At 41.0% G+C, this 53,049-nt stretch overlaps 4 protein-coding genes across 4 annotated transcripts; 3 read left to right on the plus strand and 1 right to left on the minus strand.

Moving 5' to 3' along the window:
• Nucleotides 1–254: 254 nt before the first annotated feature.
• Nucleotides 255–3,546, plus strand: LOC113148128 (mRNA (2'-O-methyladenosine-N(6)-)-methyltransferase-like; the record flags this gene model as incomplete). Its single annotated transcript, XM_026339639.1, is given in 13 exon segments — nt 255–406; nt 478–561; nt 646–745; nt 831–990; nt 1,150–1,217; nt 1,220–1,321; nt 1,605–1,691; nt 1,781–1,965; nt 2,071–2,164; nt 2,425–2,507; nt 2,509–2,598; nt 2,895–3,222; nt 3,346–3,546. Coding segments are annotated over 13 exon segments (1,557 nt in total), but the record flags the coding sequence as incomplete, so codon positions are not given.
• Nucleotides 3,547–7,120: 3,574 nt separating this feature from the next.
• Nucleotides 7,121–14,465, plus strand: LOC113148129 (deoxynucleotidyltransferase terminal-interacting protein 1-like). Its single transcript, XM_026339640.1, has 13 exons — nt 7,121–7,526; nt 7,852–7,922; nt 8,020–8,116; nt 9,298–9,396; nt 9,484–9,543; nt 11,284–11,340; nt 11,421–11,479; nt 11,560–11,602; nt 11,925–11,983; nt 13,234–13,294; nt 13,648–13,719; nt 14,035–14,090; nt 14,172–14,465. Exons 1-13 carry the CDS (start codon nt 7,452–7,454, stop codon nt 14,278–14,280), a joined length of 918 nt encoding a protein of 305 aa, XP_026195425.1. The 5' UTR covers nt 7,121–7,451; the 3' UTR covers nt 14,281–14,465.
• Nucleotides 14,466–15,758: 1,293 nt separating this feature from the next.
• Nucleotides 15,759–17,269, minus strand: LOC113148321 (DNA-directed RNA polymerase II subunit RPB11-a). Its single transcript, XM_026339984.1, has 3 exons — nt 17,051–17,269; nt 16,411–16,519; nt 15,759–15,946 (listed from the first exon to the last, which is right to left on the minus strand). The coding sequence occupies exons 1-3, from the start codon at nt 17,191–17,193 to the stop codon at nt 15,845–15,847; spliced, it is 354 nt and encodes a 117-aa protein (XP_026195769.1). The 5' UTR covers nt 17,194–17,269; the 3' UTR covers nt 15,759–15,844.
• Nucleotides 17,270–39,883: 22,614 nt separating this feature from the next.
• Nucleotides 39,884–43,895, plus strand: foxa1 (forkhead box A1). Its single transcript, XM_026340228.1, has 2 exons — nt 39,884–40,010; nt 42,747–43,895. Exons 1-2 carry the CDS (start codon nt 39,945–39,947, stop codon nt 43,893–43,895), a joined length of 1,215 nt encoding a protein of 404 aa, XP_026196013.1. The 5' UTR covers nt 39,884–39,944.
• Nucleotides 43,896–53,049: the final 9,154 nt, after the last annotated feature.

Raw genomic sequence — 53,049 nt, forward strand, 5'->3', positions numbered from 1 at the left:
GAAGGTACCAATGACACCTCTGCTGAAATCCACTCCAAAAAACACACGAAGATTCTGGGGTTCACTGAACCAAAGTAAATTTCTCATTCAGATCATATTTACAATATGATTAAGACTTCATATGTTTGAACCAGGACATCTATGATCTGGATCAAGTAGTTCCTGAAAATCACAGAGAGTCATGTCTTCAGGACCTGTTGCATCATCAAACTACAGTAAAGGTTTTGTTATGTTGACATGTGTCTGTCTGTGGTTCAGGTATTGATCCGCCCCGGGAGTCATTCAATCGTTGGCTACTAGAGAGGAAAGTGATCGATAAAGGCCACGACCCCTTACTGCCGAGCGACTGTGACCCCGTCATATCCCCGTCCATGTTCAGAGAGGTGATGAACGACATCCCTATCAGGTACTTGTTGGACAGTTTGAGCTGCTGACACAGGAGTTGGCAGAACAATAAAGTTAACACTGTGTTCTCAGGTTGTCTCGTATCAAGTACAAAGAGGAGGCCCGGAAGCTGCTGTTTAAATATGCTGAAGCTGCCAAGAAGATGATCGACTCAAGGTAGGTCACAAAAGACTAATCACACTGTATTACGCTGCGGAGGAGAACAGAGGAGCTCTGACCTCTGACCTTTGTCCTCTGCAGGAATGCTAGTCCAGAGAGCAGGAAGGTAGTGAAGTGGAATGCTGAAGACACCATGAGCTGGTTGCGTCGAGATCACTCTGCCAGCAAAGAGGACTACATGGTAACTCTGACCAGCAAAATGAACCAAGTCTTTAGTCCCAGGTGAAGGTCTCCTGATGTAATGTAGTCCACATTTGTTCTTGTAGGACCGTCTGGAGCACCTGAGGCAGCAGTGTGGTCCTCATGTCACTGCTGTCGCCAAAGACTCTGTGGAGGGAATCTGCTCCAAGATCTACCAGCTGTCTGCAGAGTACAGCCGCCGCCTGAGGCAGACGCACCTGAGTCTGCTGCAAGACCTGTCTACAGGTAAACACACAAATATACCTAAGCCTGCTGCAGGACCTGTCCACAGGTACACACAAAGACACCTGAGCCTGCTGCAGGACCTGTCCACAGGTACACACAAACACACCTGAGCATGCTGCGGGTTCACAGTATGTGTGTACTGTGTGTTTTTGAAAACAGAGGTGTGTGCGTCCCCACCACAGTCCCGGCTGGTCTACTGTTACCCGGTGCGCCTGGCCTCCCCATCACCCCCCCCCCCCCTCGGGTGGAACTTCACTTTGAAAATGATGTTGCCTGTCTGCGCTTTAGAGGAGAGATGGTCAAAGTCAACAGAGGTCACTTTAGTAAACTGGTCAGTACTGGTAGTGGTTCTGGTGGTAGTACTGAGTGTATTGACAGATACAGATCTGTATCTGTCAATGCAGATACTGCTCTGATGAAGCTGTGCTGTAGTGTTGATGTATTTACCACATTTGTCACTCATTCACATTATTTCTGTCAATTCTACTTTATCACTTCCTGCAAATCTTTCACAATAAAGCCCTCCAGGGGTGTAAGCTTTTTAAGCCACTGAAAGGATTTATCACCAGCAGAGGGAGAGGTTTACCTCAACCTTTCTGTTTTTGTCTGTCCAGGAGCTGTTGTACAGGTACAGCTGTATAGACGATCCTCGTTTTGAGAAGTTCCTGTCCAGAGTCTGGTGCCTCCTCAAGAGATACCAGGTCAGTTGACTGTCTATTAACTTATCAGCTTCTCACCTCAGAGCGTGTTTCTGGAATCTTTAGTGATTTAAAGAGCTGTATGTGTGCAGGTAATGTTTGGCAACGGCGCCAACGAGGGGACGGGCCTGCAGGGGGCGCTGCCGGTCTCTGTGTTTGAAGCGCTGAACCGTCAGTTCGGCGTTTCCTTCGAATGTTTTGCGTCGCCACTGAATTGCTTCTTCAAACAGTTCTGCTCGGCTTTCCCTGACACTGACGGCTTCTTTGGATCCCGAGGGTGAGAAATGTGTTCCCAGCACCACAGCAGTGATCAGATTAAAGTACTGCAGTTCTACTACTGCAGTATTACAAAACTGTGTTAGTAACTGAGTTTTTGTTTTAGGCCGTTCCTGTCTTTCTGTCCAGTCAGTGGCTCATTTGAAGCCAACCCTCCGTTCTGTGAAGAACTCATGGACTCCATGGTCACACACTTCGAGGTTAGTCCAGGAATAACTTTGTACTTTTCTGTATTTATGAGAACAACACACAAATGAGCAGGAAAGGTCAAACGTTAGTCTGAAGTCAGAAAAGTCTAAAGTCAGACACATTCATACAGCCTGTACCAGGTTTGCCTTGTCTGCATGGGCTTGCATCTGAACCTGGTCTGAGCCTGACCAGCTGAATATAGGTCTGTACAGGTTGGTACTGACCCCATCTTGTATATCCAGGTAAACACATTGTGGTCTGTCTCTGCTAGGAGCTCTTGGATCAGTCATCGGAGCCTCTGTCATTCATCGTCTTTGTCCCTGAGTGGCGAGACCCCGTGACTCCAGCTCTGACCCATGGAGGGAAGTCGGTTCCTCCGCCACCAGCTGAGCATCCCAGCCTACGAACATGAATATCGGTCGGGGAGCCAACACATCTGCAAGAGGTACTAATACTACTGAACTACACTGAACTACACTGATACTACTGGACTTCCTTCCTGTTATTAAGACTTGCTAATAAGGAGGAAGTCCAGTTACCGTGACTCAACTTCCAGATAACTTCACACCGACCTAAAACTACCATTGTATTACTCTATTCAGTCAAGTCGATGTTTGTTGCGAGAATATGTACTACATACAGTAGTACTGTGGTAGGAGTGATGTTAAACTTTACAAGTCTGTGTAATTTAAGGAAATTTACTCTATAGTATCATACTAATGTAGATCTGTGTATTTACAGAGATGAGATGTACTACCGGGCAGTACACGGTACTGCAGTACTCTTTCTTCAAAACGACGCAGGTTTTTCAAAGTGGGGTCCAACTCCGGAGCGTCTGGCTGAACTGACTGCGGCTTACCGCCCCTCCTCTTCTCGCACCTCTTCGTTGTCCTCTCCTGGTCCTGCTCACATCACCCCTGGAGACAAAGACTCCGTCCCCAAGAGCTCTGATAGGACACAGAGCAGTGTGATGTCACCAGGTGGTCATGACAACAACAACAACAACAACAGTAACAACAGTAGCAGCAGCAGTAGCAGCAGCAGCAGCAGCAGCAGTCCTCGAGACAAGGTGGCTGTCATGTAGAGAGACGGAGTTACAGTGTGAGGCTGTGTCCTCACCTGTGGGACAGGTGTTTAAGTCTTGCCTGATTTTCAGCATTAGTTTGTTCTGATCGTTGTCTCGTCTGTTCAGATTGTCCCTCATCAGTACCTGTAGCACACCTCAGCCTCCTACCGCTTACCCACAATGCCGCTGCGGCCGTGGAGAGGGTGGGGCCTGAGTGTGCCTCTAACACCTGATTTAACCCTTGGAGTCATTCTATCACTGCATCCCTTCAATCAGGTTTGTCCCTGCTCTAATCGGTTGTTGTGATTGGTTAAAGCTCTCTGACATTGTGGTTCCTAGAGCTTTATTTCACCTGTAGCTGATTCATTTCCAGGGATGGCTGTTGCTTAGCAACAAGCTCTCCAGACAATGCGAGATTTAACAAGAGGAATTTATAATTGAGCAGAGACGTGTTGGAGCTCCAGCAATAAAAACCTCTTCATTCACCTGTGATATCATCTGTGATGTCATCACTGGAAGACTATGTTCTGATTGGTCCCACACCAACAGGGCTTGGTGATTGGTTGATAAGGCAGCTATTGTTCCTCCTGGACTTGTCACAAAACCCAGCGGTGTCCTGCTTCAGGCCCACCTCCTTAGGATGGCCCAGCCGATCAGTTTGAGGCCACAGTGCATTGTGGGAGAGCAAGCTTTCAGTGGAAAGGAGTAGGAGTAGGTGGGGCTTTTGCAGGGAGGTCATATTTACAGGAAGTGGTCATGGAAAACAGACGGGCTCAGTAAACTGAAGTCTGATCAGAGACGTGATGGCAGAGGTGTTTACAAAGGTGTGTTTGGCAGCAGGTGGTGCTGTTGGAGGTGGTTCTTTAGCTCAGAGTTGTGAAGTGTGAGGACTTACGTTCTGCGTACACACAGAGAACCCAGTGTGATTAGGACATACATTTAACTACTTTAATGTATTAATGGGATTTCTTTTCTTTTATTTTTTTTAAACAGTCAGTTCTTCCTCTGTATGTTATGTAATCAATCACTTTTAATGCTCGATTGTGGAACAAAAATCTTGAGCGTGATTTCGGTTTACGAACATTTCGCATAATTTTTCAGCGGAGTCGCTCCTCACACTTCGTGACTGGCAGCTGCCAGCGAGCTCTCTGATTGGCTGATAGGTTGTCCTATCGGGCGTCTGTTACGTTGTAGATAGTGTACAGCCTGAAGTCTGTTGATGTCATTTTCCTCATCTGCTGTTAAATTGATTGGTAAAAAACAGATTTAATTGTTTAACTGTTTATGTTGAACTTTTTTTATTGATTTAATTTAACAGTTTTTTAAGAGACGGTCCGTTTGTGTATTATAAAGCTTATGATAATTTGTTTTAAACTAAACCAAAGTGTTATTAAGAAAATCTATATCTTGTAAAAGTAGACATGTGTATGCCTCAGTAATGCTGACATCTAACCAGCAGAATATTCCTCCACCTTATTTTTATAATTCCTCAGCTCAGCTGTTCTCTTCTCTGTAGGTGATATGTTTTTTTGTTTGTTTTTTTTTGTGCATGAAACTTTTTGACTCTAAATGATGTTCGTATTCCTGAATATGTTTTTCAGACCAAGTCTTTGGACCAAGCGGCGTCAGACCTCACACCCCCTCAGTCTATGAATTTACCTGTAAAGGAACAGTCCAGTATTTAGGAAGTGTTGTGGATTTATTTATCTTTTGATAGGTCAGGTCGCCCTGCTTTCAGTCTTTGTGCTATGCTAATGTTGGACTGTTCCTGCAAAATTGGAAACGTGAATATTTCTGAGGAGCCCACATTGACATCAACCAAAGAAAACAAACTGGAGACATTTCCTTGTATCTAGTTACAAGGTTAATATATAAAATCGTTATTAGATGACAGTCTGCTCGTCTGACGCCAGCGTGAACTCTCGCATACCTGTTGACATGATTGAGCCCAGTCCACAAGGTGATATCATAAATCACTGAAAGCTCTGGGTGACGCTGTCACGGAAACGCCCAGTTTTAGTCATGACACCTGTTTACCTAAGTTTGATCTGCTCGTGTCGTCAACGCGTTCATGTTCGTGTGCTTGTGTAAAGCATGTTTGGGGCCTTACAGGGTGAACTACTAGTAAGTATGGCCACATTTTGTTACCAGTTCCTAATTAATTGTCAAACCTAATTAGGACAGGTGTCTTCATAAAATTGACATTTTCTGTATTATTTGAAGAACAATTTGCTTTACTTTTTTCATGATTTAAGAAAATATTTTGATTTCTTCCTTGTAATCTTAAAATTTAAAGAAAACTTTTGTTGTTGAGATGACAGTTCCTGTAAATGTGAGATAATGTTTTGTTGGCAGATAAATATCTTTTTCTACAAATTTGGAGATATTTCCCCTCTATATTTAATGGTGAGATCAGCATCTCATTTTTGAGATAATTGTTTTGAAATTTGCAGTTTAACTTAATGACAGTCTCCTTCTATATCATAATAAAAAGGAAACAATTTCTTCGATTTGTCCATACACAGTGTCCAGTTCATTAGAAACACTTGTGTCTACTAAGTCTAATCCAGCTGAAGTGAAGGCGACGGTAATCAGTTTGTATCAGTGATGTTAAACAACTGTCAGACAGTTCAACTGTGACACACAAACTAAATCACTGAATTTAACACCTGTAGAAACAGGAACTGAACATTATCTTCCTGAAGGATGATGTCTTAGCCTTGTGTTCCCTATAAATTTACCACTGTTTATCTCAGCACTCCAGGGGAAATAAAACATAATTTGTGTAGTTAACAGCACTATCTCGATATGAGGAAATGTCTTTAATAATTATAGCGACTGTGACTTCCACAGTCACAGTTTGTAAATGTAAATAAATGTAAAGGTTCTTAATTTCCATTTCTGATGATAAAATTTGCCTTTTTCTGAGACTAAAAATGAGGAGGAGGATGAGGCGACGCCGCTGGTGGATGAAGGCTTGGCTGTTTGTGGTCATCACAGCTGGAGAATGTAAATAAACTGTCCTTCTTCCCTCTGCAGACAAACTGCAGTAAAATATATCCAACCCAGCAAAACCAGTACAGTTTGTGTGTTTGTTTGTTGTTTTTTTTTTTGTGCTTCTTGTGTACACTGTACACCTTGGTCACAGGTTCTCCTGAGAACACAAGAGACATCTGTCTTCTGATGTCAGAGTTGGACCATCTAATAAATACATTTGAATTACACACAGATATTCAACCTTTCTTATCTCAGATCTTCACCATCACATGTTGTTTGGTTAGTTGGTTTATGATAAAGATTTTTAAAGTTTAATTTTTTTGTTAGGTTTTGTAATTATTGGTTAAGGACATAATCACAACCTTTTAATATAATGATCAGATGTAGTAACAATTTTCATAGTAGTTCCACCCATCCATCTTCTTCCACGTTTCTGGGGCCAGTCCAAGCAGGGATGCCCAGACTTCCCTTTCCCTAGAGACCTCCTCCAGCTCTTCTGAAGGAATCAAGAGGCGTTCACAGGCCAGCCGAGAGACAACGTGTCCTGGGTCTTCCTTGGGTCCTTGGAACAAATGCCCAGGCCACCTCAGCTGGCTCCTCTTGATGTGGAGGAGCAGAGACTCTACTCTGAGCTAGTAAGTTAAAAATATTACATATAATAAATGTAAACTACGGAGCTTGGGAGGTGTCGTGAGCACGGATGATAACTTTGATTAAACTTTCTATTTTCTTTTTTCGTGTCAGACAGACAAGCTCAGTGTGTCTGGCTGACAAAAGCACATTAGTTTATAGGTGAACCGCTCATCGGAAAGCATCTGAACTTGACAATTAAAGACAATGAGTCCCGATTCTGCCACCGTTTGTGGTTTTATTTTGAAAAGTGCTTTTTGACATTTTCACGTGTCTTTATTTTGAAATGTGACCGGAAGAAGTGTTGTTGCGGCTCAAACGCGGAATCCGAGTGATTTCCTGAAAACAAACATTAAACATTCGGTGTTGATGATTGATTATCGATTACTCGGTTTATCAGTGGTCATCTGTCGTTTTCCCGCTGTCTGTCTACGCCCTTACTCGCGGTAACAATCCGGTAACGGTGCTGTTAAACATCGGTTCAGGAGGTAAAACGCCATTAGCTACCCACTGTTAGCTTTAGCTGTTGTTAGCCTAGCCTGACGGAGTTAGCTCGGTTGCAGTCGAGCCAGATCGGGCTGGATCGGATCAGCACCGTTTCCACCATGGGAGGCCACCGTAGTGAGGGAGGCCGGGACTGGCTGGAGCAGGTCGGACCGGAGCCGCCGGAGCAGAGTCCGGTACGAACCATAGCTAATGGCGGCTAATGGACTAGCTTAGCTCAATGTTAATGTTGTATTCAGATATTTGAAATTAATCTAATCTTTTGTTATTATATCTATCGTCTTATAGATTTATATCTAATACGAAATGTATAGCTTGTTATAAGTAAAACGTTTTGTTCCCATATAGTCAGAAAGTAATAAATAGATTTAGTAACTAAATAAATATAAGAATAAAAATATTTTTTTAAAGAAGTCATTGAAAAACACTTTTGTAGTGCATCTCATTAATCTGACTCATTTTCACCAGCTGTTGTGTATTTCTGTCTGGTTCTCTGTGCAGAAGCCGTGGAACCTGATGATCAAACACAGACAGATTCACCGACGAGGACGACGCTCACACATGACAGTCAGGTCAGTGCTGCTTTGGACAGTAGGTTTTTCCTGCACAGGTGCTCGCTCACCTGTTTGTGTTGTTGATAACGTGTGACGTGTGTTTGCGTGTGCACAGCTACACGGATCCTCAGGTGTCCATGGACCTGTTGAGGGCGGTGCTTCAGCCCAGCTTTAACGATGACATCATGGCTGTGTTCAGGAAGTATCACAAGGTCAGGGGTCACACCTGAAACACAGGTGTTAGATGTGTTCCTGATGGGTTGTCAGTTTCAGTTAAACACATGAAGAATAAAAAAGAATTTAATTTGTCATGAATTTAGTTGAATTCAATTTCAATTCAATTCAATTTTATTTGTATAGCGCCAATTTACAACAGAAGTTATCTCAGTTTAACTGTAAACTAACCTTTAGATTCTTTAATGCATCTATTTATTTACATTTTAGTCATTTAGCAGATGCTTTTATCCAATGCGACTTGCAAGTAGGGTACAATGATAGGCAGTGTGAGCGTGAGGAGGTCTTGGCTAAGGACCCCTACTGGTGGTAGGCCATGGGAGACGGTGATGTTACCACTACACTAACCAGCTGCCTATTCATTCATCTATTCATAATATCGTTGCTGGTGGTGGAAAAAACAGCTGCACCAGTATACAGAGATCTTCATGTGATTCCTGTTTTATTTGGAATAATGATGATACCATTATTATCTTGGACAGTAACCTTTAAATAAATGATTGCAGAAATTGTTTTCGTTGAACAAATTAGAAACTGTTTTGACGGACGAATGTGTAAAATGTCTTCCTCTGAAAATAAATAAGAAAGTTCATAACAAGCAAAATTAGAATACGAATCTCTCTTTAGAAATAAATCAAACTGTTTCAATCAAATGTGTGATCAGTTTGTACAAAATTACAACAATTGTGAGAAAAGTCTTCAAAGCAGATCTGGACATTATGAGCTTTGTGTTATTTTAAGAGAACATATCTGATACTATTTGCTGGAATCCGGCATGTGGAAATAGATTTACTTATTATATCATTTATTGTTTAATTTTATGACTGATTTTCGGTCTTCGTTTACGACTCGCATTCTCCAAGATAGCTCAACATGTTGGATGTGTTTACACATGTTTACATACAGGATATCTGTCCTTGAAGGCAAATCCATGTTTGTTCTTGAAACCTGACTTACGCATTATTGGGGGGTGGGTGGAGACTTAGCACATGTTGAGTCTGACAGGTGAATCAAACAGGTGAGATTATCTGTCCTGTTGGATTTCCTCATCAATACCAGTAAGAAGAAAATGCAGATGGTATGATATCAATATTTATACCATGGTACACTGCTGCAACCCCACTGTGAACAGGTGTGAACAGGTGTGTCTGTGTTGCAGTTCTTTGAGAAGGCGGCGGAGAACGTGAAGGAAAATGTTGGAGATGATATTCAGACGGATCAGCTGATCAAAGACACATGCAGGAATGTCCTGGAACATGTGAGCTCACTTCCTGTTCTCTCACCACCTGTACTCATCTGTGTATATCTACATGGTTACCATGGTTTCCTCTGATATCATCACTAGGCCAAACAGCTGTTTCCAGAGGGGGAGGGTAAAAGGGCAGGGCCAGAGGTCGCTATCAAGGTAAGGACCCCCAAACAGGCAGTAACCTCGTCTGGTTCTGCTTCTGATGTAGTTGATGATTTTTAAATATTTGAGTCGACATTTACTTTTTAAAAATGTAATATTTCATGTAGACTATTTTGTCTTTAACACTCACCTAACTTTAACGAGAACGAGGTCACAGCACAACGGGGTAAAATACACAATGATGATGATGATATGACCGTCACTTGAATTAGTCTCTGATGCCACTTGCAGACATCAGTTCAACTTTGTCTGCGCTCCATGATGTGCTCAGCGGCTACTCAGCAAACACCCTGATGCTGCCCTGATCGTCATCATGGGAGACTTTAACAAAGCCAGCCTCCAACAGGTCGTGGCAAACTTTTATCAGCACATTACCTGGCTAACTAGAGGGGAAAACACACTTGATCACTGCTATTTTCAGTTCAAGAATAGCTACAAAAAAGCCCCCTGCTGGCTTTTGGAAAATCGGACCACGCCTCCATTTTCCTCATGCCAGAATATAAAGTGGCTTGTTGAAGAACCTTTGGTGTGTAGGGAAATGAGATGACGGACCACTCAATCAGAAGCCATTCTATAGGTGGCACTTGAGACATCGACAGGGACATGTTCTGGGCTAGTTCATGCAATGAACTAAAGCAGGTAAACATAATCTGTTTACCTCCATCTTTAATGAGTCCCTCGCCACATCTGTGGTTCCCAACTGCTTTAAAAAAATTCCGTCATCATCCCAGCGCCTTACTGTATCGAAAGCTTAGCATTTCTATTGAAAGCTCAGCTTTCAATACGATAGCACCCTCAAAGCTCACCTGTAAACTTAAAGATCTTGACCTGAATTCTTCACTTTGTTACTGGATCCTGGACTTCCTCACTGGCAGACCTCAGGTAGTCAGGTACTCCTACACTGAGTGTTCCACAAGGCTGCATCCTGAGCCCCATTCTTTACTCTGTCTACGCACGACTGCGTGTCCTCTCACAGCTCCACCTCTATGGTGAGATTGGCCGATGATTCTGTGGTTCTGGGCCTCATAACCAACAGCCAGAGACTGTCATCATGCTGCCAGGATAACTGTCTCTCTCTGATCGTGAGCAAAACTAAAGAACTCATTGTGGACGGCAGAAAGAGACAGCAACGGACCTACGCTCCCCTCATGATCAAAGGGACCACTGTGGAGAGAGTGGGCAGCTTCAAGTCTCTAGGAGTGAACATCTCCGAGGACCTGACTTGGTCTGACCACATCCAGGCCCAGGTGAATAAAGCCAGGCAGAGACTGTACCATGTGCATCAGCTGAGGAAATTTGGGGTTTCACCAGCAGTCCTGAAGATGTTCTATTTAGGATTACTTATAGAAAGTAGATTAAATCGGTGCATTACCGATTTAGTCAGGACTGCAAAGCTCTGCAGAGTTGTACGTGTGGCTGTGCACATGTCAGAGGCTCCTCTACCCTGTCTGCAGGACATCTACCTCAAACTCTCACTCAAACCACCACAGCAACTGTCTGTTGGTCTGGTTTCCCTCTGCTAAGCACTTCTGCGGTCTAATGGCCAAAACTGAGACACAGAAAAAGCTTTTTCCTCCAGGCCATCGGCTCGTGAACTCTAACTAACTCAGCATGTAGATACATTTGTTTCAGTGTGTCTACGCCTGTGGGTCGAATATTTTTAACTTCCCAGCAAATATTAAATTTGACATCTGGCCCATCCTAGTTCTGATTTGGTTCTTTGTATCCTGTCAGAGATCCAGACCTGCTGATGAAGACTGCAGTCAAAGAGGAAGCCCCCTCCTCAAGAAGGTAAAGTCACCTCAGACCTCAGGTGTGTTACAGGTGTCAGTACTGATAATGTCATTAACTCTGATCATTCTCATCCTCAGAGGAAACCTCGTCCAGGTGCTGCCTTTAACTCTGATCGACCTTTGACCTTCTCCTCTCAGTAAGAACCTGACATGCATGTGACATCAGTATCCAGGTAGATTATCTCACCTGAAACTCACCTGCTACCTATGTCCTCAGGGTGAAGCCAAAGTCTGATCCCATCAAGAGAGAAGGACCAAAGGTGAGTAAAGGTGAAGCATCATTGACAGGTGACCTCGACCTGTATGAGCACATAGTCAAGTTATTACAGAGGAAACTGGCGTGTGTTATGGAGTCAGGTGTTCAGTGGTTTCTGTCCATCACACACTGAGAAACAGGATTAAATTCAGGCCTGAGTCACTGAGGGGTGTGTGGATGCAGAACATTTGTAGGATGACGTAGTTTAGATGTGGTGACATTGATGATTCCAACATCCAACAAACCAAGATGTCTGCAGGTGCAGCTGCAGGTTAAATGCCTGCAGCGGAACACTGTTTACCTGAGTTTGCCTGTGTGTGTTTCAGTGGGATCCGTCCAGACTGAACGACAGCAGCACGTTTGTTCTCGGCTCCAGAGCCAACAAGTGAGTCCCCAACACATGAACATGTCTAAAGCTGGTTTATTCCACACTGAGTGGAGAACTCACCTGTGTTCAAACTGAGCACGCTCAGTCACCACATCTGTGAGTAGTTACTCAGTCAAACCACTAAAACCCAGCTTCTACCTGCATTACCCGTTTCATTTTAACTCATGAAGACAGAAAAGACGCCTCATCAGCTGAATAGTGACTTATTCAGATGGCTACAGGAAACCTGTGCTGGTGCTGGTTTCAGTTTCACAGAAACCAGGTTCCTGTTTACATGACACTTAAGAAATCAGCTTAGTGGAGAAAATCGACTGTAACCTGGTTTCTGAAGTGCAGGTAAATAACTTAGTGGTACCTGTAGTTTAAAGAGTGCTGCTACAGGAACAACCCGTCACACACCTGAGAACAGGTGAAGCTGCAGGTGGAGCTGTTTATCAACACACAGTAACACAAGATGTATACGACATTTATATTTAGTTATTGGGCACACACAAAGTGACTTTTAAGTGAGATACAAAGCAAATATCTAAGCTAAGGAGAAGAACTTTAAAGTAAAGTGTTCTGTTTCAGCTTCATGAGGCGGAAGCACAATATTTTTTGTTCAAGATTTAGGTGCAGAGAAACTTGTGGACTGTAACTGATGTAGTAATCGTGACAGCTTCGTACTCTGCGAAAACTTCCATGTGTCACAGATGAGCAATCCTGCCCCACCTCCCCGTCCTGATGGGCGAGGAGTGTGAGATAAGGTGAAATTAGTGGAAACCCAACTAATTTTGGTGCCTTTGTTAGTACTAAGGTGTAAATGCTCAGTGATTACTAAGCTGAAGCTAACGACAACAGACCAAGTCACCAGAAGTGAAAAACTTTTAGCACTAACAACAGATTAAATCTCAGGACTCTATGTCAGAGCAAAATCTGTTATCCACGGAAACAAGCAAACATATTTAAACGGCACTTAATTTCCAGTACATGTCCTGTCCTAGTTAGAGGCTTGTCCTCAGCAGTAACTGATTTAAACCTGGGACTGATACAAGTTACTGTGTTTCTACTGTGTTCTCTGTTGTTGCTAGTCAAACATTAAGAATTTACACATCGAAGTTAATTAAACAATTTAATCAAAAGGCTCCTGTGGAGAGTACAGTTCTGTGAGGGCCCGAGTGGACTCTTTGAGACGTCCTGGTTTTGTCTTGCAAAACAACAACAGTCAGGTTTAGGGTTAAAGGTCAACTGTCGCTGTGATTTCACAGGGCGCTGGGGATGGGCGGGACCAGAGGGCGAATCTACATCAAACATGCCGACCTGTTCAAGGTGAGATCTCACACACAGCTAAACTGCTTCCCATTTGTATCAGAGTGAAGCAGGAGAAGTTCCATATTTCTCATTTTCTGTCTTTTGTACTTGTACTACAGTTTTCTGGTGTACTTAGTACTTCAATTCATACTAACCCCACCAAAAGAATTTTTTCCTTATTTCATGTCAGGTCTGGATCTAACTCGACAGCTTGGTGTTTTGTTTCTCAAATTATAAGTTAAACCGAAACTGGAAGCAGTTGTAAAGTGTAAAGAAAAACATGCACCTGTGTTACCTGGTCAGGTGCCTCCACTCTCATGTCTGGCGGTTGACTGACCTGTGTTCTCTGTGTGTGTAAAACTATACGTCAGTACGCAGCAGATGCAAAGGACAAGCAGTGGCTGGCAGAGAGACACCACATGAGAGCGACAGGAGGGAAGATGGTGAGAAACCCTAAACTGTTTATTATCTTATCTTATCACCCAACATTAAACTAATTCACCACATTAAAGGTTTAGTTCTTTCGTATTTAGGCTTTTAATTTGAAAAGACAGGAAATATCTGGAATCAGGGATTTTAGTGAAGTTCAGCTTACAGGAAATGATCAGTCGGTCAGCGATTCAGGGTCTAATCCCAAATGTTGCTGTTCACCACTAACTACACTGACTTTCAGTCCTTGTTCTATGGATCAGCCAGTTTTTGGGAAAACCCTGACCTAGATCACTGAGACATTCAGGCTCTAACATTTCTGTCTTCAGGCCTACCTGTTGATTGAGGAGGACATCCAAGATCTGTCCCGGAGTGATGAGTACAAGTGAGTCTGTCTCCACTGCAACCACTTGCACAAGTGTGTGTGAGTGGTTACCATAGTAAAGTCTGTGTGTGCTGTGTTCAGGGACTGTCCAGATGTCAGGATGGATGAGCTGAAGCCATTTTCTGTTCCTGTGTGGATGGTGGAGAAGATGAAGAGAGCCATGGAGGCCCAGAGAGACCAGGACCCCTGACCCACCCACATGACCTATGACCTCTCTCATAAAATAAACAGTAGTTGTTAAAACCAGTGAGCCCATCAAATGGAAGATGTTGATCATGTGGCTCCTTCTATAGTTTTTATTTTTACAGCTGTTTTTATGAAATAAAGTCAAATCTGATTGGGATACAAAAAACAGTTTCTCTTCTTATGAACCAGTACCACAGTCCAGTATTTAGGAAGTGTTGTGGATTTATTTATCTTTTGATAGGTCAGGTCGCCCTGCTTTCAGTCTTTGTGCTATGCTAATGTTGGACTGTTCCTGCAAAATTGGAAACGTGAATATTTCTGAGGAGCCCACATTGACATCAACCAAAGAAAACAAACTGGAGACATTTCCTTGTATCTAGTTACAAGGTTAATATATAAAATCGTTATTAGATGACAGTCTGCTCGTCTGACGCCAGCGTGAACTCTCGCATACCTGTTGACATGATTGAGCCCAGTCCACAAGGTGATATCATAAATCACTGAAAGCTCTGGGTGACGCTGTCACGGAAACGCCCAGTTTTAGTCATGACACCTGTTACCTAAGTTTGATCTGCTCGTGTCGTCAACGCGTTCATGTTCGTGTGCTTGTGTAAAGCATGTTTGGGGCCTTACAGGGTGAACTACTAGTAAGTATGGCCACATTTTGTTACCAGTTCCTAATTAATTGCCAAACCTAATTAGGACAGGTGTCTTCATAAAATTGACATTTTCTGTATTATTTGAAGAACAATTTGCTTTACTTTTTTCATGATTTAAGAAAATATTTTGATTTCTTCCTTGTAATCTTAAAATTTAAAGAAAACTTTTGTTGTTGAGATGACAGTTCCTGTAAATGTGAGATAATGTTTTGTTGGCAGATAAATATCTTTTTCTACAAATATGGAGATATTTCCCCTCTATATTTAAGGGTGAGATCAGCATCTCATTTTTGAGATAATGGTTTTGAAATTTGCAGTTTAACTTAATGACAGTCTCCTATATCATAATTAAAAGGAAACATTTCTTCGATGTGTCTGAAATCGGCTCTAAGATCTTTGTCTCAGTTTTGTTAAAAGACATACAGTGTCCAGTTCATTAGAAACACTTGTGTCTACTAACTAAGTCTAATCCAGCTGAAGTGAAGGCGACGGTAATCAGTTTGTATCAGTGATGTTAAACAACTGTCAGACAGTTCAACTGTGACACACAGACTAAATCACTGAATTTAACACCTGTAGAAACAAGAACTGAACATTATCTTCCTGAAGGATGATGTCTTAACCTTGTGTTCCCTATAAATTTACCACTGTTTATCTCAGCACTCCAGGGGAAATAAAACAGTTTCTCTTCTTATGAACCAGTACCACAGTCCAGTATAATAACCTAGAGCAAAATCAGTGTGTCATCGTGTTTCTGACAGATGGGAAACAGATTCTTCCACTGGCCTACAGGTACATGACACACCACACCTGCCGCTGGTGGCATCAGACTTTATTTATAAAAATACAAACAAACTGGGGGGCGGGGGGGTCAGAATAACAGGAAGTGACTTCATTGGGGGTGGGGCATCACTCAATTCCTTCCTGTTTGTCCTTGATGGCAACTCTAAATCGTTCCTCCAGCAGAGATAGTTCACTGATCAGGTCGGTGATGGCGTTGGTAAACGCTTCCTGTCAACAGAAGTGGGACAGGTGAATTACCCGAGGGCTGTAGTGAGGGGGGTGTGTGTGTGTGTGTGTGTTACCCGAGGGCTGTAGTCAGGTGTGTGTGTGTGTGTGTGTTACCCGAGGGCTGTAGTCAGGTGTGTGTGTGTGTGTGTGTGTTACCCGAGGGCTGTAGTCAGGTGTGTGTGTGTTACCCGAGGGCTGTAGTCAGGTGTGTGTGTGTGTGTGTTACCCGAGGGCTGTAGTCAGGTGTGTGTGTGTTACCCGAGGGCTGTAGTCAGGTGTGTGTGTGTGTGTGTGTGTGTGTGTTACCCGAGGGCTGTAGTCAGGTGTGTGTGTGTGTGTGTGTTACCTGAGGGCTGTAGGCAGGTGTGTGTGTGTGTGTGTGTTACCTGAGGGCTGTAGGCAGGTGTGTGTGTGTGTGTGTGTTACCTGAGGGCTGTAGGCAGGTGTGTGTGTGTGTGTGTTACCTGAGGGCTGTAGTCCGGTGTGGTCTGGACTCTGATGACAATCTTGTGCTCCAGAGGATGAGGAACTTTATAACCAGCAAACAGAACCTGGGGATCCTTCAACAGCTGACTGACAAACACAAACACACCAGGTGTTGATCAGGTGATTCTATTGATCAAATCTGTTTAGAAACAGCTGAAGAGTAAAAACGTCAGTGTGTAAATATAACAGCAGCAGCTGATTGGAGATTTATTTTCAGGTGTATAATTCTAATGAGATATTCATTAGAGCTAAATCTGAGATGTTCTCTTTTCGTCTTTAAATTTCCAAATAAAAATAATTATTTATTTTATTTTATTTTAATTATTTTATTTTATTTATTTATTTTATTATTTATTTTATAACCCTAATCTGTCGACTGAGATTTTTTAGTTCATTTAGTTTGTAGAAAATAATTTTTAGACAGGGTGACATTTACTGTTCATCAGTTCAGTTTTCCGTAAATCTCATCTTTCTTAAATGTAACTAGTCTGACAAACAGTTTTTAGTAAAATGCATTAAGAGCATTAATCTCATCTAAAGCTGCAGAACGACAGTTCTGTTTAGGTGCTAGCTAACTAGCTATGCTAACTGAGCTAGCTGTGCGTGTTAGCCGCTTACGCTCGGATGATGTTACCCAGCGTGTGGTCCTCCTTGTTTAAGGTGAACAAGCAGGCGTTGGGGACTTTAGTATCTTTACTGATGCTGATCTTTTTCTCTCCCTCAAACAACAGGAACGACTCGAAAGCTGGAGGCGCGTTCATCTTCCCGGTTTCAGCCCAAACAACACCGGGTACTGACCGGAAACTATCCTTTAAAGTAAGACGGTAACTTCCGGCTTCTTCTTCTTCTTCTTCTTCTTCTTCTTCTTCTTCTCTGGGGTTTTAAGGCAGCCGGCATCCAAAAATGTCGCATTGCTGCCATCTGTAGGAAAGCTATTATATTTCGTTTTTAGGAAGTTGAAGACTCTGCGTCTATCCAAGCCTCTACTATTTAAAATATGACTTAAATCAGTCGCCTGTAAGCCTCTCCTCCTGAAGTCCTCCATCATGACCCCTCTCTTGACAATTTAATATCGATGTCTACGTGTTCTTGATTAAAACCTTGCTTGGCTAACTTATCAACTTTCTCATTTTCAGTTATGCCTGCATGAGCAGGTGTCCACACAAATCTAATGTCCAAACCCTGACTTACTGCTTCTGAATATAATGGCAGCAGTGTTAACCGCAGGTCCAGCCTGTTCTTAGATGAACGGGATCTAATGCTGTACAGGACAGAAGCAGAATCACTGCATATTAACACCTGACCTGGCTTAATTTGCTTTATCCATTCCAATACAATGGCATACATTTCCACTGAATATACACTTAAATCATTCAATGTTCTTTTGAATATGTCCCTTCTATAACTCAGCACTGTAACTGCAGCAGAGATAGTTCACTGATCAGGTCGGTGATGGCGTTGGTAAACGCTTCCTGTCAACAGAAGTGGGACAGGTGAATTACCCGAGGGCTGTAGTGAGGGGTGTGTGTGTGTGTGTGTGTGTTACCCGAGGGCTGTAGTCAGGTGTGTGTGTGTATGTGTGTGTGTTACCCGAGGGCTGTAGTCAGGTGTGTGTGTGTTATCCGAGGGCTGTAGTCAGGTGTGTGTGTGTGTGTGTGTGTTACCCGAGGGCTGTAGTCTGTTGTGTGTGTGTGTGTTACCTGAGGGCTGTAGTCAGGTGTGTGTGTGTTATCCGAGGGCTGTAGTCAGGTGTGTGTGTGTGTGTGTGTGTTACCCGAGGGCTGTAGTCAGTTGTGTGTGTGTGTGTTACCTGAGGGCTGTAGTCAGTTGTGTGTGTGTGTGTGTGTGTTACCTGAGGGCTGTAGTCAGGTGTTTGTGTGTGTGTGTGTTACCTGAGGGCTGTAGTCCGGTGTGGTCTGGACTCTGATGACAGTTCCGTCAGTCCTGGGATCCTTAGATCCATCCATATATACATGGGTGAACCCAGGGTATCGCTGTTCCACATGCTCATGAAACTCGATCATTAGATCCCCAGTGTTCCTTTCCTGTTTAATCCTTAATACTTCCAAATCTACAACTGGACTCTCCAACCTCCATAGTGGAATCACATGCCAAATCACAGCTGGACAAAAAAAAAACCCTCTCCAGGACTTCCATCTCTCTTGCTGCCTCATCTCCCACCGTCCAAAACTCTCTTTATTCATGTCCCTTCTCTCCCAACAGTCCTCCAAAACCTCTTTTGTGGGGTAGTCCCCCATATACCCTTTTAAACTTAACCAGTAATTAACTACGAGCTGCTTTCTCCTTTCACCCATGTATATATGGATGGATCTAAGGATCCCAGGACTGACGGAACTGTCATCAGAGTCCAGACCACACCGGACTACAGCCTTCAGGTAACACACACACAGTGGCATTTCCCCTATTTCCACCTGCACAGCACACACAGGGGATTGTTGGCTTACACACCGGTGTAGAGTTTCGCCACCTAGCGCATTGGAGCAAGAACCAGACTCAGACTGGAACATGTCATTGGAGTTAAAGGAGCAGCACGAGGCTGGTTTAAATCATATCTGTGACATAGATTCTAGTTTGTTGTACATGTTAATGATGAGTCTTCCATGCACAAAAAAGTTAGCTACAGAGTTCCACAGGGTTAGTCAAACTTCAAGCTGCTTAAAAGACATAAAGGCCTGGATGTCCTCCAATTACCTTCTCTTAAATTCAGACAAGACAGAGGTTATTTTGTTTGGTCCTAAAAATCTCAGATTCAAGATTCAAGATTCAAAAAACTTTATTACCTACTCATTACCATTGTTCTCAAAACAAACAGAAAGAAAAGGAACCACAACCAGGAAAGATCCAACACCACATAAATACACAAACAGAAATACACAATAACATCAATACCGAAAAAATCAATATATATACAGAATACGTAAATAGATAAATGAAATTGGGTCAATATATTCACAGCAAGTTTATGACAGTTTCACTTCCCCCACCCCTTACAGAGGGGGGAGGAATTGTACAGATTGATTGCCACAGGTAGAAAGGATCTCCTGTGGCGCTCTGTGGAACATTTAATGTTAATAAATCTTTGGCTGAACGTGCTCCTCTGTCCAACACACTGTGCAGTGGGTGGGATGGGTAGTCCAAGATTGAGAGGAGTTTGGACAGCATCCTCCTTTCAGCCACAACATGTAGAGGGTCCAGCTCCACCCCCAGAACAGAGCCAGCCCTCCTGATCAGCTTATTTAGTCTGTTAGTGTCTGCCACCTTCATGCTGCTGCCCCAGCAGACCACAGCATAAAAGATGACACTGGAACCACAGACTCATAAAACATCCGCAGCATGGTGCTGCAGACGTTGAAGGACCTGAGTCTCCTCAGGAAGTACATCCAGCTCTGAGCCTTTCTGTACAATGCTGATGAGTTTTTGGTCCAGTCCAGTGTGTTGTCCAAGTACACTCCCAGGTATTTGTACTCGGACACGACCTCCACCTCCTCCCCCTGTATAGAGAGAGGGATGACAGGACTCCCAGATTTCCTGAAGTCCATCACCAGCTCCTTTGTTTTGTTGATGTTCAGTTGCAGATGATTAAGTCCACACCAGTCAACAAAACTGTCCACCACTCCACGGTACTCCGTGACATCTCCACTCTTAATACATCCTACAACTGCAGAGTCATCAGAAAACTTCTGAAGATGACAGGACTCTGAGTTGTACCTGAAGTCTGAGGTATACAGGGTGAAGAGGAATGGAGACAGAACTGTCCCCTGTGGAGCACCTGTGCTACAGACCACAGTGTCAGACACACAGTTCTGCAGGCGGACGTACTGTGGCCGGTTGGTGAGGTAGTCCATGATCCAGGAAATCAGGGGAGTGTTGACCTGCATTTTTTTAAATTTCTCTCCCAGCAGTGCAGGACGGATGGTGTTGAATGCACTGGAGAAATCAAAAAACATTATCCTCACTAAGCCCCCAGGCTTGTCCAGGTGGGTGTAGGTGTGATGGAGAAGGTGTATGATGGCGTCAGCCACTCCAATATGGGGTTGGTAAGCAAACTGGAGGGGGTCAAGTGAGGGTTTGACCAGAGGTCGGGGGGACTCCAGGATCAGCCTCTCAAAAGCCTTCATAATATGTGATGTCAGAGCCACTGGTCTGTAGTCATTGAGGACTCTGGGACGTGGCGTCTTATTCACTGGAACAAGGCACGACTTTTTCCACCCTAGAGGAACTCTCTCAAGGTGCAGGCTGAGGTTGAAGATGTGTTGGAGAACAACACAGAGCTGAGGAGCACAGGCTTTCAGCACCCTTGGACTGACTCCATCAGGACCTGCAGCCTTTGTGGGGTGAAGCCTGTGCAGCTCTCTTCTCACCTGCTCAGCTGAGATTGTTTGGGTGGTGGCTGAGTCGTGTGGGGGAGGGACTGAGGAGCAGTTAGTGAACTGAAGTGGGCTCTGTGACTCAGCCTGGAATCGATTGAAAAAATGATTCAATTCATTGGCTCGGTCCACAGTCCCCACAGTCTCCTGTGACACTATGTCTAATCACATTCTCACCCTTGATGACTTAGTATTGGCCTCAAATAACACCGTAAGAAATCTTAGCATTATCTTTGACCAGAATATCTCCTTTAGTTGGCCGCTGTAACCCACAGGGAGGAAAATGAACTTCGGACGGAACTTTTCTCCGTTTGAAGACATCTGTGAAGCTAATTACAGGACACACTTTAGTCACATGTCCCCGTGGTCAAATTATTTAACATCTTTCTAGGGGTACCATCATTTTTGTCGAGGCCAGTTTAATTTACCTCTGTTAAAAACCTCTGTTAAGCCACAATTCAAAAGCAAAGTCTGATTTTCACAAGTTATTTTGTGACTGTGTGTTTTGTGACTTTTTCTCCTGGTCCAGGAGAGTCTATTCAACAACTTTGGTGACGCTCACATATTTAGTCACATTTCCTTCATAACTGACAAATAGAATGAGAAGAATAGTAAAAATGTCCTGATGAAATATTCAGTTCTAGATTACATTTTCATTTTGTCATTTGGCAGATGCTCTTATCCAAAGTGACTTACAAGTGAGTAACAAGGCAAGCAAAAACATCTAAGTCAAGGAGAAAAACATCAAAGCAAGATGATTGGAGACAGAATCCATAAAACTCCTACCTAAACCTAAAAATCCTCATTTCCATCATTGGCTCTTGTTTCCAGTGGGAGGCAGAGGAGCTGCCATCAGCTGCTCTACTTCTACTATCAGTCCACTAGATGGAGGCATGAAGCTGCAGCCCAGCACACACAGGATTCAAGATTCAATTCAAGAACGTTATTAATCCAGAGGGAAATGCTTTTGCCTCCTTAGTCGTTCTCAACACAGACAGAAAGAAAGAAAAGAGGGTCCAGCTCTACACCTAGAACAGAGCCAGCCCACCTTGTAGTTTGTTCAGCCTGTTGGTGTCTGCCACCTTCATGTTGCTGCCCTACTAGACCACAGCATAGGATGATGGACCAACATTTCCAGTCAGTGACACATAGAAGCACTAAGATGCACTGATTTGATCAGACACAAGTACTCCGTCTACAACGTCCCTGGAGAAAATAACTTGATCTAACAAGCTACAGCTGATTTCACACACACACAACTAGACTGAAGTTAGTTCAGCTCAAAGTGAACAACACAGCAACAGTCACTCAGCTCACTGACGTTAGTGTTTCTAACAACAGTCACCCTGGTTCATTGCAGTGCTTTTATGAGCATTTGATATATTTTCTTTCAAAACTCTGAATAAATCTCTGGCCTCAAATCCTCCTCCTGCCTCCTGCCAGTCTGGACAATCTGAAAACCTGAATCTGTGGGAAATAACAACCAGTGGAGGATTTGGAGCCAGACTAGATCCTGGTGTAGAGAGCAAAGAACGACCCAACTCTTCTTTTTCTGAGGAAGGACTGAGCCTTATTTACCCAACAACCCCAGAATGTGAAACTAAAGGTCTGTCTAGCATTTAAGCTGTTGTACATCTAGTGATGAGCTGAGAAGATTCAGCATTTCTCCTTGTTCTCTTTCTTCTTCTGCTGCTGACACTGTAGCTCAGTTATTACCTCCACAGGATGTTATTTAGAGCAAGAGCCCTTTATATTTTAGTGTACAATAATTGATCCCTGAAGGGCTGTACAGACTGGACTGACTTCTCTCCTTAGTGCTAGCTTAACTACTTACATAGTAAGTTGTTAAGCTAGCAAGCTAGAGTAGTAGTTAGTAAGCTAGATGCAGGTGAAACCTACAGCAAACAGACAAGTGAAGTCCTAGGGTTAAACAAAGTTATTTAATGCATAACGTGCATGTAACAAATTCAATTTAATTCAATTTATGTGAATAGCGCCAAATCACAACAGAAGTCATCTCAAGGTACTTTACATATGGTCATATGTAAAGTACCTTGAGATGACTTTTCAGGTGCGGAGTGGCACCTGAAAAGTTGAGCGGTCCGTTTCCGCTTCTTGGAGGACGCGCGTGTTTTTTTTTTTTTTTTTTTTTTTTTTTTTTTTTTTTTCGTCTGAGAGCAACAGCGGGATTTTTAAACTCTACACAACATTTCTTCTACATTTCTACAACTCAGGTACGTTAAAGATGACTAATATTCAGCTTGTTCAGTGTGTGGAGTGCAGGATGTTTAGACCGTCTTCCTCCGTCGTTAGCGACAATTTTACCTGTGACAGGTGTGTGTTAGTTAACACACGTTAGAGGAGCGCATCCAGACTTTAGAGAGGGTTAGAGAGAGTGAGAGTAGTCTTATTTCTTTAGAAGACAGTCTGGGTGCCGCTTTAAAGCTTTTGAATGTCTTTATAGTAACATAACAAGTATAGATACAAATATAAAGTCTGCTCAGCCGATCCCGCTAATTATCATTTACAGACCCCCAGGGCCCTACTCTGAATTTCTTTGTGAATTTGCAGATTTCCTTTCTAACCTAGTTGTTTCTGTAGACAAAGCGTTAATTGCTGGAGATTTTAATATTCACTTTGAGAATCCAGAAGACCCTCTGAGAACAGCATTTATGTCCATATTGGACTCGCTAGGAGTAGATCAGTGTGTAGTAGGACCCACTAATAAAGCGGGTCACACCTTAGATTTAATAATATCCTTCGGTTTAAGTATAAGAAATTTACTTACGCTCCCACTGTCTGAAGTTATCTCAGACCACTATCTTGTTTCAACTACAGTGTGTCATATTAACAATGTATACTCAGCACCGCGCTATCGCATTAAACGTACATTTACATCAACTACCGCACAGAGCTTTATTAGTAATCTTCCAGAGTTATCAACTTTGACTGGATCACCGTCTGACACCACAGAACTAGACCAGGCGACTGAATATCTAGAGTCGTCGTTCCGTTATACCTTAGATAAAGTAGCTCCAGTTAAAAGAAAAGTCATCAGAGATAAGAAACTTGCTCCTTGGTATAACGATGACACGCGCGCCTTAAAACAGACTACTCGAAAGTTAGAACGTAAATGGCGCCAAACTAAACTGTTAGTATTCCAGATAGCGTGGAAGGAGAACATCCTGAACTATAAAAAAGCTCTTAGTGCAGCTAGATCAACGTATCTCTCCACTCTCATAGAAAACAACAAAAACAACCCTAGATTTTTATTTAATACAGTAGCCAAATTAACTAGAAAGAAAACTACTGCAGATATCTCCACAACAACGTTGTGCAGTAGTGAGGACTTCATGAACTTTTTCAATAACAAAATTGTAAATATAAGGCAGAAAATTCAAGCTTTAAAACCAGACAATTTAGTTGACGCAGGTGACGAGCTAACCTCAGCAGATCAGTACCTAGATTACTTTACTCCTCTTGAAGAGAATGAACTAATTTCACTCATCTCTTCTGCAAAATCTTCAACCTGTACATTAGACCCTATACCGACACACTTTCTAAAACAGATAGTGCCAGAAATAATAGAACCCCTGCTGACAATCATAAATTCCTCACTCAGCTGTGGGTATGTCCCAAAGTGTTTTAAATTAGCAGTTATTAAACCGCTAATCAAGAAACCTGATCTCGACCCTTGTCAGCTGTCAAATTACAGGCCGATATCAAACCTCCCCTTTATCTCAAAGATTCTCGAAAAGATAGTAGCTGGGCAGCTATCCTCGTATCTTCATAGAAATAACATACATGAACTCTATCAGTCAGGATTTAGGCCTCATCACAGCACAGAGACGGCCCTTGTTAAAGTAGTAAATGACCTCCTATTGGCCTCTGATCAGGGTAGTGTCTCTATGCTTGTGCTACTCGATCTCAGTGCAGCTTTCGACACTATTGACCATAGCATTCTCCTTCACAGACTCGAAAATGTTGTTGGAATTAAGGGAACGGCCCTCTCCTGGCTTAGGTCCTATTTGACTGATCGTTATCAGTATGTAGATCTAAATGGCGATTACTCCACATGCTCTCCAGTGGAGTTTGGTGTTCCACAGGGTTCAGTTTTAGGCCCCCTGCTTTTTTCCCTCTACATGCTTCCTCTGGGCAACATTATCCGTAAACATGGTATTAACTTTCATTGTTATGCTGACGACACACAGTTATATGTTTCATCAAAACCAGATGAGATCAAACTGCTTAATAAAGTTGAGCAATGTGTAAAGGATATACGAGACTGGATGCTAATTAACTTCCTTCTGCTAAATCCTGATAAGACAGAAGTACTAGTTATAGGATCATCTGCAGCTAGAAGCAAGATGTTAGACCACACCGTAACTCTAGATGGCCTTTCCGTTACATCTAGTGCAACAGTCAAAGACCTTGGTGTAATTCTAGATTCCAGTCTTTCATTTGAAGCTCATGTAGATAATGTCACCAGGACAGCTTTCTTTCACCTCAGAAATATTGCCAAGATAAGGAATATTTTGTCACTAAATGATGCAGAAAAATTAGTCCATGCTTTCATCACCTCTAGGTTGGACTACTGTAATGCCTTACTGTCTGGCTGTTCAGCCAGGTGCATAAACAAGCTTCAGTTAGTTCAGAATGCAGCAGCGAGAGTCCTCACTCGAACCAGAAGATACGATCACATCACGCCCATCTTATCTACACTTCATTGGCTCCCCGTGAAATTTCGCATTGATTTTAAAATACTACTTTTGACATTTAAAGCATTAAATGGTCTTGCGCCGCATTATCTAAGTGAACTGCTAGTGTCTTATGATCCACCACGCCTACTTCGCTCAAAGGATGCTGGCTGCCTGTCAGTACCTCGTATCCTAAAAACTACAGCTGGGGGCAGAGCTTTTTCTTACAAAGCCCCAAAGTTATGGAATAGCCTTCCAAATAGCGTTCGGGACTCAGACACAGTCTCAGTGTTTAAGTCTAGGCTGAAAACCTACCTATTTAGTCAAGCATTTGAGTAAATAGATCTGGGAAGGACTCATGGACGTAGAGCATTATGGTGAACTGGTATGTTTAGATGCTGTCTTCCCAACTCTCACTGATCACTCGGGTTTGTTGATGGTGAAGTGTTTGGTTGCTCTACATCCCAGTGCGCCCTCATGTCTGTGTTTTCTTCTGAACCCACCCTTTTAGTTAGGCTGTCATAATTAGTCCTGCCGGAGTCCCTGCTGCACTACACTAAATATACATTCACCTCAAACTTTATCTGACTGTGAATACAACTAACTGCAATCTCTCCTCTTCTCTCTCTTTCCCTCTCCCTCTCTCTTTTCCCTCTTCCTGTCTCTCTGTCGAGCTACACGTCATTCCACCCTTTGCCCTCTGGACCTGTCTAACTCGTCCTGATGCCCAACTTCTGGCTGGAGATCTCGTCGCCTGGATCCACCGTTTGCCCTTTGGGATGCGTTTGGAGACTGGATTGGTCACAAGCTACTATGATGTCGGTCCCGGCCTCGGCGGACGTCGGAAGCTGTTTCTTGGAGGTCTCGACTCAACGCTCGATAGTCAAGGAATGGAACAAGTCTGCCTGCAATAACTAACTGGACTCCATATTAACTTAAAAGACTTTAACTGTTATACTGGACTGCCTGCTGCCTACACAGCATGTAATCACCCATATGAGGATGGGTTCCCTGTTGAGTCTGGTTCCTCTCAAGGTTTCTTCCTGTTGCCTTCTCAGGGAGTTTTTCCTTGCCACTGTCGCCCTCGGCTTGCTCATCAGGGACAATCACATTATTATGACTCATACACATACACTGTTCATGTACTGTTCTTTGGTTGTGTAAAGCTGCTTTGTGACAATGTCAATTGTAAAAAGCGCTCTACAAATAAATTGAATTAACACCTTCACTACTTGAAGCTGGGTTAATCACCACAGAGGGGATTGGGATCTTTTCTTGTAGACCACAAAACGCACTTAGCTTTCACATCAAGAACGTTTCTCTCCAAATGACAAAAACAAGTGTATGGACAAATAAGTCATTTTTGTTGTGAAGCATATCTAACAGTTAAAAGTTGTGTAGTTGTTGCTTTGTTTCCATAATGTTACTGAATGTTATGTCTGAAACACACAAAGCGAAAATCTATTGTGACAAAAATAGACGCCAACAAAAGTGAAGAGATTTGGAAATCACAGCAATTAACTTTTGCCTAAACTGCAGTTACAGTGAAATACACAACAAGATCTGCACCTGGAACTAACAATGGCGTTAAAAAGGCCAATGCCACAACTTTAGGAATGGTACAGTATGTAGGCCAGCTCTGTGCATGAAGAGGCTGTAGAGGGCCATTTCCCTGAGTTCCAGCATGCCGGCATAAAGCTTTGCTAAAGGAACTCCTGAGTTTTGTCATCTAACGGTCACTTAAGTTGTTGGCTATGATTTTTCTGAACCAATGTAGATGTGAAAGCCATTGTCAAGGAAACTATTTTTTAAAACAAATAACTTCTTTAAAACTACTCCAAACCTGTTCCAAACCTTCCAAGGACCTGCAGCGCTCTCTTTTTTTTTTTTTTTTAAACGTAATGACCTATTTGTTCATTTACTATATTAATCCCCACTAGTAAATTCTTGTGGACAGGCATGTCTAAGTCATGTCTAAGTCATGTCTAAGCATACTTCACCATGAGGAACCAGGAGTTGAACCGCTGACCCTGCGGTTCATGGACAACTACTAATCCAGCTGAAGCACAGCTACTCCAGTACTCCACACAACTGTACTTTTAAGCTCAACAAAGATACTTGGTTTGTGTATTTACAATCATTTTACAGTTGAATACATTGATAGGCTGATGACGAACATTTGCCCTTTTAGGGTAAAAGACACGGATGATTCTTCTACTTTTTGAAAATGACAATTTATCACGGTTTTGATGCTCATGATCCCTGGGTTTGATTGGGAGTGAGTTGTGTAGTGAGTAATTTTTAGCGATGGCGCCGGTTCAGCTGAAGGGGTTTTCCCTTTCTTAAGCAGGAACCTGTAAGAACACAGACATGATTTTATTATTATTTATTTAAATCACAAACCTCCTAGATTTACATTAATGAGTCGCTAATATACATTTCAAAAGTTTAGATTTCTGTTATGCTAATTTATTTAACAAGTCATCAACACTAAACCAACATGTTGCTTATTTCACTAATGGCAAAAAATAACAAAATGAGTGAAGGACTTTTAACGAGAACCGCTGGATTTGGAGACTTTTCTCAGTCCACGTTGTTTTGCCTTAAAGCTCATTGCTAAAGCCTAAATTTAGTTCTACTTAGGATAACTGTGGCCTAATTAATTTTTGATGACTATGAAATTAAGTTTGACATGATCATGGTTTGTGATGATCATGCCACATTCTTATACCGGTCAGCTGATACAGTTCAGCATCAACTGGACTTGTTTTAACACTAGAACTACTGACTTTTCTGGTCATACCTAGGAGCCCGACAAAGTGGTCAAATGACAACCTGGCCCCCTGTGGACAGCTGCTTTTATTATGTAAAGACGGTCGTTAGCGGCACACGTCGGGGTGGGGGCAGATGGGGGGGAGGGTTGTAGCGGACTTAGCACAAGAGGAAGGGAGGCCGGCTGAAGCTCTGCCTCACCAAGACATCTTATGGAGACATCCACACACATGTTGTTGTTTTTCCAAAGTCGTCTTTGGTGTTTTATCCGTTGGTCATATAACAAATACATAGAACTAACGAACACATCCACACAGTGGGACACGGAGCGGGACCGGACACCGGAACACACTGTCGAAGCAGTTCAACAAAGAGGGACGACAAGTTGTCTTTGTCTCTAAACTGGGTGCAGTTCTCCAGAGCAGTGTTATGATGCCAATTTTTACTGTGAGGACATTATTTCATGGAGAACTGTTGCACATTTCCCACTTCTAAATGGTGACTGGCCTGATTTGGGCCATCAGGTGGGCCATTCAACCCATGGGTCAGTGACCCACCTGATTTCCATGTCTGTAGATGTGAGAACCAAAAGACCCATAGAAACAGATCAACGAATAAAGAACCGACAACTTGTCGTCCCTCTTTGGAGAACTGCTTCGACGGCGTGTTCCGGTGTCCGGTCCCGCTCCGTGTCTCACTGTTATTATTATTGTTATCACTTATTATTAATGTTATTACTGTTATTATTCAGAAACATGTATGTGTTATGTGACCAACAAATAAAGCCCCCAGTTTCCGTGTCACACTCTTTTTCTAAAAACCTACACCCCCTCCGTCACATTGTAAATGTGTCACAACGTATTTGTCTCAGTGACACATGCATTTGTTTCGTCCCGTTATTCCAAGTAAGCAGCTGTCAGACATACAACTGAATGACTCTGGGTCCTGTCCTGGCTCTGGAGTCCTGACTTCGAGCCCCCACAGGTACATGTACAGGTACATGTGGGGGCTGGGGGCGCGGGGCATGGAAGGCCCGCCCACTTTCATTCAACAGCTGCACAGGAAAAAAAGACAACGAAGGAGCAAGAGCTTCGAAACCAACCCCCCACACCTGGAAAGTCCTGGAAAAAGAGCCGTGTGCCAGGTGAAGCACTGCTGCACTGTGAACCTCAGACCAAGAGATGTGCTGGTTGCTGTAGGTTCACATGTGGACAGTGGATCAATCAGAAGCCCTGGATGTGTCTCTTCTGCCATTGTGATTTTTTATTTGTTACTTTCTTTTTTGCACATTTGGGATTTGAGTGGTTTTTGAAAACATATTAGAGTGAGAAATTCACATATACAACTCTACCTATGGTAACCCCCCCCCCCGTTGAAATATTTCTAACAAGAACACCTCCTTATTACTCCTTACTTACTGTGTTGTTTTATCTAGATTACCGTATTTTTGCAATGTAACACTATAACAGTAGCGACCTGCAGAACACTACAGGTTCTGTTCTTAGCTTTGTCAAGACGTTAATTTCCAGCTGGTTAGTGTAGTGGTGACATCACCACCTCCCATGTGGGAGACTGGGGTTCAAATCCCAGCCGTGGTCTACCAAGAGTCACCCAGATGTTAGCACTTGATGGTCACCTAACCACTTGGTTAGGGTTAGGTTTCAGGTGTGTCCATGCAACCACCTGAGACACAGTGTGAGTAGTCATGAAAGAACTGGATTGTTAGTGGTTGATAGATTCTGTCTGGGAGATCTAACAGACTGCAGAGAGAAAAATCACAGTTCACAAATAGCACCTGTTCCAAAGGGGAGAAAATCCACTGCTACTCTGAACGTGATCAACCTCAATCGTCACAATCAGTATTTCCACAGTTGTGAATAAACATAGATCGACATAAAACCGTGTCTTGCTATGCTCAATTCACAGAAAACAATGTTTTATTATTAGTTTGAAGCAGTTCAGTGTAATGAGTTTAAATAGGGTCAGATTTCTCTTGTTTGATGGTGTAGCGACATAGCTACAAGTTAAACTATAATAACATCACATGATAACGTTTTCACATTTATATATTATATTCAACATAATGTCTTTGTCAAGAACACCTAGGTCACACTCACAGAAATGCCTTTGTAAGCAGCGGTGAATCTCCCAGTAAGGTAACCCTAACACTAACCCTAACTCCTAAACCCCTAACCCTCATTATAACACTAACCCTCATTAAGGTTAGGTTAAAGATTATAGGCCCTCCCACTGCCTTTAAGTGCCTTCTGTTGGAATCCCTGGATAAGGAACCCAGACTTAAACTAAAAGATTTTAAAGGAAAAAAGCCTGTGTTGATATTCGGAGACTGAAACCTGACTAGGATAACACACTTCCATCATCCACAGATCCAAATTGATGGTTATGATGGTATTTAGTGAAAGTACTGCAGAATACAACTAAAATCTCTATTCAGTACAGCTAAGAAGGTATTTCCTTGTGTTCACATCCTATTCCCCCACTCAATTAACTTTTCAGCTTCCCTCCCACAGGTGCAGAAACAGAACATGGCCACAATTAAATTCATAACAATTTACCTTCCTTCCGCAGAGTTCCACAAGATAGCTTCCGAATAGGACCAGACAACATTAACTTTGTGTCTTCTCTCTCCTGTAGTTGCGTTTCCTCCTCTCTGTCTCCCTCTCTCTGTACTTTTCTGCAGGTATCCTCAGCCTGGAGCTGTACATCTTCAGAATCCAGTTTACCTGTCCAATGTTCTTGCTCCTTGTTGTTGTGCCTTCTGTTCTTTTCTCTCTTCTCTTTCCACTCACCCCAACCGGTCGAGGCAGATGGCCGCCCACTATGAGCCTGGTTCTGCTGGAGGTTTCTTCCTCTAAAGGGAGTTTTTTCTCTCCACTGTTGCCTAAAACTTGCTCAGATGTAATTGTTGGGTTTTGTGCATCATTTTTTGTATAATTATTCTCTGTAAGGTCTTAAACCTTGCACTGTAAAGTGCCTTGAGATAACTTCTGTTGTGAATTGGCGCTATACAAATAAAATTTTATTTAATTTAATTGAACATCCATTGGACAACGGGAATGGGGCAGGACATCCTTAACCTGTGGTGCAAGAAATTACAGCTAAATTTAACATAACCTCTAACCCTAATTGGGACACTAAGGACAGGGAATTGAACCCTCCTGTCACAATATATGTAAAAATGATTCTGTAGATGACAATTCCAAAAGTGCTACAACAAACGTACTTAACTCTGCTTTGTGACAATGTCAATTGTAAAAAGCGCTCTACAAATAAAATTGAATTTAACGTATCAAAACGTTTTTCTCCCACCTCCATCCAACTGAGCCTGCTGGAGAGAGGTCTGACTTTCATTCCTCTGCCCTCATCTATTAACATATCATCCCAAGACATCTCAGCTCAGCAGTCAAATGCAGGCACTTATTAAAAAAAGACAGAATGTCCTTTCCTGTACTAACAGACCATGCAGATAATCCTTAGTGGTCGACAAATGAAGCCTCATGAAGCACTGAGGCTTTCCTAAGTATTGTGTCGATAAAGGTTTAAAGCTTCAAGGCCTCAGTGACGGTGACATCTGGTGGACAACTGAAGCCATACCAACCTCTAAAGGGCACGACTGAAGCACTGTTTCAATCCCATGACAGCAATAAAAGTTCAGAAAAGTCTGTGTGGTGTGTGTGTTTTTACAGAAAACCTTTAAAGATAATGGTTTGTCATTTGAGGACTTGTATGAAATGATTATTTACAGAAGCAGACAAGTTAGTTGTCTTCACGGGTTTTTATTGAGAAATATAATTTTTTCTACTGTTGCAGGCTTCAGTCAGCTCATGACTGACACGCAAGTGTCGCAGTGTCTGGTGGTATGAGATCAAAATGATCCCAAACTTTAGAACGTCACTTATTGGTGGTACTCGCCATGAAACTTGCCAAAATACTCTCGCTCTCCAAATCTCTGTCTCCTCACAACCTCATTTTGAAGCATAATGATGCATCTTATATAGCTGGTATAGTCAACACTCAAATCTGTAAAACCTGTCGAGCTGTCACTGGCTCAGAATGCATTGAAACTCCATGAGCCAATGAAACGAAAGACTCTGAGCCAGTAAAAAGCTTCGAAAAATTTGGAAGGAATGAAGCGCCTAACGAAACAGCGATCTGTCACGTGACACTGGTGTTTCGATACAAGCTCCGATACAGCGATTTGAATCACTGCACTTCAGGAAGAGTGACACAAGCTCCGAAGCCTCAGTATCATTAGCCTATCACTAATAATCTTTCAGGCTGTTAAGAAATTACAAAATCACCTGAATTATTTAACCGGCCAATAAAGGATTCAAAATAGTGATAATAGACAAACAGCAGTACGCTTACAAAGCGCATAGACAACTGGACAATAACAACCACTGCAAACATATTACAGTTAGCTTACAACCTCAGACACAATGCAAAACATTTGATTTTTTCCAAGTCATAATAGGAACTGAAAAACAAATTATCAACACAATTTTGCTCTCAAAGTTAAACAGAACCATGAAAAACAATATATAAAGGTAGACCAGAGCCACCTGGTGGCCAAATGGAAAAGGTGCATGGGGTAGGGTGAAAATAAATAAATAATTACACATACCTGTAGAAGACTATAAAACACAACACACACCGTCTTTTGATCTGTCCTGCACCTCTGATTCCTATATACACAAGAATAACAAAGCATAAGATAAGATAAGATAAAGCTTTATTGTCATTGTAGAATAAGAACAGCTGCTAATATACCCGCATAACCTTAACGGTTTCCCCGCTCCCACCCGCTATGGCGCGTCCTGTCCACAAGCTGGCAGTCCTCTCTTTGTACCACTGGTAACCACTTTCTCCTACACCTGGATTTGCAGCGTAACATTAAATGGAACTTTCAGTCCTTTGTATTGCAGCTGACTAAGTTTAAACACCACAGAGTTATATTTGCATACAGAATTGTTTTTTTTTTTTTTTTTTTTTTTTTTTTTTAAGACTTACTGGTCCGTGCAGAATTCCGACGGGAGCCGCAAGATCGGGGAAAAGCGACCTGTTCTGTGCCTGGGCAATGCACATTTTGGACAAACAATGTGTTTTACTGTATAATCTGCATCCTATGCAATAAAATATACATTGGTGAAACAAGATACGACAAATCCACTAGACTTAGGCAGCACCTTTAGCTACACACCATCCGGAAAGGGAAATTCAATAAAGATATTGACGCTAAAACAAAAATAACACCGTTTGTTAGCGTCGAAATAAACGTTTAGAACCATCATTTAACATTAACACGTTTTTAACAGAATAACGGGAGCACCCGCATAAACACACCTGTCCTCAGCGAGGCCTGAAGCTGACTGAGGAAAGAAGCGTGAATCTACAAGAAGTGACATCACTGACAGGTCAGAGGTCAAATAAAGAAAATAAATTCGGAAAATAAAAGTTCCCTCAAAATAAAAATCACATATACTGTGCACATAATAATACATATGTGAAGAAACAAATAACATTGTCCAGACACATTGTGATGGACACTTAGTGAAATATAAAACACACTAATACACTTGCTACACGTGCAGAATTCCGACGGGAGCCGCAGGGTGAAAGAAGGGCATCACATACACTACGAGGAAAAATCACTCAATAAAGAATTGGTCCAACATTTTCAAACGCATTCAGTACAACATCTCACCATTTCCAGCCTGGATTCACGACCCACCTGGACACATGGACAGTGGAAAAGAAAAAAAAGGCACTGGATAGAAACACCAAGTACAATCCTCCAACAGGGCTCAATGAAAAATAATTTTATTGACAAAAATAACCATGAATATGAAACCTATAATCGGGGAGGGTTTTGAAGGAACTGGAAAAAGTGTTTTTTTAAGATGGAAGCAGTTTTATGATGATCTTAATGACAAGCTGGTTATTCCTGTGGAGAGGAGGGAAAGAAAGAAATTATTATTCTGTTGCAATTATGTGGACTCCAGAATGAAATCATTGCATCATATTGACTTGATGAATTGTGGTTTGATACATTATGTTTTAATTTTACACATCACATGTTTTTTATGTGTGGTTTGATTTTAATTTTAGCATGAATTTGGTTTTATTGCATGATTTTAGCACTAATTGAGGATGCCCTCATTTCTAGCACTTATATCTATTATTAACTCTTATTATCTTTTAGCATTTATTTATTTATTTATTTTTTATCCTACTGATCTCTCATTTCTGACCAGCCTTTAAAGCATAATAGTGGTTTTATCACTTTTTTAATAAAGTCTATATTCAACTGTTTTCCATTGTCCTTTAACTTTTAAGTTCCTTTATAAGTTCTTCTGTTTATCTTAACTTTAATACATACCAGATTCCCTCCAGCTGCCTGATGCCAGTGCACCTGGAATTCAAACATAGAAATAAATACCATTCATTTTATTCTTCACCTAACCCTAACCCCTAACCGAGTCACGGACTCTTTGCACAGCTGTTTGTTCTACTCAACGGTACTAGGTACCCACAGGAAGGGACATAGATGTGCCAGGGATCATGAGTGACATGCGTCAGCCCACGCCTCGCCATTGACTCTCTACACCAAACCGCACCTAGCTTTGCTGAGGCGGGGAGAGTCAATTGAGATTAAATCATTCACCTAACCCCTAAACCTAACCCCCTAAACTCTAAAATTGACCAACGGGGGAACAAAAAAAACATGCACACCAAAATGGAATTTATTTATTATTTGTTAATTTATTCCCATGCACAACACGCAGAGAGATGACACTCAATCCCACTCATGGACAAAGAACATCACATAAACTAATTAGGAGGACAACAGGATGGGGACTGGTGTGGTTGAGCATGGTGATGGCCTGTTCAGTGAATTCTGTTGCTAGTTTCTGGCATCAGTCAAAATTTTATTCCCCTAACCACAACCTTTAACCAACCCTAGTTCAAAGCCTAACCCCTAGCCTGAATCCTAATCCCAATTTCAGGGGTACTTGAGATCGATGTGTTATCAATAACATGCCAAAGGAACTATGTGGAAACCCATTCTGGGACTTATAGGACTACAGAGCAAATTAACTGTGGTCCACTGTTGGTTATATTTTGTTTGTTCTACCTGGTCTCCCTCCTTCTCCTGCCACTTCCTGTTTGCCCATACTTGGACTTCCTCTTCCTCCACTTGCCGGACTCATTAATCATGGATTCAGTTCACCTGTGTTTCCCGTTCCCTTTATAGCTCCCCTCAGTCTTCTGGTTCACTGCTGGTTTGTTGCATCACGGTTACTCTCTACTTGTTTGTTTGTTGGATTTTCTTCGTATGTTTGTCTGCCTCTGAGCAGTTATTTATGTTGTTACTTTGTATTTCTGATTAGTGTGTTAGTTTGTTTGTCTCTGCGTCAGTGCAGTGGTTTTTCGTTGTTACTTTGTTTCATCATTATCATGCTTGTTTACTTCTTCCTTTATCTTGTTGGTTTCCTGAGTCCCCTGTTTTGGACCGGGTGAAATTAAACCATTATTTTGGTCCTTGCTCGTTTGTCCTGTTCGTTAGTTTGTAACACAGTAGCCCTTAATCCGCACGTTACTTCATTCATAAGGGACATCAGTGAATATGATTGGCAGGTAAGGTAAGAGAATTGTTAACTAAGTAAATGAAAATGTGCTCTTAATCAACTAGGCTCTTAAAATATACAAAAATAAAAGCTGTATTTCACAGTGCTACTGCACATGCAGTACAGTCATTGCAGTGAAACATTTTTGTTTTTATGGCTTTACAGTCCAGTGTATTTGAAAGGGATAATTGACTATAAGGTTACAGAGCAGACTTTGAGCTTTAATTTGTGTTCTCATCTATATCAACTGAACTGTGAAACAAAGGAAAACTCTTTGTGAGATTAATTTACTATACCATGGGATCAGTCCTCTGCATTTAACCTATCTTCACTGTTTGTGTACTGTGATGAGTATGAGTCTGCCTCAGTTATTGATTTGTATTTTTTATATTTTTGCAATACAGGCATTGTCTCCCTACTCCCAATGATGCCTCCACCTTCCTCAACCCTCAACTTTGTAATACTATTATCATTTCTGCAGTAACAAACAGTTTTATTCTATGCAAATGTTTTTCTATTTTTGTTCAAAAAGCTATGCTACATCTCCTGTTTGGATGCTTATTTCATGTTAGCTGCATGTTGTAAAAAATATTGTTAATTTTGTTGTGTCACTTCAACTTTGAATGTGCCCTATGTGTTTTATCGATGTGATACTTTTATTATTTTATGAAACATAATAAAATGCATTTGTGTAGTTCTTTGATTGCCCTTTGCATATTTTACATTACATTGACAACAAAATAAGTTACATTTTTATAAATACAGCAGTATACACTGTAGACTATACAGTAGCACTGTAAAATAAATTACAGTAACATTTCAGTATGCTGATACCTAACATATAATACTGTACTTCATTATACAGTATAACAACAAATAACAGTATAACACTGCATTTTAGCATGGTAATAAAAGGACAGTACAGTGTGCTAAAATATACTGTACTTTGTTTTACAACAGTTTTACTGTGCAGTGAAACACACAACTCTAATAAATTGACTTATTTTATTCTGGTCACTTACTGGATAATTGTTGCCAGTATGTTACTGTTAATTTGACAATAATCACTTTACAGTGTACTAATCATCCTTTTCAATAAACTCCTCTTAATATTATTGTCTGGCATATCAATCAGGTCCTAAAAATCATAGCCCTGATACTGGTTTTAGGAATACATTTCTTTTCAGGTACTATGTTTTGCAAGTCACATTTAGAACTGTTTTGCTTATTATCAATGATAAGAAACAGCCAACCCTAGCACCACATAGGATTTTAACAGAACAAAAATGTGAAGGAGAAAACTGTTACTCATCTAGATCCCAACATAAATAAGTGAGAGACTGATTCTCCCATAAACAACACTTAACAGTCCAAAGGTATCTCTGTAACTGGACAGACAGGATGATCGTAACTGGATGTCTGTCTGCTAAACTGGTCCTGAATGAAGTTTGTGTCATGCTCCAGGGTCAGGACCTGTTTATAGACAGATAATTCAATGTCAATCTTAATTTAAATATTACATATTTCATGTAGAGAGTGTACTAACTATTGATTAGTAAACATGTTTTTCTTTACCACATTATTAACAAATATTTAATTACTATACCCATCAAATACCATTTACACATATTTATTTTTCTGACAGTTACAGCCACTCTCAATTATTATTGAATATAAACTCACAGCACTGTGCTGGAAATAATACTTTTTTTAAAAGGACCCCTGTGTTTTCTCATTTCCAACATAAAATCATTTTAATTTGTTAAATGTGGCCACAGCAGCCTGGTAAGTGTCTTTACAAATGAACTACAGTCAGCTAACTGATGTATAATGAATTTGCAAAGCAACAGGTGGTAGCTAAATTTAACTGTAACCAAACTTAGCGTGTCTTGTCTTTAAATTCTTCAGACTGGCCTAGCCTCAAACTAACCAGCTGACTGACTAACTAACTAGCTGTGCAGACTAGTAGTAGATAGGCTGCACGAATACATACCGTTAGCAAGTTTTGAGCTCTTGACCTTCCACCGTGACTACTTCACTTTGTCTGTCTCTTGCTTCAAGACTCGTGACAGCTGTTTAATGCTTTACTGCATTGTGTGTAAAGAATGGTGCTGTAAAGCATTACAGAGTTGTCAGGATTCGAGTCTGAAAAAGACTAACCAGACATGCAGTGGCAGATATATGTTATTTGCTATACAATATTTGCTTTATTATTACAGCCAGTCATCCATCAAAATGATTTTGAAGCTGTTATTTTACTGTGAAAATGTTACATATTGCAGCTTTAAAATTCAGTATATATTGGCAGGAGTGGACAAAATACTGCAAACACTTCTCAGTATAACAAATAGTACAGGATCAAACTGCAAATTCCAAAGTAAACTAACTTTAACTGCAGGTGACTTAATAAACTGAACAACCTGATTTTTCTTTCATTTGAGAGACTATAGATGACATGCTGACCAAAGCATGGGATAAAATACTGATTAAATCAAATTACTTTACTTTTGTCATCCTCTCAGTTTTTTTTAAATACTGCTAATAACTCACAAGTGACTAGAGTCAAGGTTACTTTCTTTGTTACAGAAGCAGATCAATTGAGATTTAGGTTTATTTCATCTTGGGTTATCAAATTATTTTATTTTATTTATTAACTTTTTTTGCAGTTCATGAAAGCATTTTTAAGGCAGCTTTATTTTAAAACACTGAGGCTACTCTCGCATACTCTTTTACAAATCATTAAATCAAATCATTGTTTGTGTGCTACTGTGTTTTTATGCTCAGGACTGTTTTGATGCAAATTCAGTTAACTATTGGGACCAAGGTGGCTAAATTGCTACTTATCAATGAAACCCAGGGTTGGTGGTTCAATGCCCAGTTTCCCCCGGTTCCTGGTCACATGTCAAAATGCCCACAAGACAACAAACCCCAAATCCTTGGTGCTTTAAATGTGGCTTCCTGTCCACAAAAATTTCTTCCAGGTGATTTATAAAGTTTTTTTTATTATTATTTTCAATTACTTTTCATGTTGAAGAATCCAAACTAGATCACCTCTAAAAGGTGCCCTTGACATTAAATGTTGAGATGATCCTGTGCTGTACCTGCAATTGTGAACTCGTGATGCACTTAATTTCTTTTTCCAGAGCTTTTTTCCCCTTTGTTCCTGAAAGTTACATTTACTGCACATTTACTGACTTACAGATTTTTTATCAAAATCTTTGCAAAGTTCAGAATAAAGTTTATTTTTTTCAACACAAACTATTTGTTCATGAAATTGATTACTGTATTCAAATATATGCTACTTTTATTGTTCATCTCATGGCCTTCTTGCATGATTTTGTCTAGTTAAAAAAACTTATTTTTCTATAGAAAACCCTTAATCTGTCCCAGGCCTGTAATTGACTTAATCCTAACTCTTGATTTAAACATTACTGTGATTTTAAAGAAGAAATAAATGTTAATATTGTAGCCTATATTAATTGTAATTTCAATTAAGAAATTTTACATTTATTTCAGGGATTTTTAGGTAAGTGAACTGAATATGAAGGATCGACGATCCCCAACTTATGCGATTGGTCCTGAAAGACAAACCAAAGGTTTGAAACTGGTTTTATCTCCACTCGATAAAAGCGTTCTGTTTTTGGTTTTTTGGGTTGTTGTTTTTTTTTTATCTCCACTGGTTTATTCAACTGGTTTTAGTTCCGTCATAAACTGGTTTGATAAATTGTTTTCTGTGTGAAGGAATGAGTCGTGCTGAAGGAGGAGCAGGAGACCCGGAGGGTTGGACCAGCACAAGGAGGAGGATCACATCACTTCTCAGGTCACCATCACCTCCTCTTTCTCCTCATCCGCACTCACACTCTGCCTCTGTCTGCTCCTCCTGGCCCGGCCCGGCTCAGGTTTGGAGAGTTATCCCTGGACCAGGACTCATACATAAACCAAGGACAGGACCTGGAGACCGCGAGCGGGACCTGCAGGATCGGTGTTCCGGCCGCGGGCTCCCGTCATGCTGGGCACGGTAAAGATGGAAGGCCACGAAGCTCCGGACTGGAGCGGATACTACAGCGAGGAGGTCGGTGACTCTCATCCCGCTTTACCGCTGCCTTTAACCGTCACTGTGAAGGTGTAAGACCCAGGTCACACCGGTCAGGATCAATTCAGGATCAGGTCCTGATAAACCGCAAATTTCCTGCAAAAACCTGCAATTTCACTCGACAGTCGCAGTTTATTCGTTGAAAAATTAAGCTGAATAAAGAGAGAAACCACAAGTTTAGATTTCAGTTTGTTGCCTCACGCGTTTTGAAATTAGACAAAGTTTTGATTTTATAACAATAATTTTGACACCAGCGTGCTGAAGCGTCAATAAACTGACAAAACGGAAAGTTTTTTATGTTCAACTTATGTTTAAATAAAAAACAAACATTTGAATTCAACATAGGTGAAATATTCACTTTTATCACGATCACGATGTTTTATTTAATTATAAAATGTTTTGTTAAAACGTTAGATTCGGGTCGGTGGTTTGTCTGAGATGTAAACGGAGTATAATCCGATTTGAAATATTCACAGCAAGAAAAAGACAAATAATCAAACAAGAACTCAAAACTCGAGTAACAGAATTAAATAAATATAGGCATACTATATATTTGCTTAATTTTACAGGTAAATAGAATAGAATCTTAAATAGAATCTCGGCTGATGAGCTGATAATCAAGTTTTCAGGTGACCTCTAAAGCGACGGCGGGAAATTCCGAGGTTTATTTAAATACAGATTTTTAAATTGACATTAGGGAGTAAAATTGTTTTGTAACAATTTACATTATTTATCTTATATATGCCGTTGTCATGGGAAATTAATTTTATTGCTAAATTATTTTATTTACTGAATCAATTACAAAACCAGTTTATAACAGGCGAAATGTAAGTTTTATTAAATATTGTCCTACTGTTATTAACCTTAAATACCGTCTTTTATTTTTTAATGACAAACATTTACTGTTTACAGACTTCAGATAAAATCCACCGGATGTACATTTATTATCTAATATTCATATTAGACATGACAAAAATAATGTGACGTTTAATCATCAGTTACAAATGATTTTAAATGTTTGTAAAGTGTTTTACAGAAACTAAACTGAAAAAAGGTCAAAATAAAACATAAATGTCGAATGTTACCAAACCTCTAATCAATCTATCTGATTGAGCTGAGTTCAGCATCAAATAGACAGATACGAAAAATAAACACTTATTAATCATGTTCCTGGTAAATTGATCTCTAACTGTCTCTGATCCTGGGTCTGGGTAAATGGGTTAGAGAAACCTGGACCCTTTAATACAAAGATAGGAGTAACGTCTTGTAATCCTTCAATGATGTTAGAATTTTAATTACAAATTTAAATCTACTGTTTACAATTTTCTCAATTTAATGGGATAAATTTGATAAATTGATGCAATTAAAATGAGTCAAATTGTGACTTAATAGTTTAGTGCTAAGATCCCGGCCCTCCATGTGGGAGACTGGGGTTCGAATCCTGGCTGTGGTCTACATCCAAAGTAGGGGTACTTAGGCAAGACCTCCTTACGCCACCCTGCCTGTACCCTTGTCTCACTTGTAGCTTTGGAAAAAAACGTGGGTTATGGGGTTTATTATGTTTTTCAGTTTATTTTCTGATTTAATGGAACATCTACAAATGTAACTTTTAGGTCAAAGGTTGGCTAAAAACATTTAAATTCTAATAATAATAATATTATGAAGATGTAAAAAAACTAAAACAAACAAACAACTGCATCTGTTGATCTAGAATCTGGTTCTACAATTAAAACCACATCAGCCAATTTCTTCTTCAGAAAAAATGCAGATCCAAATATTTAGTTTTTACTGTTTCAGCTCCACAGCACAGAGAAACAAACCAAAACTGAATACAGAGACAGTACCTTACACCTGAACCTTTATATGATTAATTTTATTGTGTTCAGGGCCTTATTTTAATCTGGTTTTACCTTTGACCTGCAGGATCAGCTCAGACAGAGAGCCTCTGATAAACTAGACTGAGCTGTTTGTTCAGTTCAGTCAGGACTGGAACACACGCACACCAGTCCATATCCGACTTCAGACACAAACCTGACCAGTTAACATCAAGGCAAACTTGACTGCCTGTTTGAAGTGGTTGAGCACAAGGACCAGGACCACAAGAACCAGAATAACAGTATTAAACACAGCACACAGAAGTCTCTGGTCCAGTTTAACCGGTCCTGGAGTTTTTAATCTGAACCTGCTTTCTTTGCCTCAATCTAAAATTTTATCTGGCTTGTCTAACCACTTCAGAACCACACCAGACCAGATCTAAACAGTTCTGATTTAACTGACCTTTTTTTTAAAATAGATCAAATGTGTAATAACCTTTATTCTAAATCAATCTGGACTCGATAGTCCTGCTTGAACTGGTTTCTGGTTTGAATAACTGTCTCAGACTTAATATTTTGTGGTTCTGGTCCAAATGTTGTGACCTCTCTGTGATTTTATTTTTACATGGTGGGTGGTTGGACTTCTGATTTAACTGATTCTGGTCTTTTGTTATTGGCCCCATGAAGAAACTGTTAAGAACAGCTGTGATTCCAATTTCTGTTACTTGGAGATTTGGAGTGTTGTCCAAGGACACTTCAACACAGGCCCAGGACAAGCTGGAGACCAAACCAGTAACATGTGGGTTGTGGATCACCTGCTTTAACAACTGATTCACAGCCACCTTACCTTCTGGTCTAACTGGGCCTGGTGATGCTCTAACTGGTTCTGGTCTTTCTGCAGGTGTACTCCCCAATGGCAGGTGGAGGAATGGGTTCTGGTCTTGGTATGAGCTCCATGTCAGGCTACATGTCCAGCAGCGGGCCCACGTCAGGCTCCTTCAACATGTCATACAGCGGAACCACTCTGAGCCCTGCAACAATGGGGGGCTCAGCTCCAGCAGCCATGTCAGGTCTGGGTGGGAGTGTGGCCTCGATGGGCGGGACCCTGAGTCCATCCGGTATGAGTTCAGTGTCTGCCCAGCAGGCCTCGATGGGTCTAAACCCGTACAGCAGCATGAGTCCTACCATGAGCCCTGGCATGGCGTATGGAGGGGGCGGACTGAATCGAGCTAGGGACAACAAGGCGTTCAGACGGAGCTATCCCCACGCCAAACCCCCCTACTCCTACATCTCACTCATCACTATGGCGATCCAGCAGGCACCCAGTAAGATGTTGACGCTGAGTGAGATTTATCAATGGATCATGGACCTGTTTCCATACTACCGGCAGAACCAGCAAAGATGGCAGAACTCCATCCGGCACTCACTGTCCTTCAATGACTGCTTCGTCAAGGTGTCGCGCTCACCAGACAAACCGGGGAAGGGTTCGTACTGGACCCTGCATCCCGACTCTGGGAACATGTTTGAGAATGGCTGCTACCTGCGGCGCCAGAAGAGGTTCAAGTGTGAGAAGAAGATGACAGTGAAATCAGACGGGAGGAAGGAGCAAGGTGGAGGAGGAGGAGCATCACCCTCAGGAGACCCCATCAAACCATCAGGACTTCTGGACTCATCCCTGCCCTCCTCCAGCCAGGCAGCCTCACCTACAGGTCTTGATCTGCGGGGAGGCGTTGGTGTGACATCAGACCTGAAGGTGTCTGGATCACAGATCCTGTCCTCCCTGCCACTGCCCCCCCACACCATGGCACACGAGTCTCAGATGCACATCAAAGGAGACCCCCACTACTCCTTCAACCACCCGTTCTCTATCAACAACTTAATGTCATCTTCGGAGCAACAGCACAAACTGGACCTGAAGACATACGAGGCACTGCAGTACTCTTCCTACAGTACCAGCGGGACATCCAGCCTTGGGGGGAGGACCATGGAGTCTCTGGAGGCCTCCTACTACCAGGGCGTTTATCCCAGACCACTCCTCAACACCTCATAGTACCTGCTACACCTCCTGTTTAGACTCTCTGCATGCAGCTATCCTGGACTTCCTGTCTGACTGTGATGAAACTGAATCAGATCAATCATAAGGCTGGTTTAGTCTGGTTTAGGTGGTTTCTGAAATCCTGCACTGTGACCAAACCAGGACACAAACGGACACGTTAACTCTCAGCTGATTAAACTGGTGCAGGCTTGTTTTCTCCTTTTACACACAAGTTTCAAACAAAAAGTTTTTCAATCACATCAGGACCTTCTGTCTGTCCAGAATCCTAGAGTTATGTTCATGTGATTTTTTGCCACAGATCCCCATGTCCCCGAGTTTGAGAACCACTTACCCCTGACCTCTCTTCATGAACCCCAGCCGGAGTTACAGGACACAACCTGAGTTATCACTAAAACCTCTGATTTATTTTAACACAGTTCAGGGTCAGGACTCTGCACTCTGGTACCAGATTCTGCTCTCTAACAAAAACAAAAGCAGTGCAGTTTCAGGGTCAGGGTTAGACCCGTTTCCTATCATGAGTCCAGAAACTGATTTACTCTCAGCTCTAAAAGGTTCATTTCAGGTCAAAAAATAAAAAGTTTAACAGTTAATTCACACATGCACATTTAACAGCGGCGTGCATGTGTGTAGTTCACTGTAATACGTCACTGCACTATCCTGTGACAGCCCCTCTCTGGGCTCTATCTCTTAATTAGTGACTGATGATATTGTCATGGAAACAAATTGGTCTAATTTTAATTGATAAGCTCAGAAAAACGACTTTTTTCTCCCACGACCTCGTCTGCCTGTGCTTCGACCTCGTCAGGCGTCATGACCTTTAGTGTGAGAACCCATCCACAGATAAAAAAGGTCTCTTATTTAAAGGGTCAGTTCACACAAATTAAATGTGTCGTCTGTCTCTGGGCAGATTTCTGATCACTTACCACCGTTTGATCTTTTCTCTCCCGCTCCACTGTGGTCACTTTATTTTTCTGTTTTATGTCAGTTAATTTCATTTTGATTCCTCAAACACAGTTTTTACTTTAGAGAAAAGAAACAGGAAAAAGACACTAAATCAACCATTTTAGACCTAATGTCATGATTCATTAAATCTTCACATTAGCTGAAAAAGATTCTGGTTACAATTTATTTCTGATGCATTTTGGAAATTAAGTCAATTCAGAGTTTTAACAAATTATTTACATTTAGTCATTTGTCAGACGCTTTTATCCAAAGTGACTTATGAGTGAGGTACAAGGTACAAAGGCAGGGTAAGTGTTAGGAGGTCTTGCCTAAGGACCCTTACTGGCGATAGATAGCCGGGATCTGAACCTCAGTCTCCTGCACTGAGCAGCGATCTTCACACTACACTATCCAGCTGCGCTGCTCATTATTTGACATTTTACCAGAAAATATACATTTTCTCAAAAGTGAAATCACTGCAGCAGAAATCAGAGAGAGCTCCTGAATCAGAAAAATGGCTGTTTTAGATGCTGGAGGCTAAGAGGGACAGGGAGGGACCAGGAGGCTGGGGAATTTCTTATCCTGATCACAAACCGGCAGCCGTTTAACAATCGATAACACTTTAAGTTTCATTATCAGAGTTTGTTGAATTTGGATCTGTTTAAAGTACAATTGAACTTTTCAGATCCGTCAGTTATTGAATTTATTAATTAATCATTAAAATTTTTGATTAATCATTAAATTTACTTATCAATCATTATAGCTTATTGGTTAATTGATTGATCGTTTGATCCTGAGATTCTTTGTTTGGTAACTCTCACTCTGTGTGAAAAAGGAGAAACCACTTCCTGTTTGTTTTCTGACTGTTGACGAGAATCTATTGTTTATCACTGATTATTGATTGTTGATTACTGATTATTGATTACTGTGCATGAATGAGGTGGGAGGTCTTAATGTGTTTGTTTCTCGTTGTTTTTTGACCCTGATGCATGTCTTTAACTTATTCTGTCTTTTTCAAATAAAACAAGGAAACACTCAATACTTATTGATTATTGCTTTGTTATTAATATTCAGTGTTTATTTTTTAAAAATAAGCATTTATTATCAGTTTATTAATCTCCATTTACAGATCATAAAAATTGTTTCAGTCTAGTTATTTTACATTTAGAAAATGCATATCCTTTTTCACATTGTATTTTTTAGTCGATTTTAACATTTCTGACCAATTTCCAATTTTTCAATAAATAAAACAAAGTATTGATAAAAATGTGATAAAATAAAATTCACGTCTTTATGTGAAAATATTTTCAGCTGCTCAGATAAGGCTTCATCTAGTAACTTTTATTAATTAAAGTGAAAGTATCGATTAGCTGTTTGGTGCAGATGTTGTTTTAAAACTGATTAATGATTCAGTCACGTTTCATTCAGATTTAATAAAATGTGATGAGACTGAAGCAGTTTTGATTCGTCTGATTACATTTTTCTTCATTTACTTGTGTTTCTGTTTAAATAATAAAACGTGAATTCAACAATTTCTTCAAACACGTTTACAGCAAATTTTCAGCGAGAAACTGTTTTATATTTTAGTTAATCTACAGAAAATATTTGACCTAATATGCTGATTATTAGGCTACTCATTCGACCTGATGCTCATTTATTTTGTTCATGTTGTTGATTTATTTCTTGTTTTTTACCGCTATTATTTTTCTTTATTTTTTATTACTTTCACGTTTTTTTCTTTTTTTTTCTCTTTTCTCAGTTTGGTCTCGGGTCTCGATCCAGACATTCGACAACAGCCCGGTTCTGTCCTTTCTGTTTCTCGGTTGTGTCCCGGTTCTCTCTCGCCCTTTCCCGGCCCTGTCCCCCGGCTCTCCTCTCCCTCCTCCTCCCGGGGAACAAGCCGAACACGGAGTACCTCCCGCGGCCTCAAAGCGCCGCCGTGTCGCCGGATTTCACGGCCCATTGTGGCGGTAACCTCCGCCGCTGCTCCGTGAACCTGAACAGATTTGACTTTGATCTGAAGCCTTTTCTCACATTTTGTCCTCAGAGCCGCGAAATGTCTCCAATGATCCTGTAATTATCTGCTAATTATCCGCCAACATGATCCCCGAGGCCGGAACAGGAGCCGTGGAGCCGAGAGCAGCCGAAACCGGCGGATATTCACCCAATAAAAGATTAATGATAAAAAAAAATCACAAAGATAAGGGAGCAATCAAATGTTGTAACATATGAAACAGTGAAAATCATTGCATAAAGATAACACCATTGGACATTTGAACAAATGCGGAATATTCTGGTCTTTTATAGTTTTGATTTGTTTGATGTAAAATAAAAGTGAACGTATTGTTCTGTAAAATATATTTTTGCTTCTAAACCTGAAAATAAAAACGATAAACGAGTTTATTCAAATTTTTATTTTCTGTAAAAAGAAAAATTAGGAAACAGGAAGAAACGGACATTTACTGAACTTTTATTTACCTCCAATGAAATGGAGGTAAATAAAATTGAAATTAAACACAAATAAACAACAACAACAAATGAAACTGAAATTAAATTAAATCCTGAGCAGCTGATTCACTCTGATGGTTTAACATATTGATACAATGATTATTATGGGATGTTAAGCTGATCTTTTTATGTGATGCGTTCACTGACATTTGACGACATGAAACCATGGCTACTGCCTTCTTGCTGTGCGTGAAATCCGTGAAGTGACATTTGATTTGTCTGCGGATCAGCTGTTTTTCCCGCCGCTGACCTTCAGGGTTTAACCGAACACACAGAGGCTTTTAATTTGGAGAGTCAGATCTGTCAAAATAAAAGTCTGACTACAGCTTTTAAACAAATAAAATTGATCAGACGTTCTGAAATAAGATTTGTGTGTGTGTGTGTGTGTGTGTGTGTGTGTGTGTGTGTGTGTGTGTGTGTGTGTGTAAGAGAGAAAAAACCTCACATCTCCAGAATCCAGCTTTACTTTTTCCACAAGTTGATCCATCCAGGATTCTCGGAGTCCACGTCCCCATGTGAACCAGGTCTTGTTCGAAATAGAGTTGAATTATGTGCAAAGAGAAACAAACCAAACATTAATTTGCAAACAAAACTGTTCTGGCAATACAAACACCGAGTCTGAACTTGATCAATGAAATACTGTAAAAAGTTCAAATAACAGAAATATTCATAAGAACAGGAGAAATAATTAGTGCGAACCAAAAACAAAACAAAACAAAAACAACAATATTCATCTGCAAACCAGATCCAGAGCTAATGGTCCCAGTCAAAACGCACTGGTATAGCTAAAAAAAAAAAAAAAAAGCAGTAAAAGAAATAATCCAGAGATTTATGACTTTTATTGTGCATTGTAGAGAAATCAGATTAGATTTCTTTGTGAGGTGCAAACCTGAGATAGGAGGAATAAGAAACTGTTTCTGATTAATAATTAGTTACTCAATCAATCAATGAATAACAATAAACCTGCATCACCATAACTAGAAATAATAAAAAATTACAAAGTTTCAGATTTATTCTTGTTGCAGATTTTTACATTTTTATCTAACTGGAGCTGAAAAATAAATGAATCAGAAAATATTTAAAACAAAACGAGTCTCAACATTTTGTTCAGTTTAATGAGACGAAACTGATTTTACAGATTTTATTTCCTTTGGTTAACATGGACATCGCTCACAAGTACAAATCTGCTCCTACTGTACTACAAATACTACAGTTACTGCATTATTTCCACAGTTATACAAGATTTGACATAAGAACGTGTTGAGTTTATAAAATATGAAGATTTGGTATTTATTTATTTATTGCATATGAAGAAAATTATCAGTGGTAATAACAGAATCATTAACAATGTAGTAGTTACACAGTATTTACCAGGTCTGACTACTTCTCAAAACAGGACTTTTACTTTTGGCACTGTGTATTAGTATGTAGACTTCAGTTGCAGTATCTCACTTTGTATCAGAACATGTACTTCAGTAAAGACTCAGTTTTTCTTCTCCTCTGACATTAAACAGAATTTTTTTTTTTGTGTGTGTGAAACTGTTTTAATTTTAATTAAAAAATTTTTAAATAAAACTGAACATGAGATTTTGTTTCAGTCCAAAAACCGTCACTCTGCCACCCACTCTGCTGCTGTAATTCCAGCCATATGTTCACAGCGGGGACGCTCGGGGCCCTCCGGTGACGGCGACGGGAGTGGCGGCCCCCGGCATCATTTCACTAAAGCCCTCTGTCCCTTTTCTCTCTGCTCACGCCTTATGGAGGAAAATGTCGGGCACAATACGCCGGCCCTCAGCACCTTTCTTCCCGTCGCCTTTCATTCCCCTGAACAGGGGCCTCGGGGCCACTAATGCCTTTTGATGGGGATTGGAATTAATTATCTTCAATAACACAATTGTGCTCGACCAACGAAAAGAGCAAAGAATCCCCCTCCCAGAATGAGAGAGAAGAAGAAGAAAGGGGGAGACCATCAAAGGAGAGGGAGAGAGGACGAGAGACACCGGGACATAGAGATGTGGGGGTGTGGGGCAGCTGCTCCATTAAAATGATACGAAGTTTATTAAGCTTTGTTGGGGAGTGGGGGCGTGATATGGCTCAGCCTGGAGGTTGGTGGTCCTTGGCGAGGGGGGGGGGGGGGGGGGGGGTGTCACTGAAGAAATATTGGGAAGGGTGTATAGGAGAGAATGGGGGTGGTGGAGGGTACTCGTTTACATTACATCATCAACACATCAGCTGTGACAGGTAAACAACACCTGCAGGTTGATTTACTGAACAAGTCTCTGAGGAGTCTGAACGTGAGCTTCACTGGACTAGACTGAGATGCGTCAAATTCCCTCCTCGAGAAGTTCTCGTCTTCCAGACCTTCAATAGAATGCAGCATCAGCATCAACATAGGGTCTTCAGTGATTGTTCCAACTAGGAAACCTGGGGGGAACATTGATCATCATGTAGATTTGTCCTTTTTAGCATCACAAAGATCAGACCCTACCTTTCAGACTATACAACACAACTCATTGTTCAGGCTCTGGTCATATCTGGTCAATAAAAAACAAACAAACAACAGTTTGATTAATTTACCCGACACCTAAAACCTTGCTGCCCCAGACTGCTGATAAAATCCACTTCACACTTCTTCTCTATGTTCAACCAGCTTATTTAGAATTTATTAGATGTATGTTTAACAGAAGCTTCATTGAGGTACAGACAGATTTAAACCAGAAGTGATCAGGTAACAGACAGGTAAACAGGTGAGGGATTGGATCACAGGTGTGCAGATGTAGAGCTAAAACTAACAGTGGCTAACTCCCAACTAGCTTCAGTTCTAGCTTCTATAAATATAAAAAAATCCATGTTTATGAAAAAATTATTGTCTGACCAAACAGTGACTGACTTTGACCTTCACGGGGTTAAATCAACTTTCATCTTTCATTAGGCTGAGCAGCAGATTCCTCTGTGATAATAAAATAGATGTTTTAGCACAAACAGGAAACAGGTTTGTGAACTTGAGCTGACAAGAAACTGCATGGATGAACTTAAAGTTCTCCAACCTGAACGTCGTCACCAGGTGTTTTGCACATGGTGGAGAGAGGACGAGGTCACGAAAATGGTTCACAAACAGACGCTAGGAGTCACACGAACGTGAGCTGCAGTCTGAACTTTGTCTTTAGGGGGCGCTAGAGCAGTTTGAGCTTTGAACACTGCCGTTTGTAAACGTCAACGTATTTCTAAAACGTTATCATCTCTTCGCCAAGGAACGCAACTGAAAGCTTGTCTCCTTCCCTTCCTTCTTTCTATCCTTCCTCCATGGGCGGCATGTTTGTTTACTGCTGTCGTCAGGGAAACATTCAGCTCGGTCGGTGCTCTACGTTGCCACCTTGTGGACTGAGTCTGATCACCTCCACAGGTACGTGAGAGGTGGTTCAGTGTGTTTGGGTTTTATGAAGCTGAGAGCTAGAGAGCAGTGACAGTTAGCAGCCAATCAGAGAGCAGACAGAGCAGCCAATCAGAGAGCAGGACTGTCTGTTGTTGTGGAATAAACAACCACAGACTGAGCTCTCTTAGATCTGAGAGGATCCCCCACCCCAGCCCCCTCAGCTTTTCTGCTGCAGATTAACGACTGCAGGATTAAAGCCAGGACACCCAAGTTGACCACACGTGGTCCACAGTAACCCTGGTAACAGAGGAGAGGAGGTGGTGGTGTTGGTGGGACGGGGGTCTTTTACTTTACAACAAAATTGACATTTTACTTTCTTTTCTTTTTTTTTATACACAGTTATACAAGTCAAACAAAACCAGGAAATTATTTTTTTTCATTTATAAAACATTCATGTTGTTTAATGTGTGTATTTGTGTAAACTGACTTTTTTTGGAACCTTCAGAAATCAGCACCAAACACAACAGAACTTTACTCAACTTCTAGTTCAGCATCACAATGGAGCTGAACTTCTCATCTGAAAGCCTTCATCACTTCATTGACTCGGAGTAGGAGCGATATAAAATTGTTGTGATAATCAACTGCATGTTGTCGTTCCACCCTTATTGTGTTTCTGAAGAGGTTCTTTAGTTTGTGTGTTTCTGAGTTTAATAAAGACGTTCCAGAGTTTTTACCACAATGGTGAGGAACAACGTTCCACTGGTCTTTTTTTCATCTGTCAGTTATGGAAGTGCTCTGATTTTTCTTCACGTTTGTTCCAATTGACTTTGTGCCAGTTCAATTTTCAGTATGAGATTAATGAGTCAGTATAACACAACACTGCATTTGTAATGAATATACAGAGACAATATTATTACCACATTGTAGTCGTTTGTCTTCATGAACCAATCAACTTGCAGTTATATACAGGTCATTTGTTTCAGATGTAGTGAAATTCCCTCATTTTTGAAATACAGCATTGATGAGAATGGGACAGATGGGAAGTCACAGTCACATTGAACTTTGACCTCTTAAATCTGATTAGTTCATCCTTGAATCCAAGTTTTTGTTTAAACAAAAAAACAAAACAAAACAAAAGAGAAATCAAGACACAGTCCACACCCCAAGTATTGGAAAGGCATGGTTTGTTTTTGCTCTTTACTGAAGATATTTAGTTTTAAGATCAAAAAATAGAGACTAGACTGAACCCTGGGGGGAAATTTACTTATTACAGTGACAGAATTAAACACATGAGAAGAACAGTAAAACAATAAGGCACAATAGAAAGAACGGACATTATCTAAAGAACAACATAACCACCTGAAGAGGATTATTTAGCATAGGGGATATCAGACAAAAGTTCTAAATTTCAGCTTTTATTTGATGCCATGTACCTTCATACAATAAATACAGAATATTACTGCATTTGAATTAGATTACCAAACTTTTAAAAGTAAAAGTATTGGAATGAAGAATTTTAAAGTAAATTAAAGAAAAAGAAAAAAAACCCTTAATATTTAGTTTTAAATCCCTTGTTTACAGAAACTCCATCAATTCAGAAACTCACTGACAAATTGTTGGTTTCTTCTCCCAATTCACTTTTCCAAGTTTTTCCTGCTGCTTCCTTCAATTGTTATTTTTGGGGGATTCTCCCTTTAATGCTCTCTTTAGTAGATGAACTCTAGTTGGGTAAACTTCTGGTCTGGAGTAAAACCTTTCACTGTTTCCCTCAAAATTCTATCTCGAGTGTTGGGGGGTCATTGTCTTGCAGCAGTTTTCAGTTTTGATGCATTTATCTGTAAATGGTCAGACTAAATGTTTGTGTCCTCCTCTGAATTTATTCTGCTGCTGCCAACATGACTTGAATCATCAATAAGATCAGTAAGTCTGTTCCACAAGCTGTCATGACCCTAACTCCACCATGGTGCACAGATGAGCTTGTCTGGTTTGGATCTTAGGATGATGAGCAGATCTTTCCATGGTATTACAAGAATCTTTAATGTCATTATGCAATCGGCGTTCACCAGTCACAAAAGAAATTCAGTTTGGTAATCTCAGCATAAAGTAAACATTAAAATGCAGTCAGTAGGACTTGAAGTGAAACAAAATGCAAAAAAAATTCAAAAAAAGTTCAAGCAGCATTTAAAGTTTCAGCAGTGCAGGTGCACGGTATGAAACTTCTCATCCCATCTCAATCTGGAGGTTTGAGTTCTTATGACTCTGTACCTCCTTCCTGAGGGTAGAGGCACAAATAATTTTTTACCTGGGTGGGTTGGATTCTGGGTG

Source organism: Anabas testudineus, chromosome 22 (genome assembly GCF_900324465.2).
Source record: "Anabas testudineus chromosome 22, fAnaTes1.2, whole genome shotgun sequence".
Classification (NCBI taxonomy): Eukaryota; Metazoa; Chordata; class Actinopteri; order Anabantiformes; family Anabantidae; genus Anabas; species Anabas testudineus.

What these genes read in the sequence shown, in the direction of transcription:
- LOC113148129 (XM_026339640.1), top strand. Translation starts at nt 7,452, where the DNA reads ATGGGAGGCCACCGTAGTGAGGGAGGCCGGGACTGGCTGGAGCAGGTC. An exon ending in GAAGCCCCCTCCTCAAGAAG is followed by an intron (nt 11,341 to 11,420) that starts GTAAAGTCACCT and finishes TCTCATCCTCAG; the next exon opens with AGGAAACCTCGTCCAGGTGC. An exon ending in AACATGCCGACCTGTTCAAG is followed by an intron (nt 13,295 to 13,647) that starts GTGAGATCTCAC and finishes ACTATACGTCAG; the next exon opens with TACGCAGCAGATGCAAAGGA.
- LOC113148321 (XM_026339984.1), bottom strand. Translation starts at nt 17,193, where the DNA reads ATGAACGCGCCTCCAGCTTTCGAGTCGTTCCTGTTGTTTGAGGGAGAG. An exon ending in CTGGGTAACATCATCCGAGC is followed by an intron (nt 16,520 to 17,050) that starts GTAAGCGGCTAA and finishes TGTGTTTGTCAG; the next exon opens with TCAGCTGTTGAAGGATCCCC. An exon ending in CACCGGACTACAGCCCTCAG is followed by an intron (nt 15,947 to 16,410) that starts GTAACACACACA and finishes TTCTGTTGACAG; the next exon opens with GAAGCGTTTACCAACGCCAT.
- foxa1 (XM_026340228.1), top strand. Translation starts at nt 39,945, where the DNA reads ATGCTGGGCACGGTAAAGATGGAAGGCCACGAAGCTCCGGACTGGAGC. An exon ending in GCGGATACTACAGCGAGGAG is followed by an intron (nt 40,011 to 42,746) that starts GTCGGTGACTCT and finishes GTCTTTCTGCAG; the next exon opens with GTGTACTCCCCAATGGCAGG.